Here is a 72,089-nt window from a genome sequence, read left to right on the forward strand (position 1 = left end):
GAATTATTATGTGGGTGTAGGAAAGACGACGAGTCAGGTATACCTAGTGCACTACTTGTACCCAGTCGTAAGAAATATATTAGTCTCGTTACTCGCTCCATTACTCGTAGGGTATTCATGAAAAAATACTTACAGGTTTCTTTTATATTTATGGATATGCACACACACACATACATATATATATATATATATATATATATATATATATATAATTAAATAAAAAATATTTTTAAAGTACATTTCTGAATCAAATTACTTACCAATGCAAATTTGAATGAGTTGTATCCAAATATAAATTTTAAAAATTAATCTTTTTGAAAATAACTTAAATTTTATAAGCCAAAATAAAAAATAGAAATATATGAAGTCAAATTTTAAACAATTCTTCAATAATTATTATTTTTTTCATTAGTGACTTTATTTTGATCATTTTATTTAAAACAATACTAAAATAAAACTTACCAAAAATTATTTTCCAAGAAAAGATATTAAAAATAGTAATAATGAGTAGGTAGTGGGTATTCGCGAGTCAGATACCATAATACTCGTTCTTGTCCTATTAGCAATTGGGTAATTAAATACTTGTACCTATTACTCATAGGTATCCATTTAGTATCCATCACATATGTATCTATGGATATCCGCAGGTAAAAATTTTTTTTGTCATCACTATGTAGGTGATGTGAATGTAAGTTCTAGGAAGGAGTACTACATTGATATGATGTTAGATGATGTATTGAAAGGGATTCTGTATAGACACTATCTTGACTCTACTAGTATCAAAGTGATTACTTAAGTCTCGAAGTTTTATTATAAAGATATTAGTTAAAGATTAAAGTGTCAATGTATATAACTTCGCAAACAAATAAATCAAACATTCAAACTATTCAAATATTATAGAAAAACATTCTAGTATTTAAAAATATGCAATTATGAACTTATATAATTAGAAGTAGAAAATAATTTTAACAAAAAGAATTTTTAAAACATTGTTGGTGGGTTAAGTGGGTCAACCCACCTTCAATCTGATTCGAACTCGTTTAACCCGCGGGTTAAGTGACTCGGGTTTAGTTCAACTCACTTTTGAAAAAAGTAAAATTTTCTCAACCCAACCCGGCTCGAACCCGTGGTGAGCCAGGTTCACTCACGGGTTGGAACCCATTTTGACATCTCTACTCCTGATAGGCATAAGTGAGTTATGACAAGTGTAGAATCTTTGAGTTCGTTAAATACACTAGTCTTCTAGAAGTAGAGTCAAATAAATTTCTATGTTATGATTGAGCTATGTGGGTTGTGTTGTGCGCTAGGAATTTTGATTCTTAATGAGTTTTGTTGTTTTGAGTTGATGAAGGTTGTGTTGTGTGATAGGCATTTGGATTTTTTATGAGTATTGTTGTTTTGAGTTGATGATGAATTGTTATATGTAGTATTATTTAATTTTTCACTATCTGACCCTTTATTTTCTATTATGTTATGGTTTTCTACTTATGATGATTGTATGTTATATGTGAGTAAAGGACCTTGTAGGTGATAATGGAAAGCAATAGTGAGGATGCATAGTATAGCATTGTATATTTATATATATATATATATATATATGTGTGTGTGTGTGTGTGTGTGTGTGTGTGTGTGTGTGTGTGTGTGTGTGTGTGATTTGTAGATTCTCCTAATAATTTAATGCTTATATTGCCTTTTTGAAATATTTTGACACATACATACTACATGGAGGACTACAATACATATTTGTCTATATTTATATATATAATAATAATAAATTTAAAAATTGTATAACTTTAATTTAATATTAGACGTTAATATTACAAAGATAATATACTAGTTAGGGATGTCAATAGGGCAGGTAAGGTATGTGTAGTAGCTTCATCGTATCCTACTCACTCGTTGGATAAATATTCGTCCCGTATTCGTCCCCATAATTATGCGAGTACCTGCATATTTTTTTAATATTCACAGATATCCATGAGTACTCGTTGATATTTACAGAAAAAGAAATTAAAATATTTAACATATTTTAACCATAAATTCAAATAAAATACAATACATAACATTCATAAATTTCAAACAAAGTCCAAATAACCCATTTAAATAATGTTGAATGACAATTTACAAAAAAATTGGAGATTTTTTTGAAACCAATTGATAAAAAATAACTCATTCAAAAATCAATGTGTTAATAATTTAATCATATTTTTTTAATTTAAATTAAAGTATAACGAGATGGGTATCCACTATGAAACCCATTTCTTTTAAAAACAGTCTCAACAACCCCATTTCTATTTTCTTAAAAACGTATGTTCCTCTAATTTCTCTCAACTTTGTCCCTTTCTCCACTTGAACCCAACCATGATCTTCATCTTTTTCATTTGAATCTTTGCCCTTCTTGAAACAGAGGCTAGATTTGGGATTATTGTGAAGTCCTCCCTAATCAAACTAAATGTTTCCTTCCTCCGTGTAAGTCAAAACTCCAACCTTGGTCTTCTTTTCTTTTCCCAGTTTTGGGGTTTTGGTTTCGCTTTGATCATGAGCAAAGCCTCCTTTTCATCTCTCTGTGTTTTTATGGTTTGGCTTCTTAGGTCGAGTTGGGGTTGTAGTGCTTAAATTCCTCGGGGTTTCCTCCTCATCAAGTTTGGAATATGTTTAAGGTAAGGGAAGTTAGGTTTTCTTTTAGATTTCAAAATAAATTGTTTATCCTGGTATTTGATTGCATATCGATGTATTGGATTGAGTGTATTGAATTGGAGTAGTAGCGTTGCTTTTGGTTTGGATTTTTGGTGTTACATGCTAAAATCAGTGAAAATATGTTATTCCAGCTTAAGCAAAATTAGTCTCGTCCAAGCGAGAAAATCTAGCTTAAGTGAGAATAACATAATTTCACTTTACTCTATGTTCGAGTTGTCGCTCAAGCAAGAATTTCTAGCTTAAGCGAGAGTTTTCTAGCTCAAGCGAGGGAAATTTAGCATAAGCAAGAGCCTTCTAACTCAAGCGAGAGAAATCTAGCTTAAGCGAGAATGTTGCAAAATTTTAATTCCTTATTTTTAACCTATGATTGACTGAGTTAATTTTAAAAATATGATGCATGAAGCTATGCATGGATGATGTTGGTATTTTGAGACTTGACTTGGTATGTTTTTGTAAAATATGTGATTGTTTTGATATGTGAAATTTGAGATGGTATTATTGATATGTGCATATGAAAATATGATTAAGGATGTAGTTGATTGTTAAAGTATTATTGTGAAATTGTGATGATAATGAGTTTATGAATATATATATATATATATATATATATATATATATGTGTGTGTGTGTGTGTGTGTGTGTGTGACGTAATTCTATAGGTCTCATGAGGAGATTTTATGGTGGTACTAATTTAGAGTATGCATTGGACCATGGATTCAAGTAAGGTGATATTCTGAAACTCTAATGATCATTCACACTCAAATAGAGTAGAATGGTTCATGTGGTGACAGTAGTAGAGGTCCTAGTCTAAGGTAGGATAATGACCTTAGATGATCATGGATTAATCTTGTGTGTGGTAGGGTGAAACTCATTGGCAATGACTCTACAGAGTAGTAAAGACCATCATAAGAGTAAGTCTTCAATGATTCCGATTCCAAATGTATGTATCCGGATAATCGAGTTTAGTGTCAAGTGTTTGTGTGCAGTTATGTGAATTAATTGTAGTTGCACATGCATGAATTATAATTGATATCGTTTAAATGGTCTTAGGACAACTCTTTTGTAAACTAGGTTACCCTTACACTCTGTGCTCTTGTGTTATTTTTCTTTTGTTGCGATGATTATCATTTTGGTGGGAGCAGATGAAGATGCAGGTTTAGAGACAACTTTGAAGGATGAGGAGTCCGTAATTAGAGTTGTGAGGTTGCGATAGAGGTATGAGTAGTTAATACGTTCAATATAGAAATACCTTTAAAAGTTGTGTTATTGTATAAAAAACATATTTTTATAGTCTAAACTCTTAAAGGATCGTATAATTACACTTTTTATTCAGTTAATCTATCTTTGAATATTATTATGTCTTATTTTATTAGTTTTATACTAATAGAATGAGATGTTACATTCACGAGTATAAATATTATGAGATCTGTACCCATCCTCGTTAACATACAAATATAAAAAATACTTATACCCGTTATTCACAGTATCTATTTATAATATTAATTTTTTATGTTACGAATTTTATGCATGAATACTTGTATTACGAATTATTTTTTACATATCTGATACTAGCACTCAATTCTTTATGTATATAATTTAGTCATGTATAATTTTGCATATTAAATATGTACCTTTATTTAATAATGAAAACAAAGTTAAAATGTAAGTACTAAGAAATTGGGTATAAATAATTAATATATTAAGCCTACAAAATTAAATTATTTAGCAACCGTTTAATATCAACTTTTAACGAAAATAATAATGGGTAATATTTTTCCTTTACTATCGAGGTACTTTAATCTTACATGAAATTTTGTAATAAGGGTGGACAATTTTTTTGCTTTAAAAATGTTTTAAAAAATTAGATATAGAAATGAAAAAATAAAATAGTTTTTAAGAAAAAAAAAACTGGAGGGGAAATATTGAAAAACCTATTTTGATGATTCGGTGAGAGAATATGTGATGATAAGGTTTATGAAAAGGAGATTAAATGATGTGACTAATGATGAGACAACGAGAATCAGCGCTTGTCGGCAAATGCGCGTACGAAACACGTCGACGTTTTTTCCATGTGTCAGTTTGAAGTCGATATCACAAACTTCAAATAATTAGCAGAAAAGTTAGTGTATTAAATTAAATTAAAAATATAATAGAAACTTATTAACCAGTATGATGTTGGATAGTAAACTAAAAGTAAGTATCGAAAATTATATATATATATAAATTTATATTTTCTGTTAATATTTGACTTGGTAAAATTGATGTAATTACAATAAGAAAATATTTTATAATTTCAATTACTTAAAATCATAATAAACAGAATTTTAAAATAATTATTGGAAAAATAAAAAAAACTTTACATGGTAAAAGTAGAGACTATTTTCTGTAACATTATTATTGGATTAATAAAATAATGAAAAGTGTTTTCTTATATTGCAGACCAGCATTATAGTTTATGTATTACACGAGATTACACGAGATAAATATTTATTTATACATAATTATAATATTTATTATCTGATTTCTTTAAAGTTATAAATTATATTTTTGTTAAAATTTTTGATGCATAAATACTTTAATATATTAAATTTGTTATGAAATAAAACGAATAACAGAGAAGAGAGAATAATAGATAATAGAGAAGAAACAATAGAGAATAGAGAATAGGAAGCAACTCATCTGTGTGTATTATTATTGATAGGAAGAGTCATATTTATAGATACAACATGTAATCCATCAAGGAAACAAATCAACTTAGTTAATACAAATATTTACATAAAGAGTAATGAATCATACGAGTATCAATCATATGAGTAAATGTATCAAATCAATAGACAATCATTAATTCATAACACTCCCCTTTGAGTGACCATTGATAAAAGAATGTGTCTCGTTAAAACCTTACTAGAAAAAATCCTTTGGGATAAAAAACCTAGTGAAGGAAAAAGAGTACAACATTCTGTATTCTTTAATACAATATTGTACATCACATATTCTATTTCTCCCCCTCATATAAACTTCATTAAGGTGACAGAGTCTGAACTTGTGAGTCATTTGCTAAAAAGTTCTTCTTGGCAAAAACTTTACAAATAGATCTGTCATATTTTCAGATGAATGAATTTTTGAATATCTATATCATCCTTTCAATTGAACCAATTGAACAATACACTATTGTCTTCATATATGGTTGTTGATTCCATCTTTGTCGGGGATAGTCACAAATTTCTTGCACATGTTGAATTATAGATCTTAACCAAAAATATTCATAACTTTTCTCGTAATTCTGTATGATTAGACGATGTTGCTACTATGGTTTGTTTCATATACCATCATGAAACCATTATGCTACCACATGTGAACAAACATCTTGTTGTGATCAATCATAGTGACATTGTGAGAATATGTAAAATAACATGCATATACATAACCCATTAGGTCTGATTCTGAATCATTTGGATGAAATAATCTCATATTCGTAGTACCCTTAAGGTAATGAAACATGTGTTTTGCTCCAAATCATTTTCTTCTTGTAGTTGAAGAAATATATCTTGCTTAACAAATTTACAGCAAATGCAATATCATATCGAGTATAATTAGCAAGATACATTAGTGTTTCTATGACACTAAGATATGGTGCTTCTGGACCAAGAAGATCTCATCATTTTCTTGAGGTCTAAGAAGAGCATTTATCAACATCTAACGACCTCACAACTATTAGAGTGCATAATGAATGTGACTTGTCCATTTAGAACATTTTACACACCTTAATTATATAAGCCTCTTGATGTATAAAAAATCTTTGTTTAAATACTCAATTTGTAATCTAAAAAAAATTGTCTTTTTCAATATCCTTCATCTCAAATGCTTTCTTTAAGCAATCAATTGCCTTTGTAAGCTCATTAGGATTTTCAACGATGTTTATGTCATTTATATAAATAATAATTATGGAAAATTCATTCTCGAATTTTTTCATATAAATACAAGGAGAAATAGGGTCATTTTTATACCCTTCCTTTAACAAGTACTCACTAAGATGATTATACCACATACATCTTGATTGTTTCAATCCATAAAGGGACTTATTCAATTTTACTGAATAATCCTCTTTAAAATTTGCATTGTTAGGCAAATAAAATCCTTCAGGGATTTTCATATAAATATGATTCTCAAAAGAACCGTATGAATAGGTTGTAACATAATCCATTAGATGTAAATGCAAACCTTGTTGTACAACTAAGATAATCGAATATTGCAATGTTGTTGCATCCAATACTAGTGAATATGTTTTTTTACAAATCAATACAAGGTTTTGTGAACAACCTTGAGCAACCAATTGTGCTTTGTATCTAACAATTTCATAATTCTTAATTTGATTTTTGCACAAAAATCCATATGTACCCAACGGGTTTCGCAACTTCAGGTGTGCGAACTATACGTCCAAAAACCTTTCGTTTAGTAAGCAAATACAATTATGCTTCTTTGCATATTTTCATTTTGGCCAATCTTTTCTTCGCCAACAATCTTCAATGATCATTGCTTATTGATCCTCATTGTCATTCGTAGCATTCATCGCTATGTTATAAGTAAAAGTTTCGTCAATGTTAACTTCATTTTGGTTCCATATTATATGATTGATGATATAATTTATTGAGATCTCATCATTTTCAACCATTTCAGGTACCTGAGGTTCTTCTGGAACCGAACCATTAATTATGTCAAATGAATCTTTTTGGGATTTCAACCTTTTTGATTAGATCATTTTGCATATTAGCTCCCTTTCTCATTCAAGAGTTTTTATCTTTGGAACCAATAGGTCTGCCACGCTTCAAACGTGTCCACATGAGTTTTTCAACCTTTTTTTTTTCGTATCATAATAACTAATCATGTCAAACAAGGCAATCATTTTGATTTGTAAACTTCTAGTTTACCATGACATGCATTTCAATTGTACTAATAAACTTGTAGTACAAACTATAAGAGAATGTTGATAATTTCTCCAATACACTTTCTTTTTCAACTCAATCATAGAGATATAAAGATATTTCATATCTTTTTCATTGTTTGTCTCAATTTAATATCCATTTAGACAAATATCATTGAAACTTAATAAGTTTCTATTCAACTTCTTAGTAGAAGTATAATAGCTCTTCTAGAGTCTTCAAATATATTTGTAGTACTATAAATAATACTAACATCGTTGTCTCACATTATCAAACAAGAGAAAAATTTATTACTCTTGAGAATTGTATAAGTTGTTGCACTATCAATAAGATGCATATCTTTTGGTACTAGTGCAAACATTTGGTTTTCATATAAACGTAAATATCAATATGAGATTTTTTTTAACACTCTCATAATCAATGAGGTGATCAATGCTTCCATTTGCTTTAACAAAGAAAATAATAATATCAAGATGAGAAGCATCCATATGGCCATAATCAGAATCACCATCTTCATAAGCTAAGTGTGTTTCTATGTTCTTCTCATTATTTGTAAGATGCTTTGGTGTACAATAAGTACAACTCAAATGGCCTTTACCATCGTAATGATAATAAATACTTTCATCTTTTTGTCAATATTTTCACATTTTCCTTTTCCTTTTTTTTTCACATTATTATGCCACTTCTGGTGACAAAATGTGTCTTTGAAATTTTCTTTATAACCATATCCATAATCAAGATCACGATCACGAACATGAAAATATAAATAAAATGTTGCTGCATTCACTTCTGGGAATGGAGCATAACCAATTTGGACAGCTTTCATGATTTTCTATTAAAAGCTCATTGCTTTTTTCAGCCATACAAAGGCATGAAATAAATTCATAATATTGATTGTTGCATTCACTTCTGGGAATGGAGCAGATTAGGCGGATCTCATGATTTTTCATCAAAAGCTTTATTGCTTTGTCCAGCCAGCCATACATAGGCATGAAATAAATTCATAATATTTGTGAATCCTTTTTCATAATATTTTTGTCGCATGAGCAAATTAGTTGCTTAGATGCTTTATTTCTTGATTTAATGGTATCCAATTATCCATTGCATCTAAATGTATTTCAAAATTTAAAATCCAATATAAGGAATTCTTCCTTGCAATATCAAGGGTCACAAATCTAAATTTTGCAACATTTCGCGTGTTTAGAACACATAAAATAATAATATTAATAATCATAATCATCATCAAAATAATAATATTAATAATAATCATCGTCATAATAAAAATAAATAATAAGACGGAGATGAAAATTGATAAGGTCAAACAATTCTTATCACAAGAGAAAGAATATAAGGTAAAATTATAAATTGAGAAAGGATTAGAAAGAGCCTGAATTGAGACACGCAGAGCACTGTCCTTGGAGAGAAAAAACTTCCACTAGTCCTCAATTGGAGCATCGTGCTGATAACGTGTTATGAAATAAAACGAATAACAGAGAAGAGAGAATAATAGATAATAGAGAAGAAACAATAGAAAGTAGAGAATATGGAACAACTCTGTATGTATTATTATTGATAGGAAGAGTCATATTTATAGATACAACATGTAATCCATCAAGGAAACAAATCAACTTAGTTAATACAAATATTTACATAAAGAGTAATGAACCATACGAGTATCAATCATATGAGTAAATATATCAAATCAATGGACAATTATTAATTCATAAAAAAATTCAATTTATAATAAATAATTGAAATATAAATTTTGTTCCTTAATTGAAACGAGTGCGTTTTGGACACCTATTACATGCATTGCCCTTTGAAAAATATGTTTGAATGAGATTTGATCATTGAATTAGATTTAGCGTAGTTCCACCGGATTTAAATGAACTGAAATTCAAACATCAGCATAAGAATTATATTTGAAATTAAAACATTATATATATATATATATATATATATATATATATATATATAACAACTTTATGTTTATTTTTTAAAATTATTATTTTCCTACTATAAGTTCTCTTAATTTCTATAATAATCTTTTGTACTTTTTTCTTTTTTTCCAACCATGAGTTACGAGTAGAAAATAGAAATATACTAGTCTAATAAAAGTTTGATTAGGATAATTATTCTGCTCTTTCTAAATTTTAAATTCTCTTTTGATAATAGAAGTATTCTCATAGAATATTTTCTGTATGTGTATGTTTGTTTGTTTCTATAATTAGAAATTATATATTTATCCTTTATTTCAATTTAAAATCATATATATATATATATATATATATATATATTGAAAAATATATTTTCTTTATAATCAATTGAGATTTTAATTGTGAAAAGCTTTTTCAAATTAGAATAAGGGGAGCTAAAGAAGTATATATTGTTTTGTATCCAAATGAAAGTTAATAATCAATTATATATGACTTTTAGCTCTTTCCTTGTTGTCGGATGAGTAAAGAGGAAATGTTGTTAGTGTATGATTGATATTTTGAAAGCCGACTAGATTGATCCAATTTGAAGATTATAAGAAGATTAATGGATACAAACACACACCTTAATTAAGGTAAAAGGAGCTAGTATTACATAATTAAGATAATTAAGATGTGATTAATATTCTATATAACATGTGTGTATGAAATTGTAGAATTATAGTATAGTTATGTGAATTTTGGATGCAAGTAATATGAAGTTGATGTTTCTAGTGAGATATCAATATGTATTGCTGTATTTTGTTTACTTAGAAAGAATGAAACTTTTATGAAGGTTGAAAGTGAAGGAAAAATTGTTCTTTCGGTTGTTTTGCTATGCTTTTAAGTTAAATATTGTATGAAGGTTGAAAGAAGTGGAGAAAAAGTTGTTCTTTCGATTGTTTTGCTATACTCTCGGGTTAAATATTGTTTGGGTGACATGTTATCATTTAAGTGAGACCAAAACATTGTTCAATTATTACATTCAGCGTCATGTGTTGCTCAAAATATATATTGATAACTTAAGCAAAGACATGTATAACTCAAACAATGACTTGTATCTCGAGCAAAAAAGAAGTCAAGAAAATTCTCTTTCCTTTAGAGTGATATCACTCAAGTGTAAGAGAGGTTGCTTAAGCAACACAATTTTGGACTTTCAAGCATGACAAAGATGATACACATGTGTCTTGAATGTGTGACAATGTGTGACATTATGCATGAGGGATACTCAAATGTTGGTTGGAACTTAAGTGTTCAATGACATTGAAGGATATTATGGAATTGGTTGGATTATTAAACGTTTGTGAGGACACTTAAGCTATGGATGTTCAATAGATAAGGCGGTTGCTAAAGCAAGACAAATCTAAAGAAGATGTTCTTAAGGTGCATTCGCTCAAGTGGTTAGAGTACTTATCAAGAGAGATGGTTGATTCTTTACTTTTAACAAAAAGGTTCTTCAAGCGAGAGGATGTCACTCAAGTAACAATAGCCTTGAATGATGATATGTTATGTTGAATGCTTTTATATATATGTTCAATGTGTTTATTGATAATACAATGTATAAAAGGTATAATTAATTACATATGGTACGAAAGATGTATGATTAATGATGAGAGGCATGAAATGATGTATACATGTGAAAATATTTAAAGATACACTAAAAGGGAGGGTTGAATCGTGTACTTGCAACTTTAAAAAAAATCACAAAATCAACGTAGACAAATTTTATATTTCTAATTTTATATATATATATATATATATATATATATATATATATATATATATATATATATATATATATATATTTCTAATTATATTATTTAAATCAAGTTTTCACCATTCTTTTAAAATTTAAATTTGCAGTCAAAATTATTTATATATGTGAAGCCCTTTACTCTTATTTCTCTAAGTTACCTCTCCTCATAAAGCTTAAGTGCATCAGCTCACCCACACTGAACAAAACGCTCCCCACAATTCTCTCAAGCTCTTCTCCTCTTAAACCCCCACACTCTCCACAATTCTAATCCTTCTTTTTCTGCAAATTCAGTTCTTGGAAGATAAACCCTTGTAGAGCTCCTAGTTGACTTTGCTTCCAACTCCCTCCCTCACAGTTGAACTGAAATCCTGAGCCCCCATTGTTGAGAACGTATCTTACCAAGCTCAAACACCATAGAAAGGTATGGGAAGCTAACCATTGTCTTAAATTCGTAGAGAAATCTGTTCGGATGACTTTAGATTGCATGATTAAGTGATGAATTGATGTTTGAACGGTACAATTGATTGTGTGTTGGATTGTGTGGAAAAATCTAGGTTTCTGCATGTGGGAACAGGTTCGTAACCTGGTATTTTCGCCTAAGTGAGCGGCTCTTGCCTGAGCGAAAACACCAGGAAACCCACTGTTGTTCCTGCGCGAAGTCTCGCCTAGGCGAGCTGAGGTTGCTTAAGCGAGAGGCATCCTCGTCTAAGCGACCCAGTATAGCCTGAGCGAGAGTTCGCCCAGATTTTTAAGTTTTGTCACTGTTAGAGCCTCGCCCAAGCGAGATTGACTTGCCTAAGCGAGATGGTCCCTCGCCTAGGCTAGATTGTCTAGCTTGAGCGAAAGCTCCTGTAGTGGGGTATGTGATGCTATACTTTAAAGGGTGAATTTATATGTTTGAAAGTGATTATGTGCAATTAGCCTCCTTTGTGAATGGTATGTTGTTGATAATGCTATGTATGGTGAATATGATGAATAGATGTGGTTGAGATAGAATTTCAAGGGAAATTCTGAAGAGAATGTTAGTGTGTGTGTAAGGATGTGAGGAATCCGTATTGGTTGGTATCCTGAAACTCCAATAATCATTCATGCTCAGATAGAGTAGAATGGATTATGTCATGAGGAGTAGCAAGAGATCCTAGTCTTTGGACTTGATTAAGTCTTAGACGCGAAGGGGACTTACCCTGTGAGTGGTTGGGTGATAACCCCTTGTGCTCAAACTTTGCAGAGTTTGGGAACCTTCATAGGTGCAAGCCACCAAGAGCTCCAATGTCACTTACACAATCCGAATATCGAGTCTAGAGTTATATAATTGAGTTATGTGTTGTGAATGATTTTACTCTGTGAACTGTATTAATTTTCTCTCATTTCAGTTAGCTTACCCTTCTTATTTTATGTTTGTTTCCTTGTGTGTTCCCCTTTGCAATGATCACTTATTATTGGTGTGAGCAGAGCAAAATCCAGATGAAGAAACCTCTCTCCTAGACAGGAGCTGATCTTGGCTTGGAATAGTGTCGCAACCGAAATCATGACGAGACGACAAACCAAAAATAAAATTTGAAAAAGAGTTTTGGAGTCGCCACCATAGTTATTATAGAAAACTATGGAAAACCATAAAAAAAGAGCAAGGTCTACGAAAAACTAGATTTTGGGTCCGGGAATCGGTTACGCGTGGGGAAGGTATTAGCACCCCCCAACGTTCGTCCTAAGATGGTACTTTTAATTAAATGTGCAAAAGTTATGTGGTCTTTTCAAAATATTTAATTTTCCCCAAAAATATTAATAAAAGAATGTATAAAAAACAAAATTATTTTTTTGATTTTTTGGGCCCGACGAGGATTAATCCTCGCTCCTACGTATCTCCATGTGAATGGAGAATCAGGGTTACATAGTTCTTTTTGAAAAAATCTATTTGGAAAATTATTTGAAAATGGTTTAATTTGTTTTATAATTTTGAAAATCTTTTTATTTAAATTTTAGTATTATTTTAAAATTGGTGTCATGCGACGCAAGCGGCCGGATAAACACTTCAAATAATTTTTTTTCTAATCTTTTATTTTTTTATTTTTTAATCATTTATAAATTTTTAATATTTTTTTAAAGTTATTTTAGAGTAGTTGTGGATGTCATTGCGACGTGAGCAACCAAATAGATATAAAAGAGTAAACAAAAAAAGTTATATTTTATTCTTAGATTGATATATATTTTTTAGAAAAAAAAAAGGAACGAAAGTCTAAAATAGGTGTCATGCAACGCGAGCGGTCGAACAAACACCAAAAAAATGGGAAAAAAATTTAATGATTTAAAAAGAATAATAAAAAAATTGATAAAAATAAATCAAAAGAAAAAAAAGAATGAACTAGCAGTTATGTACCTTAAAAAATGTTCAATATCTCCTTACCTTTTCTCTTTTTCTTATTCTTTGCCTCCTTTTCTAATATTTTTGTTTTTTTTTCTAGAGAGATAAAGATGAGAGGTGTCTATGTGGGTGGTAATGAGAGAAAGAGAGAGGGTAGAGAATTTTTTTTTTCTACCTCCTTCAATATGTTTTTTTGTTTTTTTTTTTAAAGAGAGATTAAAAATAGGTGTGTATGTAGGAGTGGTGATGGGAAAGAATTAGAGTAGTGTAGAGAATTTTTTTTCTGATCATGACAGAGTGCGTATTTATATTCACAACTTACAATGTCAGTGCAATCTCAGCCTAAAACGAACAATATAAGGAAATAATTGATCATGATAGTAGCAAATTATGAGTATCAACAACTCGCAACAAAACATAGCACAAAATCAATCATCATCAATAACAAATCAGAGCACAAAATTAATCCCAATTTATAATATTGATTCTTACCATTTGAAGAGATATTGCTTCTAATTATTATTATATAATTAATTTATCTATCAGGAACAAACGTAGAAAATATTTGAGTTATTGGGCTCATGAAAATTAATAATAAATTGTGCTCTTCCTCCTATTTTTTCTTCTTTTTTCTCTCTCTCTTTTCTTCTTTTTTTTTTCTAAAGTTGATGTTTGAAAATCTTTTTCAAGAAAATTTTGTTTCACATTTTTTTATTTTCCATTAACTAAAAAACCCTTTTTTTTATTATTTTTTTCGAAAATAAATATATTCACTTGGACGAAATTGGGTGTTGACAAATAGTAATAGTGACCCTTTTGAGTTAGATTTTTGGAGTTTTAAATTGTATGAACTGACTCCATTTTGTATAGACTACACCTCTACCTTAGAAATTTATATGGTTATTTTGGATGACTGTATCGGCACTTTATAACTGCTTATCCATACTACCTGCTTTGTTGAATCATGATGTGAATATTTTATTTAGTAATATAAAAACTATTAATTGGGATGTTACAATATAGTTTCATGAAATCTACATTTTGATTTCCACAAAATTAAATACATATTTAGTCACTCGATTTTTTTTTAAAATTAAATATTTATGGCATACCATATATTATCAATTTAAGAAAAAAAAAAGAAAAATATTATTTCGTTTACATGAATAATAACATCAATTAGTTATTTAAGAAAAGTATTAATAACTAGATATGGCAATAAAATTGAATATTTATCATTATTAACTAACATTTCAACATTATATAAACGGTAAACTAAAATGATTTAATTAAAAAAGAAAACTAAAAACCACTTTTTAAGGACTAAATTGTATCTCTCATATTCACATCGTTTATGGGGTGTTTTTTTTATAAGAAAAAAAAGGATAAATAAGAAAATATTAGAAAAAAAAAGAAAGTACAAAAAGTAATATAATAAAATGAAATGCTTATAACGACCCATATTTTGTTCATCTCTATCATAATTTGTATAAAATGTAAGAATTAACATTTTATTTTTTCAATTTCTTTATATATAACTTCATAAATATCTATTGGACTTTCTTATAGAGTACATCATCACATTGATGATAATGAATATATCTCTAGTCTTTTCTTAGAAACTTCGATGTTTTTAGACTTTCCCTTTCAGAGATTGAAGAAATCAATCTTTACGTCCTTGTACGGATAACGTGTTTTTGTTTTTGTTTTTTTTATCGGATAACGTGTTTGGTTCCACTCTTCCTTTAGTTTTTTTCTATATATAAATTTTGAAAACCATAAATATTAAATAATAGTCTTATCTCATACGTGGCTTGATGCCGACATACCTTTAATTTTAGTTTTTCAGAGTCATTCACTTTTCCAGTAATATATTAAATTTCAATAATTCAGTATAGTGGATAGGCACATTGATATGTTGAGCTGTTCCTGGCCCTTTAAAATATATTTGATATATTAATTTTTTAATATATTTTAAAACATTAATTTAATATATAGTAGTGTATTTTAAAATCAAAGAAGAAAAATAGTGCTAAAAATCAAGGCAAAAAAAAATCAAATTAAAAGTTACAAGAAATCACATATGAAAGTGTCACTCGTGTTTGATTTAAATATTATGCGAAAATTTACTGAAAATTTGTTGAGAATATAGATTTGGTTTTTATTTTCTTGATAGTATTCTTTTTTTTGCCAAATAGTGACTCAAAAATAGTACTGTTCATTACAGTTGTTCATAATTCAATATCTGGAGAGCCAAATTCTAAACATGACTGGTGCAATTTTATCGGAAAATTATCGAAATTCGATTTCTTACACATTCAGTTCTGAACTGGTCTTTATTTTTTATTTAATAAATGAGAGAAAATGAATTTAAGTATTTAAAAATAAAAATACTAGCATGAAAACTAAATATTTTAAAATAAATATCTTGAATAAAAGTGTAGAAAAATATATATTTGAAAAAAAAAGAAAGGTAAATTATACTGGAGAACAATATTTTGGAAAGAAAAATATTGTAAAATAGTAATTTAGAAAAATAATTACATTAAGAACAAATATTTAGAAAATATTATAATTTAAAAATAATAATTTAGAAATTTAATTAAGTTAAGAACTAGGTAGAATGTGGTGCTTAGCGAGAATTTTGTATATCAAATAAATGTTTTTAAGATTTGAAATAAAATCGGTGCGTGTCTGGTTGAGTAAAGTCGGTGTATCGTAATTTACTTTTTTTTTAATGTTGTTTGATATGTGAATGATTTAAGTAAGTTTAATTTTAAGGAGAAAATAAAATATTGTACGATGTATATTGAGCGGTGATTTGTATGAGATTATTGTAACTCACTCTACTAATATTAGATTCAACTAATATTAGATTCAAATAGAGGAAGACTTCTACATTTTTTAGAATCGATAAGATTTTTAAAATCTAGAGAGATGATATGAAAAAGATTTGTGTCTTGTAGATAAAATGAATTTACCCGGTCATAGTAGTAAAAGATTTGGTTCGTGATTACGTGACTCTTTTTGAACAAGGGTAGTATGACATAATTAGAATATTTGAGTCTATTCAATACAATAGTATTTAGAATTAGAGTCAAATGTGTATATTATTTATTTGGGCCAATTGTGCTAATCCTATCGGGTTGATAGTAGAATTGAGCCATATGAGTTATTGTTTATGAACATTTGATTTATGATATTGTGAATTAATATCTTTGATGATACATAACTTTATGGTGATTTTATAAATCACTAGCTTACCTTTTTTTTTGTTTTTGTGTTGATTTTAATTACAATGACCGTGTGATACACGAAAATATATGATGTTTCATGTGAGAGTGCTAAGTCAGAGTGAGTTGTAAAAATGAGACTATTTTTTTTGGATGTAATTATATGTATAACTATATAATTATAGTTATCTCCTTAATATTTTTTTATAAGTTTTATTTTGAAAGGTTTACTTTATTTAAGGAGTATTGTAATATGCTTTATATATATATATATATATATATATATATATATATATATATATATATATATATATATATATTCATGTTTATAAAATATAAAATATAAGTTATTGTTATGTAACTATTAAATAACATCGTTACAATGTTTACAACACTAAAACTCATTAATTTATATCTGAAAGAAACAATATATACTAGACAAATTTGTGGAATAATTCTTCTCAATTTTTTAATGGTTTGTTACTTTGTCAACCAAGTCTTTATGTATGTGAGAATGTATCTTATTAAGGACTCGATATGTCTAATTATGGTGGCAATGGGGGTAGATGAGTCAACTTCCACAATTTCACAATTATATTGTGAAATTATGTATGACCTCAACCTATTGTTATCCACAATGAAATTAGAGGAGTTATACATGTGTAGATTCCATCCAACTTTTGAAGAAGATTGTTGGTGAAGACATTGCACTCTTAATCCAACATAATTGGTCTCTTCATAAACTATTGCATAACAAAAGTACTACTATATTGTATGGTCCAATCGGTTGAGCCGACAGACTGACCATGTGAGATTACTTAGAAGAAGATATCTAGACATGCAATCGAACGCTCGACCATCACTCGAATGAGATTACTTCAAATAAGGTGTCTAGAGATTTGATTAAACACTTGACCACCGGTTGTGTGAGATTAATTTAGAAAAGATCTCCAGAGATGTGGTTAGCAACCACTCAACCGTGTCAAGTGGCACCACCTGGTGCCACCAGTTGGACTGTCCATAAGATTTCATCCTAGCCCTTTATACAAATTATGTGTCAAGTTGTTTGGTGCTCTATACCAAATGACGTCTGTGTTGATAATCTAAACATCTAATTAGCGTAAACAAGTAAGTAATTAGGATTAAAAACGATTGGGCAGTATGTTTGGTATCTACCAATAATTCCAAGGTTTAAACGTATGTTTGCAAATCCAACAAATGCTAGAAACCTTAGATGGCATGCTGATCAGCAGAAATGTGATGGACTAGTTTGTCATCCTGCAGATTCTATGCAATGGAAAAACTTTGATAAAGAATTTCCTACATTCGGTAATGAATCAAGAAATTTGAGACTTGGACTAGCTTCAGATGGAATGAATCCTTATGGGAATTTAAGTACCAATCATAGTTCATGGCCCGTTTTGTTAGTGATTTATAACTTGCCTCCTAGTTTGTGCGTGAAGATAAAGTACATGATGTTATCTATGATGATTTATGGTCCAAGACAACCAGGAAACGATATTGATGTTTATCTTAGTCCATTGATTGAGGACTTAAAGTTGTTATGGGATGATGAGGTTGAAGTCTTTGATGGGTTTGCCAATAGAGCTTTCCAAATGCATGCCATGTTATTTTGTACCATGAATGACTTTCCTACATATGGAAATTTGTCAAGTTATAGTGTGAAAGGTTTTTTGAGCATGTCCAAAATGTGAAGAAAACACATCATATGAACAATTAAAGCATAGGAGGAAAATAGTCTATCTTCGAAATCGTAGATTTCTAAATCCATTTCATCCGTATCGTAGATTGAAGAAGGCCTTCAATGGACACCAAGAACATGACATTTCTCCAATTCCATTAACTGGTGCTTAGATTTATAAGAAGGTGAGAGGTCTTCATGTAGATTTTGAAAAAAAAAAGAAAAGCTACTGTGACTAATATATGGAAAAAGAGGTCAATATTTTTTGATCTTTCATATTGATGCACGTTAGATGTGCGACATTGTATAGATGTGATGCATGTTGAAAAGAATGTGTGTGATAGTTTAATTGAAAAACTTCTAAATATAGAAGGGAGGACGAAGGATGATGTCAATGCTCGTTTGGATATGATTGAAATGAATATACGAGAGGAATTAGCACCAAAAGAAGTTGGTAAGCGAACTTATTTGCCAGCAACATATTATACTTTGTCGAAAAAGGAGAGAACAACTTTCTATCGATGTCTTCAAGGAGTTAAGGTACCACAATGATACTATTCAAATGTAAGTAAACTTGTATCCATGCAAGATCTGAAACTAATTGGCTTAAAAAGTAATGACTATCATGTTTTAATGCAACAATTATTGCTTGTGGCCATACATGATATCTTACCAAAAAATGTGAGGTTTAGTATAACCTGATTGGGTTCATTTTTCAATTCCATATGCAAAAAAGTTATTGACCCTCAAAATTTGAAGGAACTTCAACAAGAGATTGTTATTGTTTTGTGTCAACTAGAAATGTTTTTTCCTCCATCGTTTTTTAACATCATGGTGCATTTGATCGTTCATCTTGTAAGAGAAATAAGATTGTGTGGACCAGTTTATCTATGATGAGTGTACCTAGTGGAACGATATATGAAGATCTTGAAGGGATATGTGAATAATCAATATCATCCAGAAGCTTCAATCGTTGAAAGATACATTGCAAAGGAAGCCATTGAGTTTTGTTCAAAGTACATGTCCAAAGCAAATTCTATAGGAGTGCTTGACAATTGTTGGCACTTATGTAGAACAATGGAAAAGTCTTCAAGAGGTGTACATGTGGAAAACAAATCAAGAAAAGAGGTTAAGCAAGCACATTTGTATATATTAAATAACACAAATGAAGTCATACCATATTTAACTAAACACAAAGACATTGTGAAAGGAAAAAACCCAAGACAATCAGAGAGGTGGGTGTTGATGGAGCATAAGAAAACTTTCATGACTTGGTTTAAAGAACAAATCACTAAGGACCCGTTTGCATATGAAACATTAACTAACTTGCAAATGGATTAAAGTTTGATGTTTTATGTTGTTCTAGCTATGAAATCAATGGAACCTTATTTTATACAAAGTCTCAGGATGATAAAAACACCGTGCTGAATAGTGGAGTCACTTTGGAGGTAAAGTCATTGTAATTCTCAACTTCAAAAGATCATAATCCTATAGTGGGATCCATGCCATATTATGGTGTTGTACAAGAGATTTAGGAACTTAGTTATACCAAGTTCTCTATACCTGTTTTCAAATGCAAATGGGTTGATAACAAAACTGCTGTGGAAGTTGATTAATTGGGAATGACATTGGTTGACTTTCGAAAGGTAGCATATGAAGATGAACCATTTATTATGCCATATCAAGCAACACAAGTCTTCTATGTAGATGATCCTGTATCTGAAAATTGGCATGTTGTGCTACACGGTAAAAAGGAGACCAATAATGAACATGAATAAGCTACAAAAATTTACGAGATTGAATCATTTACATCAATAATAATTAACAAACATTATGATGATATTACAAATGATATACATGCAACTCGAAAAGATCATGACGAAGGAATATATATATATATATATATATATATATATATATATATATATATATATATATATACACGATTTATTTTCAATTTTTTTGTCATTAAATTTATTGCCTTTATTTATAAGTAATGTTATTAATGTTTTTCATTTCATTTAAAATAGGAAATTGTCTTCTGATGAATGCCCTCCAAAGAGATTTGGCAAAGAAGCTACTAGATTAAAGTCCCTCTTTAAGAAGTAAGCTATTGGTAAGAAGACACTAGTGGATGTCGATGTACATATTGGTAAGGCATTTGGGCCTAATGGAGAGATATTTAACACCTATCTTGTTATAGTGGCTCAGGAGATTTTTATATTGACACCAACTTGGGATCATGTCACCAAGCATGAGAGAAACATCATCTGGGAAGATATTTTGGTAAGTAATTGTGTTCATTTTAAAAATTTTATGAAATATAACATGTTCTACTATATATATATATATATAATTTTTTTTTTCCATTTATATGTAGATGATTTTTTATATCACTAATGTGAGGACGCTGAAGTCAAAGATTTTGTCTTTGGTTGCTGTCAAATGGCATCAATTTAAATCAAAATTGACATAAATCTATGTGTATGGTGCAAGAAAAGGAGAAAGTCCTTGTCCCAAGTATACTTACATTGTTGAAGAAACTTGACAACAATTCTTACAGATTCGAGAAACTGAAAAATGGGAGGTTAGAATTATCACTTTATACCTATTTTATTATATATACGACTAAATACTAAGTAAATTTCATTAAAATGTTTATAAGGTGTTCGAAAAAAAAGCACAAGACATACAAGTGATGAGTATATAATATATAGGTGTATTCATGCATTAGTTTAGGCAATTTTTATTCATTTGTGCATTATTGGACTAATTTCATCATGCATTATCTGATTTTAGATCATACATTTGGATTGGTGCATTGTTTGTGTAACAGGTCCAAAGGGAGTAAGTTAGACACAAAACAGTATGTTTCACAAGTGCTTGGTGAAGTCTTCCACGACTTAGGGATTTGGCTTTAAAAATGCAAGTTTCAAAACAGCATGTTCCCTAGGTGCCTAGTGGATTTTTCCACGACCTGTGGATTTTGCTTCAAATTGGAGGATACAAAACAGTGTGTTCCACATGTGCCTGGTGGGTCTTTCCACAACCCGTGGAGTTTGGTTTAGAAGATCATGCACAAAACGTGTTCCACAGGTGGCTTGTGGATTCTTCCACAACTTGTGGATTTTCCAGCGAGAAATCAAAAGATTACGTGGACTGATAAAAATTTAAAAGGAAAAGAAAATATAAAGAAGAGAGAGAGGGGGAAACAGTTATAGGAGAAAGAAAATCACCTCAGTAAAGGAGAGAACATGAAAAAGATAAAATGAGGAGCGTTCATGGAAAACTTCTTCTCTATTTTCTTAGTCGCTTTGTCTATCGTGTTTACTTTTTCCTTTTCATTATGCAGAACTAATTTCCTTTTTGTTAGAGGATTGGTGTAAGAATTTGGATTATAGGTTCTACTCTTTACATTTGTTATTTTGTTAATGTTCTTCATCTCAGTTTCTGTTTATAGTTTTATCGTTTAATTTATGAGCAATTTCACAATTGAGAAATTGGGGTTTGTTTGCGATTATAAACAAGACATGTTAGGTTATGTCACAATTGGGAAATTGGGCATACCTTATTAGTTTGTAATAGAGACGATTATTGATTTTTCATGCTTTTATTGAATTTTTTGTAAACTGACCTAAGGAATTGGGGGTTCGAATTCAATGAATAGATTTTACCTATTAAGGGATTAGGGGTAAAACAACTCTTAGTAAACTCAAGTGGATGATTACATTTCTTGCATCAATTTAAAAGGAGTAGTACTCTAGAAGAAAGAGTACGAAATCAATCTTCTAACAGTTTTTCTATTGATTGAAGTTTTTTTTTAAATTTTATGCTTGTAATTTTATTGATTCTCATTTGCTCAAAATTACATAAATTAGGAATCTAGTATTCAACGAGTTAATTCTAGAGGACGATATTTTATTACTACGTTAACAATTGGTTCACTTGCTAAACGTTCATCAAACATAATGAGACTCTGCACTTGCTTTCTTGTGGTGGCTATCAAAAGTTGAACAAAAGATGATTAGCGAAAAGGGGAAGGCACGTTGTGCTTTTGGTGATGATGATGGTAGTGCAGATTCACCTGAACCTCCATCCCCACCATCCAGGCATGAGAAATGGAAGTAGGTCCGTCTAAAAAAATCGGGAACATGGACTTCTGATGAATCACAGCGGGTTGCTGAGCAAATTGTAAGTAAATTTGTTTCTATGTTTTAATTTTAAGCTTATAATTGCAAGGAAAATGTTTTAATTATATATGTTTCCTTGTTGTAGGATTCTCTAGTTGAGCGGTAGACCTAGGGTGCCTTCAATCCTCATGGTCGAGAAAACATTCCTAATACTACTCTTGGACGACCTGAACACCTTGGACGGGTTCATACCGCAGGATACGATGTGGAAATTAGAAGTTACTTTGGAGGGTCATTGTAACATCCCCAAAGGAATATTACTTTGAAAATATCACAAACAATTAAATAAATGAGACTAAATACGATAATATAAAAATTTTCCTCATTTATTTATGCAGATTTCCAAAACGCGGGAAATTTAAAGTCGTAATATCAAAACATTGCAACTGTTCTCAATTAAAACATTACAACTCATAAAAGCCAAATCGGCTAATGTTCCGAAACATAAATACATCAAAAACTTTAAATCTTCAAAAAGCCCATATCATCCCGCTCTCTGGTCTCAAGCGTCTCCTGGCTCACCTGTCAAATCATCTGCTCCCGGATAACGAATCATTCGATCATCGCCATGCACACACAGATAGGGTGAGCTATGCATATTAAACAAATTAAATATGATACCCATCCCAATAAAAATTTACAGATATGTGTTAATTACAAGTTATCCACCCTGATCTCAGATTCCTTCCTGAGTCCCATGCATGAAAACAGGTCCTGGGACTTTCACTGTGCTTCCACGAAACTATCCCTTTCGTGGTCCAACCCTACGAGCCAATCCTGCTCATAGTCCAACCCTACAGACTCCTCGCCTGTAGTAACACATCCAAGCTTACACAACTTGGACCCTGACACGCACGCAATCACCACACTATGGACTCCTCGCCCAATAGTAGCCGACGAGAACATCACAGTTCCTTGCCCATCGTGCGCCCAACGCATGCAATCACCATACTAAGGACTCCTCGCCCAATAGTAGCCGACGAGAACTCAACTAGTTCCATGCCCATCATGCGTTCAATCGTTCAAGCACATCCCAGACCCCTATTGGACTTAGCCATCAAGCCCAAGCACAAAGAAGCGAACTTAGTCCTTCAAGCCCACTAATCAAGCAAAAGAAGACAATTATACAGCCATGCAAATCGCCTGGTATCGCCTAGACACCGCTAGGCGGATACTGACTGGAAACCGCCCGGCGGTCACATCCCCATCGCCAGGCGATACGGCCCAGACAAGACCCGTAATTTTCCGTCACCGCCTGGCGGAGACCACCCTGCTGCTAGGTGCCTAGCGCTAACAGTGACCACTGCCACTGGTTTTCACTCTACCGCCAAACGATACACCCCGCACCGCTAGGCGCTATACCAGTAGCGCAATTTTACCAAGCCCTCTGGTATAATTTGTATGTCCACCACTTATCCCAATATAAGGTATATCGTACATTGATCTCTTCAGATTTCAGTTACCCCCAAGTCATTCCGCAACTTAATCCTTAGCCCTCACCTGTTGGTATATTCACTCAATTCCAAAGAAAGAAATTTACTGACTATTACCCCGAATCCCCCAGAATTTTCCCCCGAAACCTTCCACAACGCATTTTTTTTTAGCACGTCACCAGAACATCCTCGCCTCTGATGTGTCGCCTGGCGGCACCCAAGAGCCGCCAGGCGGTTCATACCAGGTTTTGTGATCTGTCCCATTTTCCAGCACTCACAGTATTCGCAATCACCCCCAATTCAGTTTGCATTAAGTCTAACATGATTACACATCACCCAATATTCAGATTTCATACCCTAATTCCTTTTCACTCCCATTTTTCCATCAAGATGACTAATCACAGCGATCATCCCCATTTTCCTATTCTAATCATTCATGAACCCTAAATCCCCACTTCAATTAAAATTCATGCGTAATCCACCAATTACTAATTTTCTGATAACAATCTACCATACCAATGACATTCGTATTACAAGAACCTCTCCCAAGCCTCTCACACCGTGAAAATACCCAAAAATCAGAGGAAACTGGGCAACCCAGTTCGTGTCGCCTGGCGGGCTACCCTTAGCCGCCAGGCGGTGCATATCAAAACTCAGAAAAACAAGCGCTCGTGGCATGAGCAGCCTGGCGGTCCTTCAACCCTGCCAGGCGGTTTCTAGAAATTTCCAGAAATTCAACAGAGTTCGACACAAACTCAAAATACACATTGCAACCATCCAATAAAGCATGAAAACATACGATTATTGTCAAAACACAAGTAAAAGCTCCCCTAACCTGGATTAAAACTTTCCCCGATATTCTTCTACTTCTTTCCTTGCTCCAATTGATCTCCCTTGCCTTCTCTCACTTCAGCCCCCACTGATTCACCCACACCCATAGTTCCTCACTGAATTTCGTACTCTGTGTCTACCTCACAATACCCTCTGCAGAAAACTTTCTTTTCCCTCACAATTAGGCTCTCTAGTGGTGTTTTAATGGTGAGTAAAAACCTTAAACGAAAAACTGCATTAAGAGGGGAAAAATGACCATTCAAGCTCACTAATTGGCTTGCTTTCCAGCTTCCCTTAACTGATACTTCTGCTAGGCTTTTCCTTAACCTTTCAACTTCAAATGAAGACCAAAAATGACAAAAAAATGAAGTTTCCTTTGGGTCTCCCAAGGTTTGAACCCACATCCATGCACAAGCCAACTCAATGCCTAACCAATGCAACCAATTCATATTTCATACTAACCAATACAATTCAATAATCATAAAACCCACAACACGTTTTAATATACACAAAATAATACAAATTTAATAACACACAAAAAAATTAGCATACATAGGACTCAAACCCAAGTCCTTTCACACAATAGAAGTACTTTCAACCACATGAACTAGTACTTTTTCATGTCATATACTCCGCATTTATTACTTTAAAGGTTCCCCTTACCCACATTTATCCACTTAATTACTTAATTAATTATTTAATTTTTCCCGGGTCTTACATTTCCCCCTCCTTCAAAAGTTTTCGTCCTCGAAAACAAGACTTACCAAGAAACAGATGTGGATAGGATAACTTCATGCGATCCTCCATCTCCCAGGTCATCTCCTGAGTCGCCTCATCCCAAAGCACCTTCACCGTATTTATCTTCTTACCCCTCAGATGTTTGACTTGAGAGTCCAGGAAGCGAACCGGTCCAGCTGGTATGGTCAAATCTTCCCGCACTTGTACATCATCAGCTTCTAATACATGGTCTGGACTTGCAACGTATTTCCTCAACTGAGAAACATGGAATACGTTGTGCAAGTTCGCTAGATGAGGTGGCAAGGCAATTTCGTAGGCTGCCGGCCCAATTCTCCGCGTAATCTGATAGGGTCTTATAAACCGCGGTGTCAACTTCCTCGATTTTAGAACCCTTCCAACTCCCGTGGTTGGGGTAACCCGTAGAAACACATGATCACCTTCATCAAACTCCAATGGCCGCCTTCTTTTATCAGCATAGGACTTTTGCCGACTCTGTGTGGCTCTCATCCGATCCTGGATTAATTTAACTTTTCCAGTTGTCTGTTGCAGAAACTCGGGACCAAGCATAAGGGCTTCCCCATCCTGATACCAACACAGCGGTGTTCTACACCTACGACCATATAATGCTTCGTACGGTGCCATTCCAATACTAGCATGATAGCTATTATTATATGTGAATTCCACCAAAGGTAACACATCGTTCCAGTTTCCCAGATGGTCTAACACACATGACCGCAACAAATCTTCCAATGATTGTATAGTATGCTCAGACTGACCATCCGTCTGGGGATGATACGCTGAACTCATCCTCAATTGGGTTCCCAAGGCTGCTTGCAAGGATTGCCAAAACCGTGAGATGAACCTCGGATCCCGATCCGACACTATGCTTTCTGGCACTCCATGTAACCTCACTACTTCTCGTACATAAGTTTCTGCTAGTTTATCCATCGACCATTTCTGATTTATAGGTAAGAAGTGCGAACACTTAGTCAATCTGTCCACAATTACCCAGACCGAGTCATGACCTCTGATCGATTTCGGCAAGTGTGTCACAAAATCCATGGAGATACTGTCCCACTTCCACTGAGGTATTTCCAATGGTTGTAGGGTACCTCCCGGCCTTTGATGTTCAATTTTGGCCTTTTGACATACCAAACATTGAGCAACAAAGTCGGCCACGTCAGATTTCATTCCGTTCCACCAAAAGGACTCTTTCAAATCCTTGTACATCTTAGTCATACCAGGATGTATGCTAAGACGACTTTGATGACCTTCCTTTAGAATTTCCCTTCTGAACATGGGTCCTCCAGGCACGCACACCCTACCTCTGAAACGTAGAATACCGTCTTCCCCTATATGGTAATCCTTTCCTTTATCGGTACCCAACCATCCTTTAAATTGTTGTAACTCCATATCATGCCCCTGAGCCACACGTATCTCATTCAAGAAGTCATTAGTAACCTTCAACATACTGCACCGTATGACCCCTCGACCAAATTGCATTCCTAAGTTCATGTCTCGGAGTTTTTCAATTAGTTCCAACTCCTTCACCATCATGCAGGAGACATGCATCTTTTTACGACTCAATGCATCAGCTACGACATTTGCCTTGCCCGGGTGATAAAGCAATTCAAAATCGTAGTCTTTCAGGTACTCCATCCACCTGCGCTGTCTCATATTTAACTCTTTCTGGTCGAACAAGTATTTCAGACTTTTGTGATCGCTGAAAACTTGGAACTGAGACCCGTACAGGTAGTGTCTCCAAGACTTAAGAGCAAATACAATAGCTGCTAGCTCCAAGTCGTGAGTTGGGTAATTTTTCTCGTGTAATTTCAACTGACGAGAAACATATGCGACCGATCTCTTGTCCTGCATCAACACACACCCCAGTCCCTGGTAAGACGCATCACAATACACCTCAAACATTTTCTCCGGATTAGGAATCACTAACACCGGTGCGGTAGTCAGACACCTCTTCATGTTCTCAAAACACTCCTCACACTTTTCAGTCCAAGAGAAGGGCTGATCTTTTCTTGTGAGCTGTGTCAATGGATTCACTTTCTTTGAGAACCCCTCCACAAACCTCCTGTAATATCCTGCCAGGCCTAGGAAACTCCTCACCTCAGTCACCGTCTTAGGCCTCTCCCACTTAAGGACCGTCTCGATCTTAGCCGGATCCACCGCAATGCCTTTGGCTGATATGACATGCCCAAGGAATTGTACCTCGTCCAGCCAAAACTCACACTTGGACAACTTTCCATACAACTGATGATCCCTGAGTATCTTCAATACTACCCTCAAATGATCAACATGCTCTTCCCTAGTCTTTGAGTAAATAAGTATGTCATCTATGAAAACGACGACAAACTTATCTAACCAAGGTCGAAAGATCCTATTCATGTAATCCATGAATATGGCTGGTGCATTCGTTACTCCGAATGGCATCACTACATACTCGTAGTGGCCATACCTCGACCTGAAAGCCGTCTTTTGTACATCCTCTGGCTTCACCAAGATCTGATGATACCCAGATCGCAGGTCTATCTTAGAGAATATTCCTGCCCCTTTCAACTGATCTAGTAGATCGTCAATCCTCGGTAACAGATACTTATTCTTGATTGTTAATTTGTTTAGCTGCCTGTAATCAACGCAAAGTCTTGAGCTCCCATCTTTCTTCTTCACTAGTAATACCGGAGCTCCCCACGACGACGCACTGGGCCGAATAAATTTCTTCTCAAGTAGATCCTCTATTTGCTTCTTGAGTTCTGTCAATTCTGCAGGTGCCATTCTGTACGGCGTCATGGATACCGGACCTGCACCAGGAACTAAATCGATAGAGAAATCTATGTCTCGACTTGGGGGCAGTCCCGGTACTTCATCCGGAAATACATCTGCGTACTCATTGACAATAGGAATATTCTGGATCATCTCCAATGCGCTTTTCTTTTCTGGTTTAGCCATCACCATAAAACATGTGGCCCCTTCTTGCAGCGCTCTCACGGCTTCTTGAGTTGAGATCAACTCTAACCCTTCCTGCTCTGGGAATACCAAACTGCGTCGTCCACAATCAATTATGACGTGATTATTGGACAACCAGTCCATTCCCAATATTACGTCCAGTCCCTCCAGAGGCAAGCACACCAAGTTCACCTTGAATCTGCGACCTGCCACTTCCATCACACACCCCACGCAGACTGAACTGGTTGCTACCTGACCTGAGGAAGGAGTTGACACCAGCAACTCACATCCCAAATCACATTTCTCCAAATTCAGTCTCCCCACACAAGCATTATAAATGAAGGAATGTGTTGCTCCAGAGTCGAACAACACCAAAACTGACTGGCCAATTAACACACAGGGCTCAAGAATAAGGTTACCTGACTGGGTAGCCTCCGTGGAGGTCATAGCGAACACCCTTCCTGCTGCTCTAGCTCTCTCAGCTGGGGATGTTGTTGGCTTTTTCACCCCGATACTCTTCTTCTCCGGGCAGTTATTGGCAAAGTGGCCCGGCTTGTCGCATATGAAGCATTTGCGACGATCTCCTGATCCTCCTACCCCACCGGTTATCTGAGGGCAATTCCTCTTTAAATGGGACCCACCACACTGGTAACACATAGGGCCCTGAGAAGTCTGGGGTCGACTATATGGTTTCTTCATCTGTCTTGCCTCTGCGATATTCTTCTGATGTCGACTTGCTGGGTTCGGCCCTCTTTCTAGGTACTCTGCACTCTTGGCTTGTTCCACCAAGATTGGAAACCTTCTTTCTCTCAGAGGCGTGACCACCTTCTTTAACTCATGTTTGAGCCCCCACTCGAATTTAAGGCATTTCCACTCTTCAGTAATTGCCTGGGAATAATACCTTGCCAATTGCTCGAATCTGTTAACATATTCTTGCACCGACATGTTTCCCTGTTGTAGAGCCAAGAACTCTGCTTCCCTGTCCTGCTTAACAGTATCTGGGAAATATTTTTCTAAAAAGCGAGTTCGGAAATTCTCCCAGGTTACTAGCTCCTCCCTCACCAGCATCTGTTGTTTCATGCCTGCCCACCAGTACTCGACGTCATTATTCAACAGGTACACGGCAAAGGCCAGCTTTTGCTCATCAGCACAATTCATCACTCCAAAGATCTTTTCGCACTTGCGAAGCCAGGCATCAGCTTCGTCTGGGGTGGCCCCACCCATGAATTCTGCGGGCTTATGGCGCAAAAAATCCTCTACGGTTGGCACTCTGGCTGGTGCTATTGTCACTCTTGGCTGTGCTGGAATAGGTTGTTGCATTGCATCCACCATGCGATGAATGGCTTCTGCAATGTCATCAGCACCGCCAACATTCCTTCTTCTTCTGTTAGCTGCCATTGCTTGGATACGCCACATATTCAACTGTTAAACATCATTCCATTAGTTTAACACAATCTTACCTCCTTAAATTTAAACACACATAATATTATGCACACACCTAGCAAGCTCACTCCCCAAAAGCCCCAAAACATGTTTTTCAAAACATTTTCGAAACTTTTGTTCTGATACCAACTGTAACATCCCCAAAGGAATATTACTTTGAAAATATCACAAACAATTAAATAAATGAGACTAAATACGATAATATAAAAATTTTCCTCATTTATTTATGCAGATTTCCAAAACGCGGGAAATTTAAAGTCGTAATATCAAAACATTGCAACTGTTCTCAATTAAAACATTACAACTCATAAAAGCCAAATCGGCTAATGTTCCGAAACATAAATACATCAAAAACTTTAAATCTTCAAAAAGCCCATATCATCCCGCTCTCTGGTCTCAAGCGTCTCCTGGCTCACCTGTCAAATCATCTGCTCCCGGATAACGAATCATCCGATCATCGCCATGCACACACAGATAGGGTGAGCTATGCATATTAAACAAATTAAATATGATACCCATCCCAATAAAAATTTACAGATATGTGTTAATTACAAGTTATCCACCCTGATCTCAGATTTCTTCCTGAGTCCCATGCATGAAAACAAGTCCTGGGACTTTCACTGTGCTTCCACGAAACTATCCCTTTCGTGGTCCAACCCTACGAGCCAATCCTGCTCATAGTCCAACCCTACAGACTCCTCGCCTGTAGTAACACATCCAAGCTTACATAACTTGGACCCTGGCACGCACGCAATCACCACACTATGGACTCCTCGCCCAATAGTAGCCGACGGGAACATCACAGTTCCTTGCCCATCGTGCGCCCAACGCATGCAATCACCATACTAAGGACTCCTCGCCCAATAGTAGCCGACGGGAACTCAACTAGTTCCATGCCCATCATGCGTTCAATCGTTCAAGCACATCCCAGACCCCTATTGGACTTAGCCATCAAGCCCAAGCACAAAGAAGCGAACTTATTCCTTCAAGTCCACTAATCAAGCAAAAGAAGACAATTATACAGCCATGCAAATCGCCTGGTATCGCCTAGACACCGCTAGGCGGATACTGACTGGAAACCGCCCGACGGTCACATCCCCACCGCCAGGCGATACGGCCCAGACAGGACCCGTAATTTTCCGTCACCGCCTGGCGGAGACCACCCTGCCACCAGGCGCCTAGCGCTAACAGTGACCACTGCCACTGGTTTTCACTCTACCGCCAGGCGATACACCCCGCACCGCCAGGCGCTATACCAGTAGCGCAATGTTACTGGTTTTTGGTCCTTTTTACAAGACTTAATAGACTCCCATTTACACAATGTTTCAGGACACATACATTCAGAGCATTACAATACATGCATCAAACCAAAAATGAAATATGCACAATTGTCTAAACCCAAGTCTTAATCACCACATTACAATATATTGCATAAATCAATATAAGAACAAGCCCTCTGGTATAATTTGTATGTCCACCACTTATCCCAATATAAGGTATATCGTACATTGATCTCTTCAGATTTCAGTTACCCCCAAGTCATTCCTCAACTTAATCCTTAGCCCTCACCTGTTGGTATATTCACTCAATTCCAAAGAAAGAAATTTACTGACTATTAACCCGAATCCCCCAGAATTTTCCCCCGAAACCTTCCACAACGCATTTTTTTAGCACGTCACCAGAACATCCTCGCCTCTAATGTGTCGCCTGGCGGCACCCAAGAGCCGCCAGGCGGTTCTTACCAGGTTTTGTGATCTGTCCCATTTTCCAGCACTCACAGTATTCGCAATCACCCCCAATTCAGTTTGCATTAAGTCTAACATGATTACACATCACCCAATATTCAGATTTCATACCCTAATTCCTTTTCACTCCCATTTTTCCATCAAGATGACTAATCACAGCGATCATCCCCATTTTCCTATTCTAATCATTCATGAACCCTAAATCCCCACTTCAATTAAAATTCATGCGTAATCCACCAATTACTAATTTTCTGATAACAATCTACCATACCAATGACATTCGTATTACAAGAACCTCTCCCAAGCCTCTCACACCGTGAAAATACCCAAAAATCAGAGGAAACTGGGTGACCCAGTTCGTGTCGCCTGGCGGGCTACCCTTAGCCGCCAGGCGGTGCATATCAAAACTCAGAAAAACAAGCGCTCGTGGCATGAGCAGCCTGCCGGTCCTTCAACCCCGCCAGGCGGTTTCTGGAAATTTCCAGAAATTCAACAGAGTTCGACACAAACTCAAAATACACATTGCAACCATCCAATAAAGCATGAAAACATACGATTATTGTCAAAACACAAGTAAAAGCTCCCCTAACCTGGATTAAAACTTTCCCCGATATTCTTCTACTTCTTTCCTTGCTCCAATTGATCTCCCTTGCCTTTTCTCACTTCAGCCCCCACTGATTCACCCACACCCTTAGTTCCTCACTGAATTTCGTACTCTGTGTCTACCTCACAATACCCTCTGCAGAAAACTTTCTTTTCCCTCACAATTAGGCTCTCTAGTGGTGTTTTAATGGTGAGTAAAAACCTTAAACGAAAAACTGCATTAAGAGGGGAAAAATGACCATTCAAGCTCACTAATTGGCTTGCTTTCCAGCTTCCCCTAACTGATACTTCTGCTAGGCTTTTCCTTAACCTTTCAACTTCAAATGAAGACCAAAAATGACAAAAAAATGAAGTTTCCTTTGGGTCTCCCAAGGTTTGAACCCACATCCATGCACAAGCCAACTCAATGCCTAACCAATGCAACCAATTCATATTTCATACTAACTAATACAATTCAATAATCATAAAACCCACAACACGTTTTAATATACACAAAATAATACAAATTTAATAACACACAAAAAAGTTAGCATACATAGGACTCGAACCCAAGTCCTTTCACACAATAGAAGTACTTTCAACCACATGAGCTAGTACTTTTCCATGTCATACACTCCGCATTTATTACTTTAAAGGTTCCCCTTACCCACATTTATCCACTTAATTACTTAATTAATTATTTAATTTTTCCCGGGTCTTACAGTCATCACATCACCAATCTCATTCATCATTTAATGTGAATACGGAGGAAGCCTTGCAGAAAATGAAAGTAGACTTGGCCCAACAACTACGAGAGGAGATGAGACAAGAACGTGAGCAGATAAGGCAAGAGCAAGAGGAGATGAGTTTAGAGCGGCAATCGATGATGGAAGCATTTGACAAGCGGCTAGAGACCTTACTAGTGTCACAAAAGTTTCCCAATATAGTAGAACCTGACCTTTCTCATGGTGTCGCTAGAGTCAATACAAAAGGAAGTTGTTCGGTTGCAATTGAAACAGGGGGTGACATTGATTTCGGTTCCCAATGTGAGATGTACACATTGGTTGATTATGTATCTCCACCTCAGTTGGTCGCCATGGGAAGTGCTTTGAAGGTTCAACCCTGTTACATGGGGAATGTCTCCCCTCTCACTTAGTAAAGGTTATGGTAGAGACAATATGTTATGGTGATACTTCAATTCCAATACCGAAATCAAAGGTTGATATTGTATCACAAGCAATGGGAACCTTCATCGCTTGGATGAAACATGTCTTGAGGATGACACCACATATTGAATGGGTTTGTATATGCAATAATATTTTTTCATATGTAGTATATAATTTTTCCTAATTAATATTATGTTTGTTTTTGTTTGTAGCAAGATGAACCAGAGTTACACGTATAAAAAAAAATTGAGCATCCAATATGGACATTAGTGGAATATACTACAAGCATGAGTACAAATGTTGCTTCTATTCCTTGGAATGCCAATGTTTTTGGCAGAGAAAGTGAGTTGTCGTTGTACATATATAAAAGTGATTTGATGGAGATCATATCAAGCGCAAAGGACTTAAATGTGTCTATTTTGCAATATATATGATGTAAGTGAATCATTTTTAAATCATTTTTTAATCGTTTCCTTCTTAGATATTAAATGTGTGTCTTCATTATTAAATTAGGTACTTGCATGGTTTGAGTATGCAAGCGGGAAAAAATGACATATATGGGTTTATAAACCCTCATTTCATGACTCCAATGGGTAGCAGGAACCCTGGACCAAAAACATACATCCAAAATTCCATAATGCAGTAAATAAAAAGATTTTCATTGCTCCATATATATATATATGCAACTATATCCTTATTTTTCATTTCATAAGGTCTAAATTTTGTATTAATAAAATTTGAGGTATTTAAACTAATTTTCATTGCAGTTGTCATTGGCAATTGCTTGTTGTATCTGTGCCAGAGCGTACCGCTATATGGTTTTGCTCTTGTCATAGACCTCATCCCCTCTATTTGAAGAGCATAATTAATACGTAAGTTTTTTTCAATAAATGCCTTCATTTATACATTAATCTTGAATATATAATCTCATGTTTTGTATTGATTATTTTAACTTTAGTGCTTTTAATGGACAAAGTATATTAAGTGGTAGATCGATTGTCAATACTAAAAGGGTCACTTGGATTTCCCTCCGGATACTTATACTATATATGTCATTCATTTATTTAGTATTATCATGTGTATTTATAACTAAATAGAATTATTGCCACTGTAGTGTAATAAACAAACTCGGAGATTTGAGTGTGGCTATTATGTGATGCAATAGATGACAACAATTGTTCAAGGCAATTATGAAAGTGGTTGGGATGAGATAATATACTAACTTATTTCATGTACTAATTTTAACTTAACCTAATTTACATATGTATTGCTATTAATTTTTCCAACACTTTTGCAGAAATTCAATGACCCAAGTCCAATGGATTTATGAGCAATTAAGGGTGGCAATTAGGGCTTGGCCTGTCGGGCTGGCCTGCAGGCCCACAGAAAAAATGCGGGGCGGGCCAGGATAGTGAGCCCGTAGGCCCGCATAGGTATGCGGCCTGCGCGGGCCGACTCGCAAGCCCGCATAAAATTTAAAAAAAAACTTGCACTTGTGTATATTAATTACTTATTTTATGGACTCTTGCATTAACGTTTCAAATTCTTGTATAACTAGAAAAGACAAGTATTATGTAATTTTTAATGTGCTAAAATTTAAAAAATACATTGTGTATGCCATAGTATGAATATGATGAAAATGTTAAATTATCAATTTATCATCTAATTCCCCAAAGTCTTTACTTAATTTTGTGAACTTCTTAAAGTTTCTCAATTTTTAAACATTGAAAGTTTTATCATAAAAATAAAATAAAAAAATTAAAAAGAATTAAAAAAAAAGCGGGCTCGCTGGCGGGCCCGTGGGCCAAGGAGTATGCAGGGCGGGTCAATGTTTTCAGCCCACATAAAGTGTGTGGGGCAGGGCGGGTCAGCCCGCGTTGTGCGGACCGGCCCGCATTGCCAACCCTAGGAACAATAGCTTATGTTCAAAAGCGTGGGCAAAGTACTTTCTATATGTAGTTAATGAGAGTTAGATTTAGTGACACTTAGAGATAGTTTAGACTTATGTTGTCATATAAGTTATTTGTAACTTTGATTGAACTATTTAGATTCAAACTTTGTCTGGATTGAAACTTTCTCTAAATTGAAATTCTATTTTTGGATTGGGTTTGTTTTTCTAAATTACAGGTTCGGATAAGACATTAAACAAAGCTGACTTTCTAAAAAAAAGCACTAATTAACGTCAGTTATGACTATAATTGTCATTAAAAGAAGTCTTATCCACGACGATTGGTGCCAAAACTATCGTGGTTACACTTTGTGCTTCTGGTCCATGTTCAAATCCATATTGTTCCCGTTCCTATTTCAACAACGACTCTTCAAACCATCGTCGTATTAGTTAATAATGACGACAATTATAAAATCATCGTTGTTGTTTGTTACTTTTAATGATGACTTAATCAATGACGAATTTGTAACCATCTTTATAAGCTTTGGTTAGCCGTCGTAAATAAGCATTGCTATAGCATTGTATGTTTGACTAGATGTTTATTCAATTCATTTCAATTATATTTATGTTCATCCGATTTAGTATACTTCCGTATTAAAATTAAGTAAAATTTCAATTACTGTTGCTCAAATACTTCTTTAGTCAATTTATTTTTATATACTTTTAATTTACTTACTTTCAAATATTATTAGATGAATTTATGAATATACTTTAATGCAATTATATAAAATAAATCCTATGAAAACAAATTTCAAACTAATTTTAATTTTCTAATTTATATAGTTTTAACATTTATCGTAGATAAAAAAAAGAATAATATCACTTAAAAAAAGGAGTTCTATAAATTATTATTTTTCTTTGCATAAAAACTATTCGAAAAAGTAGTTGTTTCATTTATCAATATTTTAATTTTTATATTTATTATTTGTAAATCAATAATATAAACTATCTAAAGAATTTTAATATTTTTTAAATTCTTTTTTTTTTAATAATTTTTTCTTATTTACATATGTTTTAAATAGTTATTGTTTAAAAAATATGTTTTTGTAAATAAATATTTCTTAAAAATGAATTTTCTGAATTGTTATATTTTATATACTTATTTTTCTAGATAAGTCTTTCTTAAAAAATCATTCTTTAAAGAAATTGTTTTAGAAATATTTTTAAAAACCTCAAAATTAAAAAAAAAAATGTTCAGTCCCGATATTTTAAGAAAATATCACTCAATCAGATTTAGAATTCATTTTCGGAAAACTAATTCTGAACTACTCTAACAAATTATGTTATTTGTGTAAAAATCCAAATTGCACTAGGTCAAAATTTATAAGTAGTAGTAATTACAGTGTCACAGATAAAACTGGTAGATGATATTTTGACAAACTTTGTCATAATCAAATATTTTTGGTAAAATAAAATCTTAAAATTTTATTTTTGTAACTTCCAAAAATAATAAAAAATTATTCTATTTAATAAGTTTGTGAATTTTGTAAAAAAACTTGTTTGTCAAAAAATTATTTTTAAATGAAATTAGTATCTGATTCACAAGAAAATATGTAGAAAGACAAAAACACCAATATCAGCCTATCAACATGATTTTAAATAAACATTAACATATTTAATTTTACGTTAAGGGGTTTATGTTAATCTATACTTGATTTTGAATAGCAAAAAATAGGTAATTTACGTAATGAATAGAAATTCATTAAATTGTCCTGTTAGTTTTCTTTTAAAATTTTACGCAAAAAATCAATTTTAGAAACCTAACATAAACACATTTTACGACGTCATATAACTTAAAAAGTTGAACTCTTTGAATTGGTCCAAGACTTCAGTCAGAGGTTGCTACTTATAATGAAGAACCTGGTCAAGTACAAAAACCAAAACCAAGGACAATGGGTACAAGAGGATTGCAAAAAATGATGACCATAGAGGAAAAATGCTGCGAAAACCTGCAGTTAAGCCCGCTATAGAACAAACAATAGCAACAACCAGCAATTCTGCAGAATATTGCCAAGTGACTTGTCCCACACAGATCAGAACTGAGATTGCAAAGAAGCCAAGAATGTTATTCATGAACACCCCTCCATAAATCTGAAATCATCAAAATGTTTTCAAGTCCTCTGAAAATGGTTTATATATGCATATATATTGAATGAAATTGGTGAATATGCTAACCTCAGAAATGGCAAGAGAAGTGGTTCTTGGTTTCTTATGGCTTGCTTCTTTGATTGCTGAAGTTGCTTCTCTAGCATTTGTGGCCAAGGGGACTAGAATAAATGACATGAAGAATGGATGAAGTCCTATACTGTTAGAGAAGTTGTGCACACTTTCTGTTAGAGGCTCTGCCAAAATTGATAGCATAGCAATTCCTAGCACCACATGTGAAATGGCCTTAAACCATGCCCATGTTGATTTTTCAACCACTGCTTCACTTTGCTTCTCTTCTACCACCATGTCAACCTCTTCCCAGGTCTTGTATGCACAAAATCAAAGAGTCTTAAGTCACATTGCTCACTTTGGACAAAGGGCATTGAGAATATATTTACCTGATACATATCTTCTTGAGACTCAGAATGTGACACTGGAGCTGGAGCTGAAGTTGAGCTGAGCCATTTCTGAAACCCAGCAACAAATTCCTCCTCATTAATTATGCGGTCGTTATCAATGTCAAGTTCTTCAATGACAAGAGCTACTGCTTCTTCCACTTCCATTGATGCTTTGACAAACTTGATGTTCATGATTAGTTCTTTTAACTCAGATTGGGAAATGAAGTTGTCTCTATTGCGATCAATTTTCACGAACAACCTGGTGATCACAGAGGCAATGTTATGAACTTGTTGTGCTCCTAGTTAGAGTAATAATAGGAAATGGTTTTGAAATGGATTTGACATCTAATAAAATGTATTGTGCTTCAGCCAAGAAGTTCAAATAAATCACACGGACCCTCTGATAGCTTGTTCATCTGGTTTTCCATCTACTGTGAGAAGGCTACCAACCACATCACTCTGAACATGCTTCAAGATTTCACATATAAGCTGTTTCTTTCCTTCACGTTCTTTCCTTTTGTTTTCAATCCATGGACCAAAAACCTGTCAATGTTTCCAATACTCGTTATAGTGAAGTTCCTACTAAAATGTGTTTGAAACATACTGCTAACACTTTTCTTCAAGACACAGTGCAATACTATGTACCTGATATATATTTTTCATTGATTTCCTTGAAAAATACTGTTTCTCTAAAGCGTGCTGCGTTTGATGAAGCCATTTTGTGAAGCCACTAACAAATTCCTCTTTGCTAATTCTTTTGTCACCATCCAGGTCAAAAACTTGTAACACCTGTTCTACTTCTTTCTCCTCATCGAAATTGGTTTCAGTAACTTTGTTTTTGAGCAGAAGATCTCTCACTTCTGAAGCTGATATACCACTGCTCCCATCTTGATCTATTTCCTTATATAATCTCCTGCAGAGTGTTGTGCCTATAAATAGCTTGTCACAGGTCAAACTTTCAAAGTTGCAGTTCTTCGAAATCTCACCTTATGGCACTCACATTTGGAGTCCCGTTCCTTGTGAAGATCCTTTGCAGGGTGTTCTTCTGAACGTCTTGTAATATTCTCAATATTAAATGATCGTGTTTCACATATTCTAGTCTTCTTTTCTGCACCCATGGCTCAAAAATCTGCAGGTTAAATAGCCACTAATGCAATTAATTAAATTACTCAGAGGAATAAGATCACACAATAAGATATAACACATGACATAATTTGTGTTTAGGATATCATTCAATTGTCATAGGTTTGATATCAGAGATGTCACAATATATGATGTTTATGCCACACTGACTTGAACATTATTGATGAACATTTACCACGAGGAAAATGAAAAGTGACAAACCTGGTAAACGAAGTAGAGGAAGAGAAAAACGGTGGTAATAATGAGAGCAATTAGTAAGGTGACGTTTCTTAGCTCAGAAGAGAAATGGAATAACTTTGGGATTTGCATGATTGCAAATGGCACCACTGAGCACACCATGATTCTTGCGGTGTAACTGGTTTCCAAATCCGTTGTAATGCCGTAACCTTCACATCCACCAAAGGTAACATTTTTCAGGCACAAAATCAACAAGTGTACCATTAATACAAATTTCTCTTAATAGTATCAAGAAAATTCCACCTTTTAGACATCAAATGCTACTATAAACTACACAAGCTCATTATAGTTATTAATAGGATTTTGAATTGATCTTGAATACGTAGGTTTAAGATGAAGAGTAGCCAACTTATCATAATTAATAGATAATAGATTTTATTAAAAATAATGTTGGGAGGGAGTAACACTTTTCCTATCTTTTACAATATACATATGATTTTACAACACACTACATTATCTAGTATGATTTTTTACTATCTTAATTATATATATATATATATATATATATATATGAAATAAAAACAATATAATTTTATTAAATAACACTGTGTTCCAACTTCAAGTCCATTGAAATAATATTGTAAGGGTGTAGCGTAATGACCCTCTCATCGAGGACTAAAAGTGTTATTGTTCTTCGCAGATAGTTTTAATGTTCCAACCTCAAGTCCATTAAGATGACATCTTTATGGTTAATAATCATCTATGTGGCATGGATACTGACATGGACATTGGACACGACATGGACAAAAACACTTCGACATGTGTAGTCTCCGAAATGTAGGACACGGGGACATGAATCTATATATTTTTAGCATTATGGAGCTTGATTTCCTACATCGCTTAGTATTGTGAGATGTGGTTCTCTATTTTGCTATATAAGTAACCCTATGTAAAACTTGATATACACACAAAAATAAAATATTTCCTAGTGTAGTCGTGAACGTAGACATACACATTGTACGTTGAACCACATTAAATCCTTGTGTCATTTAGTTTTCTCTCCTTTATTTTGTCCTTTATTGTCTTGTTCCTAACATATACTAGATTATTATGTATTTACATACTCAAAATCATCTATAAACAAAATTAGTCAAATATAATAATCTAAACACATTGTTAGTTAATACAAAAATGAATATAATCTATCTATCTAATATCCAAAAAGTGAAAAGTAATGATCATATAATATTTGTTCATTCTTTGTATAATCATAATAAAAACTTATGTAATAAGTTAACATTTTTGGATTTTTACAGAAAATCATTGTATTTGTGGTTATTAACATTGCGTTGAAGTCATGTCAAAATCATATATCAGAGACAAAAAAAAAAGTCTTTTAGAATGGACATTTCACTGATATGTGTCATAGTGTCATATGAGTGTCGTACTCGTCTCGATATCCGATATGTGTCAGACACATGGACACACCATTTATTAGGCGTGTATGAGTTTAGATCACCATATCTGAGATATTTCTTTGGAGTCTAAAATTCCTTCGTAATTTTGTCTTTAAAATGAGATTGAAGTAGGAAGATATATTTAAATTACCTTGACGTCACTCTTAAGCAATATAAGAATATTGAATCTAATAAAACAATATTGTTTAAAGTATTTTGATTCCATGTTTTTTTTTCTTCATTAGAGATTATTAGATTAAATTTTTCTTTTGCATATATATATATATATATATATATATATATATATATATATATATATATATAATTTTTTATATTACATATCTCGTTTATATGAACGAAAATGTATATTTCTATTCTAAAATATGAATGGTTTTTATCATTGTATACTAATTGTTTAATTTTAATAAAATTGAAGATGAATAATTATACTGATATAAGACAAAACTATAATAGTTAAATCAATAAAATAAATATTTTACATAATGTTACTAACACTGTATTATACTTGTATAGTTGAATCCTTATTGTATAAAAGAATATTTTCTTTTAGAAATTATTTTAAAATTAAAAATATTAATCAATTTTTTAACTATCTCCTTTTTTGTCAGAAGAGAACAAAGAAAATGAATTGGGAGTGTGAAAGAGAAAATGAAATGAAAATAAGGTAACATAAAAATTGTTTAGTTAAAAATGTAAATCTGAAATAAATTAAATTTAAGAGATAAACATGTTTGATTTAAAATTTTTTTTTAATCAATTTACTTATTTACTTCTAACTCACTAACAATATTTTAAATTGCTTTGTCATGAGTTTGTTCTTTACATAATCTATTATGAATATGCTATAACTAATTTGATATTTTTATATATAAAATCAATTTTATATAAATAAGAGAGTTGAGCGAAATTTTAATCTGATATGTGTAATTGAACGAAAAGAAAGAGTCTATATTGTGCAGAGATAATTTTCTCAACCACTTATTTGATGATTTTTTTTGTCTTACTTTTAAGAGGAATTTAATGTAGAAAGACCCCACAGAAGTTATTGCCTTCAGATTTCTTAGTTTCATAGAAAAATCTTGATGAAAAGTAAAATCATTTTTTAAAACAATTTTTTTATTTTAATTTTGAATTGGTAAAAGCAAATTAATATAATGAGTTAGAATGGAGTGACAAATTTAAAATATCAATTTTAAATTAATGTCCAATTTAAAATATAAGAGTTAGAATATAAAAAGTTATAGAAAAGTGGAACAAACCAGTGAAGAAGGCTTTAAGAGTTTTGTGGTGAGAGTTAGCAGCAGGAGAATGATGTTCAAATTCTTGTCTTCCAACAATGACACAGCTTCCCCAAACTACAGTTAGAAGCAAAATAGATGATCCAGCCAATAACCCAATCCCTGTCATGGCATATTCTTCTGCTATCTCCCTATTGCTCACAACTCCACAAACTGTTCATACAATAATATTATTTCAAGAACTTATTTTAGTATGATTTATTATATTAATCCATTATTACTAGGCTGTGTATAATAATTTTAATACTTATTTATTAAATATTTATATAGTCATTCTCAATTTCATTAATTGTAATTTAAATATATTTGGTCATTTATGTGTTCTTTGACACGTTATATAATAATCGTATTATGATAGAAACATTATTCATGAACCTAAAAATATGAACAAAAATAAAAATAAAATACAGAGATATTGATGAAAAGTGAAATTTGTATTTTCAAAAAGTAATTTAATTCTTAATCATAAATAAAATGATTTAACTTAACTAAGAATATTTTAAAAACTCCAATTTCTGAACATAAAACAGAAGTAACATAGCTCCTACGAATATGGATATAGAATTGGAAAGTTATTATACTAATATAATCCACTCATAAAAGTCTTACAAATAATTAGTCATACTCTTTTTCATGATATACTACAAGTAAAATTTCAAAATTAACAATGAAATGCTAATTAAGTACGTACGATACGAGTTAACACAAACTTTTCTATAAAAGCTTTGTTCAAACACTTAAATATATAATTATTCATTCTACCAATATATAAATAAAAAATTTATGAGTATTTAATGATTGTGTTGGTTGAGATTATCCCTTATTAGCTAGAGTCATAAGTCCAACTTGCATTCTTGGTCTTTATGGTAACAGTTGGTGCAAGACAATTTCAAAAGGAAAAGTCACAATCCCTCACGCAAGCTCATATCACAAACACATATACATATACATATATATATATATATATATATATATATATATATATATATATATATATATATAATTTTTCCAGTTCTGATATAGTCATATGCATCTGCAACTGCGTCATGCATCTATTTAATTCAAGTAAAGTAACATGGTGGCACACAGAAGCAGAAGAATATTTTTTTTTTCTTTTTAATCAGTAAAATATTAATATTTTGTTAGTATAAAAGTTGAATCTACAACCTCTCATTTCTAAATTAATCTTATATTTTTCAAATGTTAATGGAGGAATAAAACTCAGAATCTCTAGTTCCTTTTCTTTCTACTTTACCTGTAAGCTACTTTATGAGAAAAGAATTTAGTTTTGTTTGTGGAAGAAAAAGATAAGAGATGACGTACCAAGAAGAATTAGGGACTCTGGAAGGGCAGCAAGTATGTGAAAAGCACTAGCACCAAAGATACCAGGGCCAAGAATCTTGAAGATTTGTTCTCCTCCTTTAGCCAAATATGATTCTCCATGGAACAGCAAATACTCATACACCAAAATAAGAAAGAGATGGCCAAAAACATTGTCTGTGCATGGCAAGAACCCATACATTTGTTTACACTGCTCCTCACAGGATTCATCATCAATTCCTTTCAGAATTAAGTAAGAAGTTTCGTTGTGTTGAGCTTTGTGAACACCGTCTGAAACCAGTTCTGTCAGATACCGACCTTCAATCCTAATCGTTGTTGCTAACAAAAGGAGAATTAATATAGAGTATGGTGTTTTGGAAATGTTTCTCATTTTTTTTTTCTTTCTGAATTGAGCAAGGGAAAGGAACTACATTAATTTGATGACTTAGCTCAATTTGAATAAAAGATTTTGGTAATGTACCACAAGTAATGGTTTGCACTCAAAATAATAAGAAAAACATGAAATATTGAAAGTCAACAAATGGGTTTACTTTTGCTTTACGGTTTAAGGCAAAGTCTGTCGTATACCAGGACTGATTCTTCCAGTGTTCATATTTTAGTTCATATTTTAATATCTGTTTACTAAATATGCAAGAGATCAAAATACCATTTTTAACCTATAAATTTTTAAAATTATTTCTTTTATAATGGTTGTCCATGTAAGCCCCATTTTTTTTAGTGTTTTCAGTGTTGGGCCTAGCCGTTCGTGGGCCCAAGGCCAGCCCACTAAGGGACCCCCTATACCCCCCTCTGAACTCATTCAATGCCTCTGGCCTCCCTTTTCAGAAACAGAGCTCCTCCTTGTCTCCCTCTACGAAGCAAAGTTCAGCTAGGGCACATACCATCTTCCATCTCCAAGCTAGCCTAACCCATCCGGTACTTTTGGTAAGTCGAACTCTAGAGCTTCAGTTTACTTCTTCCCTTTTCTTCGCTGTTGAGCGCTTTGGGTACATTAGGGTTCGGTCTCCTAACCTTCGCTTGTGCGGACCTTCATGTTTCAGCTCCGCTCTAGCTCCGGGAGCTGTGGTGCCTGTAGTTTTGGACCTGTTTGTTTCTCTTGCTCTCAAACACAGGTAAGGGAAGCTAGTTTTTCTTCGTTTTTCGTTGTAGGTACTTGTTTTCCCTTCTGTTGTTGCATAAAATGAGCTGGAAAATGTTTGTGCTTGTGTGGAAATCAAAAGTATGATGTTTGGTTGCTCGTTTCTGGGTTGCATGCGTAGAACAGTGGTGAGATCTGTTATTCTCGCCCAAGCGAGCTCGTCTCGCCTAGGCGAGAGTATCAGAGTGCTCACTGCCACGAGAACTCGCCTAGGCGACCAGTCTATGTTCTGAGCGACGCCCTGTCTCGCTCAGGCGAGGAGGTCTCGCCTGAGCGAGAATTCGTGAAAACCCCTGTTGCTTATCTCGCCTGGGCGAGAACCCGCTGCGTCAGTAAGGCCAGCGTCTCGCCTGAGCGAGTTTGCGAATGTGTGACATGCTTTCCTGGCTGTTTGAATGATTTGTTGCATGTACCATTTAAAATATTCTTTCTAAATATGATGTGCGTGAATATACTTGGGTGCTTGGATTTTATGAACGAGGTTGGTATGTTTGGTATGAGTGATGGCATGAATTACACATGATTATTGGGTGAAATGAGAATTAGATGTTTTGAGATAAAGATGGGGATATGGTATGAAACATGAATTTGTTGTGTGATAGGCGTAATTCCATGAGTCTCGTGGGGAGATCTCCTGGTGGCGTGTAGTGTATATATTAGGATAAGGATTCAAGTAAGGATCGCATCCCGAAACTCTAAAGGGTCAGTGAGTCTCTGATGAGTCATTATTTTCTTCTATTCCACTAGCCTTTGTGCACCCATTAGACAGTTGATTAGTGCTTAATTGTTCATCATTAGAGTGTTTTTCATCTGTTGGGCTTTATTGGGCCACTGTTCCGAATTTGGACTAATTTCACATTATTTGGCCTAATTTTTGTTTTTAATTATTTTTAGGTATTTGGGTGAAGCAAATTTTGGAGCTTGGACATTAATATTTAGTTGAAGAGAATTTCCACATCATTGCCACATCATTTCCATGTCATTTCCACGTCAGCAAAGTCAATGGGTCAACATTTGAGGCCCAGAGTGGCATTTTTGTAAATCTGAGTGGCAGAGTGGCAGTTTTGTAATTATGAGTGGCAAGGGTGATATGACCACGAATTAGGTCTGCATGAAAGGAGGCCAGCCGCTCCTTCTTCCTCTCCACTCTCTAAAACCTCCATTTTTGTTGTTTTAAAGTTTTGGAAGGTGACCCATGGTGGCACACACGAATTTTTCACGTTTTCCATTGGTTTTTCACGTTTTACGAGTCTTGGACAGCACATTGAAGTTGTATTAACGTTTTCTACCGTTTGGGTAGCATTTATATTGAAGCATTTTCGTTTTTGGTGGCTGTTTTTGTTGTTCTTCTCTTATCCCTTGCCCATTTCGTTTGCTGCACCATTTTAAGCTTTCAATATCAATTTGAAGTCATTTGAACGGTTGAATTGCAATTTCTGTTTCAGATTCGAAGTGGGTGATTGTCCATTTTCCATGTCTAGCTAAGTTTTTCGTATTGGTTCCTTGGAGAAACTGATTTGAAACCATGAGGTTGATGTTTTGCAGTGCACTCCAATTCCTAATTTCTCTTCATCCTATTCAATTTCGTAGCTTTGAATGAAATGAAATTTGTGATGCTTAATCATGAGTTTATGTTTTCCACAATTTCAGAATCCTTGTCATGCTTAGTGAGTTCGGGTTTTGGCCATAGTTGCTTAATCTGTGTGTGAGTGTGTGAAATTGAAAGAAGGATGTGTGCTATGCTTAATGGCGTAATGAAGCTGTGTTAATTTTCACATAGTTGATTAATTCAGATTTCATGAGAGTAAATTGGATAAGAGAATTGATTTAGTTACCTGTGATTGGTGGATTTTCAGTGGAATCAAGGAACCAATACATTTTGAATTCTGTGTTTAATTCAGTTTTGGTGTTTTTGTTAGAATTTAGCAAAGTTGAGTGAATCTGCCAAACCCCCCCCTGTGTTTTATTGTTGTGTTCATCTGGAAAATTCGCTTTGAATGAAAATATTGGTCGTTGGGAGACGACTTGGTTCACTTTCATGTACTGCATTTAATATGTTTTAATTTGGTGGGGTACGACCTCTATCAAATTTGGCGCCGTTGCCGGGGACCAATCGTTTCGTTCAAAGTAAAATTTCCAGTGTGTTTGTGTTTTGTGTTTTGGTGTGTGTAGTTCAAGTGTGGTTGAGTTGGTATATGTTCATTGTGATGTTAATGTTGTGTTAAGTTCAGTGCCTGTTTCCATTCCTGTGTGTTTCTGTGTAGTGTAGTGAATAGTGTCGCGGCGCGCATGAATAGTGTCAATTGTAGTAGTGAATAGTGTTTGAATAGTGTCCGAATCTGGCATTTAACTTCTGGATTTTTGTTTTGGTAGCTACGGAGCTTGTTTTGACTTGAAATTTTTTTCCCCCACTTCTAAGACGTTGAAGTTGATAGGAAAAATAGCTAGAGCAGTTGGTATGGTCTGAGTTAAGAGATTCAAAAAATTTTTGGACTAATTTTTAGTGAAACTTCAAAGGACCATAACTTTTGCTCTGGTTATCAGAATCACTATTATTTTATATGGATTTGGGGTAGAATTTGATTTCCCACCTTGTTAGAGCCCGCCTCGCCGGTTTGCAAACTCAGAATCTCCAGAAAATGCCATTTTCTACATTTCAGCAATGTTTTTTGTGATTTTTCTTCATTTTTTCCACTTTTGAAAAATTGTTAAAAATACTTGTGCTTTGAGTTTTGATCTGATTTTTTTTGTGCTTCTGTTTGACCACTCAAAGGAATATCCTACCAATTTTCAAGTCATTTGGAGGTCGTTTGAGTATACTTGTAGTTATACCCTTTGTTATGCCAATATCACTACAATTAGTGCTTTTTGGTGCATGACTAGGGGAAACCCAAGTGAATTACAACCATTTGACCCTGAGATTGATAGGACATTCCACAGAGGAAGTAGGCATCCTAGGAATCCATCTTTGCATGCTGAATATTCAGTGACATTTCCTGATTCTTCTGATTCTCATCACATTCCTGACACTCCTCATTCTTTGCATTCTGAGCATACTGTATATTCTGAGCATTTTCATACTGATAACATGGCTCAACCTCCTCCACCTCATGAGAGAACCATGAGTGAGCTCACTGCACCAGAGTTCACTTATGATAGTTTATGCATACAATACCCTGAGGAGGAGGTTCCATATGTGCTAAAAACTAGTTTGATACACTTGTTGCCAAAGTTTCATGGTCTTGCAGGTGAGGACCCGTGCAAACACTTGAAGCAGTTTCATGTCGTCTGTTCCACCATGAAGCCTGTAGATGTACAAGAGGACCATGTATACTTGAAGGCTTTCCCTCATTCTTTGGAGGGTAATGCGAAAGACTGGCTGTACTACCTAGCACCCAGGTCCATCACAAGCTGGGATGACCTGAAGAGATTATTCCTTGCCAAGTTCTTTCCTGCTTCAAGGACAACAGCCATACGGAAGGAGATTTCTGGCATCAAGCAGCAATCTGGGGAGACCCTTTATGAGTACTGGGAGAGGTTCAAGAATCTCTGTTCAAGCTGTCCACACCATCAGATTTCTGAACATCTCCTCCTGCAGTATTTTTATGAAGGCTTGCACCACATGGATCGAAATATGATTGATGCTGCAAGTGGTGGTGCCCTTGGTAACATAACCCCAGCTGCAGCTAGACAATTAATAGAGAACATGGCTTCAAATTCTCAACAATTTGGCACAAGGAGTGATGCCATAGTTGTTAGAGGTGTTCATGATGTAGGAGCAGCTGAGTACACGAAGAAGTTGGAGAGTAAGATTGATGCTCTTACCACACTGGTCAACCAACTTGCTTCCAATCAGAGAGCTCCAGCTGCAAGAGTTTGTGGCCTTTGTACATCTGTTGATCACTTTACAGACTCTTGCCCAGCATTGCAACAACAGGCTTCTTCTTCTTCTACACCAGTGGATACCCCTCAGGCCTATGCAGCAAATATTTTCAACAACAATAGGCCCCAACAGCAACAACAAAACCACCATGATTTGTCAACCAACAGATATAATCCAGGATGGAGGAATCACCCTAATTTGAGATGGGGAAACCAGGGTAACCAGCAGCCCCAACAATTTCAAAATGTGCAACCACCTCCACAACAAAGAGTTGCACCTGCACCACAAGCTGCTCCTGTTCCACCTGTACCCACACCAGCTCCTACTGCAGCACCTGCACCTTCTTCTTCTACTTCATTGGAGGAGTTAGTAAGGATGATGACCCTTCAAAATATGCAATTTCAGCAGGAGACTAGGGCCTCAATCTAGAGTTTGACAAATCAAATGGGGCAGATGGCCACTCAACTAAACCAGGCACAGGCTCAGAATTCTGACAAGCTTCCATCACAGACGGTGGAAAATCCTAGGAATGTGAGTGCCATTACTTTGAGATCTGGGAAGAATATTGAAGTTCCCACTTCCGAGCCTACACCTCCAAAGGAAGTCGACCCTGCCACACTTCAGAGAAAGCGTGATGCTCATGCAGCTGGTCCTTCCACATCTGGTGCGACTTCTACACCTTCCACCTCTACTGCTGCACCTTCCATACCTCTTCCTTTCCCTCCAAGAGCCATTCCAAGCAAAAAGATGGAAGAGGTTGACAGGGAGATCTTGGAAACTTTTAGGAAGGTTGAGGTGAACATACCTCTGTTGGATGCCATTAAACAGATTCCCAGATATGCAAAGTTCTTGAAGGAGCTATGCACGCACAAGAGGAGGCTAAAGGGAAACGAAAAGATCAGCATGGGCAGAAACGTGTCAGCATTGATAGGTAAATTTGTTCCTTAGATTCCTGAGAAGTGCAAGGACCCAGGTACATTTTGTGTACCTTGCATCATAGGTAACAGTAAATTTGAAAATGCAATGCTTGATCTTGGTGCTTCAATAAATGTTATGCCTCTATCTATTTTTAAATCTCTTTCTCTTGGACCCCTGCAACCTACGGGTGTGGTGATTCAGTTGGCAAATAGAAGTGTTGCCCACCCAGTAGGTTTGGTTGATGATGTTTTGGTTCGTGTTGGTGAATTGATTTTCCCTGCTGATTTTTACATTCTTGATATGGAAGAGGGATTTTCACATGGTTCTGCACCAATCATTTTAGGCAGACCATTTTTGAAAACTGCACGAACCAAAATTGATGTCCATGCAGGTACTTTGTCTATGGAGTTTGATGATATTGTTGTGCGATTCAACATTCTGGATGCCATGAAACATCCTTCTGAGGATCATTCTGTTTTTCACGTGGATATTATTGATGATGCTGTTGATGGATTGATTTCTGATTTCCACTCTTTGCATACATTAAAACATTCATCCGTGTTTGAGTTATCTGAATTTGCATGCATTGATGTTCTTGATTCTGATTCTGATTCTGATGATGCTCAATATGATGTGGATAATGTTGAATGTACAGAGTTTGACTCTCTGGATGTTGTACCTATTCACTTTGATGTTATACAATCAGGTTGCACTAACCATGTTGCAGGAAGTACATATGCATCTGATTGTTATGCTCAAGTACAAGCTGTGGAACCCATTTCTCCCTCCCTTCTGGTTCCTGATATTCAGCCAGCATCCAGTACTCCAGAGTTAAAACCACTGCCAGACAACCTCAAGTATGTCTACTTAGAGGAGGAGGACAAACTGCCTGTCATCATTTCCACCTCCCTCACTGCTGAACAAGAGCAGAGGTTGTTGCAAGTTCTTAAGAAGCATAAGAAGGCAATTGGATGGACATTGGCTGACATCCCTGGTATTAGCCCATCAACATGCATGCATAGGATATTGTTGGAAGATGGAGCAAAGCCAGTGAGACAACCACAGAGGCGACTCAACCCTGTCATCTCGGATGTTGTAAAGAAGGAGGTGACCAAGCTTCTACAAGTTGGGATCATCTACCCCATTTCTGACAGTCAGTGGGTTAGCCCCATCCATGTTGTTCAAAAGAAGACTGGCCTCACTGTAGTCAAGAACGAAAAAGAGGAGCTAATTCCGACAAGAGTGCAAAACAGTTGGAGGGTTTGCATTGACTACAGAAGGCTAAATCAAGAAACCAGAAAAGACCACTTCCCCCTGCCTTTTATTGATCAGATGCTTGAGCGCTTGGCAGGTAAGTCCCATTATTGCTTTCTTGATGGGTTTTCTGGTTATTTTCAAATTCACATTGCACTTGAGGACCAAGAGAAAACCACATTCACCTGCCCCTTTGGCACTTTTGCCTATAGGAGGATGCCGTTTGGCCTATGCAATGCCCCTGGCACATTCCAGCGGTGCATGCTTAGCATTTTTAGCGATTTTCTTGAAAAATGCATAGAGGTGTTTATGGACGACTTTACTGTATATGGGTCCTCATTTGATGCATGTTTGGATAGTTTGGACAGAGTTTTAAACAGGTGCATCCATTCTAACCTTGTTCTCAATTTTGAGAAATGTCATTTCATGGTAGAACAAGGTAGAACAAGGCATAGTATTGGGGCACATAATTTCAAAAAAGGGCATTGAAGTTGACCCTGCCAAGATCTCGATTATTTCACAATTGCCTTACCCCTCTTCTGTGCGAGAGGTTCGTTCTTTTCTTGGCCATGCAGGGTTTTACAAGCGCTTCATTCAAGACTTCAGTAAGAAGGCCCTCCCACTGTCCAACCTATTGCAAAAGGATGTTGACTTCATCTTTGATGAAGGATGGAAAGAGGCTTTTGATTGCCTCAAGAAGGCCCTGACCACAACTCCAATCATTCAGGCGCCCGACTGGACAACCCCATTTGAGCTTATGTGTGATGCATCCAACTATGCACTAGGGGCTGTTCTAGCTCAAAGGATTGATAAGCAGCCGAGGGTAATCTACTATGCCTCCAGGACATTAGATGTTGCCCAATCAAATTACACCACAACAGAAAAAGAGCTCCTTGCGGTAGTTTTTGCACTTGAAAAGTTTCGATCTTATCTGCTTGGTTCTCCTGTTGTTGTGTTTACTGACCATGCAGCTCTTAAGTACCTGTTGAAGAAGGCAGAATCAAAACCTCGGCTGATAAGATGGATGCTCTGGCTCCAAGAATTTGATTTGGAGATCCGTGATAGGAGCGGAGCACAAAACCTGGTTGCAGACCACCTAAGCAGGATTGAGAGGTCTACTGATGACGCTTCACCGATCCGGGATGACTTTCCCGATGAAAGTTTGTTGACACTCTCTACTTCTTCCTTACCTTGGTTTGCTAACATTGTTAATTATCTTGTTGCTTCTATTTTTCCTCCCCTAGCATCCAGAGCTCAATGTGATAAACTCAAGAGCGATGCTAGGTATTACATTTGGGATGACCCCTATCTGTGGAAAATGTGCAGTGATCAGGTTACCAGGAGATGCATTCCGGACCATGAGATTGACTCGGTCCTCAAATTTTGTCATTCATCTGCACCTGGTGGTCACCTTGGCACACAAAGGACAGCTCGTAAGGTGCTAGATTGCGGATTTTATTGGCCCACCATCTTCAAAGATGCGTGGAGGATTTGTAGCACATGTGAGGAATGCCAACGAGCAGGAGGAGCCATTTCTTGGAGACAACAGATGCCTCAACAACCCATGCTATTTTGTGAGGTGTTTGATGTCTGGGGTATAGATTTCATAGGCCCTTTCCCTGTCTCTTTTGGTTTCACTTACATCTTACTTGCTGTTGATTATGTTTCAAAATGGGTGGAAGCCAAAGCCACTAGAACTAATGATGCTCGAGTTGTTGTGGACTTTGTTAGGTCTCACATATTTTACAGGTTTGGAGTTCCTCGAGCTATTGTTAGTGACCAGGGCACCCATTTTTGCAACAGATCCTTGGGGGTTTTGCTTCAAAAGTATGGGGTTGTGCACAAACTTTCTACACCATATCACCCCCAAACTAATGGGCAAGCTGAGATCTCAAACAGAGAAATCAAGAAGATCTTGGAGAAGATTGTGCAGCCCAACAGGAAGGATTGGAGCAATAGACTTGAGGACGCTCTATGGGCTCACAGGACTGCTTACAAGGCACCTATAGGGATGTCTCCTTATCGGGTTGTCTTTGGTAAGCCATGCCACCTTCCAGTGGAGATAGAGCATCGAGCCTACTGGGCTGTCAAGTCATGCAACTTCTCTCTTGATCAAGCTGGGGAGGAAAGGAAGCTGCAGTTGAACGAGTTGGATGAGATCCGTTTGGAGGCATATCAGAACTCTATGTTCTACAAGGAGAAGACCAAGAGATTCCATGATAGCTCCATTGCTAGAAAGGAGTTTGTTGTTGGTCAGCAAGTTTTACTGTATAACTTCAGACTTGGACTCATGGGGGGTAAGTTGAGATCAAAGTGGATTGGTCCTTTTGTTGTCACTAATGTTTATCCTTATGGTGCAGTTGAAATCAAAAGCCAGTCCACAGATAAGAGCTTCAAAGTGAATGGGCATCGTCTTAAGCCATTCCTCAGCAATCCTGCCTTGGTGGATACTGTTGTGGAGGAAACTTCCCTGCTTGACCCCACTGCTGTTTCACCATGATTCAGGGAGTTTTCTTTCCCTTTCTTCTTTACTTTTATTGCACTTGTCCAGGTCTGTCTGTCTGTTGTTGTTTCCGTTTGTTTGATTCCTTTTTGTTAATTTGTGTTAGTTAGTGTTATGTTTTTGCTTTCTGTTTGGAACACTCACTTCACTTTTGGAGGATGAGTTGTTGGTTATTCTGTGAACTGATATCCTTGCTTTGTCTTTGCATGTCAAGTTGCTTTTGGAATTGTTTTATCCTGTGTGAGAATTTGAGCCACTCTCTGTTCTTTGTTGTGTGATACCGCCTCTTGAATGCTTGCACAGTGGTCTTGGCTTGACTCTTTCTGATACTTTCCTGATACACATGCATGTTTGGATATGATTTAGGCAATTTTGTTTTGTGAGCCTATAGCCAGATGAGCCTACCTTGAACAATTTCTGTTAATACCCCTTTTTGAGCCTGCATACCCTTTCATTGTTCTACAGCTCATTACAAGCCCTTAGCCTGAAAAACCATGATTATTCCTACCTTAGGAAATTTTGGAGCTTTGGAATTGTTTTGGGAATGGGTGCTCAATTAAGTGTGGTCGCGCACAACAAGTGTGGTTGTGCGCGCACTTGTTGTTGGTTGGTTCTTGGAATTGCTCATTTGCACACCAAAGTGGGATTTCAAAATTGTTGTTTCTCTGCATGTTCTTTGTATAAAAAAAAAGAGAGAGAAAACAAAAAGAAAAGAAAAGAGAATAAAGAAAAAAAATAAAAAGTAGTTTGGATTTGAGCATTGTGTGAGAACCGAAGTTGGAAGTGTTGGTATTTGGGATTACTTTCATGATTGATTGAGACTTATTCCCCATTGCTCCTCTATTTCCTTGGTTGCTTAGCTACTTATCCATATGTTCCACACCTTGTCCTCAGCCCCATTACAACCTTGAAAAGTCCTTCTGATCTTGACCTGCATGTGTTTCTGGTTTGGTTGTTTGTTCTAGAGGCTTGCCAAGTCTGTTTGATGTTTGTTTTTCAGGGGTGCTTTGAGAGTAAACAGTAGCCTAGAGATTTGAGTGATACAGTGCATATTTCGTGAGGTTATGTTGCTTTCAATTCTCCTTAAGCTGAACTGAGTACTTGACATGTTTTGAATTGCTTGGATGATGTTCATGGATACCTTGCAGCTTTGAATCCTTCTGTGTTAGATGTGTTTCTGTTTGTCATGTGTCTATTTGTCTTGTGTCTTTTTGTCTCTCTTGTTGTGTTTGTGATGTCCTTGCTTTGCTTTACTCTTTAATTTTGCCCAGGAGTGCAAAATGGTAAGTGTGGTCGATTTTGATGAGTCATTATTTTCTTCTATTCCACTAGCCTTTGTGCACCCATTAGACAGTTGATTAGTGCTTAATTGTTCATCATTAGAGTGTTTTTCATCTGTTGGGCTTTATTGGGCCACTGTTCCGAATTTGGACTAATTTCACATTATTTGGCCTAATTTTTGTTTTTAATTATTTTTAGGTATTTGGGTGAAGCAAATTTTGGAGCTTGGACATTAATATTTAGTTGAAGAGAATTTCCACATCATTGCCACATCATTTCCATGTCATTTCCACGTCAGCAAAGTCAATGGGTCAACATTTGAGGCCCAGAGTGGCATTTTTGTAAATCTGAGTGGCAGAGTGGCAGTTTTGTAATTATGAGTGGCAAGGGTGATATGACCACGAATTAGGTCTGCATGAAAGGAGGCCAGCCGCTCCTTCTTCCTCTCCACTCTCTAAAACCTCCATTTTTGTTGTTTTAAAGTTTTGGAAGGTGACCCATGGTGGCACACACGAATTTTTCACGTTTTCCATTGGTTTTTCACGTTTTACGAGTCTTGGACAGCACATTGAAGTTGTATTAACGTTTTCTACCGTTTGGGTAGCATTTATATTGAAGCATTTTCGTTTTTGGTGGCTGTTTTTGTTGTTCTTCTCTTATCCCTTGCCCATTTCGTTTGCTGCACCATTTTAAGCTTTCAATATCAATTTGAAGTCATTTGAACGGTTGAATTGCAATTTCTGTTTCAGATTTGAAGTGGGTGATTGTCCATTTTCCATGTCTAGCTAAGTTTTTCGTATTGGTTCCTTAGAAAAACTGATTTGAAACCATGAGGTTGATGTTTTGCAGTGCACTCCAATTCCTAATTTCTCTTCATCCTATTCAATTTCGTAGCTTTGAATGAAATGAAATTTGTGATGCTTAATCATGAGTTTATGTTTTCCACAATTTCAGAATCCTTGTCATGCTTAGTGAGTTCGGGTTTTGGCCACAGTTGCTTAATCTGTGTGTGAGTGTGTGAAATTGAAAGAAGGATGTGTGCTATGCTTAATGGCGTAATGAAACTGTGTTAATTTTCACATAGTTGATTAATTCAGATTTCATGAGAGTAAATTGGATAAGAGAATTGATTTAGTTACCTGTGATTGGTGGATTTTCAGTGGAATCAAGGAACCAGTACATTTTGAATTCTGTGTTTAATTCAGTTTTGGTGTTTTTGTTAGAATTTAGCAAAGTTGAGTGAATCTGCCAAACCCCCCCCCCCTGTGTTTTATTGTTGTGTTCATCTGGAAAATTCGCTTTGAATGAAAGTATTGGTCGTTGGGAGACGACTTGGTTCACTTTCATGTACTGCATTTAATATGTTTTAATTTGGTGGGGTACGACCTCTATCAGTCTCAAGTAGAGCAAACTGACCCAAGTGGTGAGAGTAGCGGGAGACCCTAGTCTTTGGCAGGATAATGGCCTTAGACGTTTAAAGGCTAACCTCGTGTGTGGTAGGGTGAAACCCATTGGCAATGGCTCTGCAGAGCAGTAGAGGCCACCACGAGTGCAAGCGTCCAGTGAATCCGATCCTAGTATATGTATCCGGATAATTGAGTCATAGTGTCCTGCTTGTTTGCTATAACATGATGTCCTGTGCCTATTGTGTTGCATGTTAAGGAATGTTTAAGTACTTGTCTGTTGTATCATGATAAGATCAAATTACACTAGCTTACCTTTGCATTTTTTTTTGTTTTGTGTGTGTTTCTGTTATGGTTCCTCTTTTGCGATGATCACCTTCTGGTGGGAGCAGATGAGAGGGAGGCTCGAGGTGGATCCGGGGGACGCAGCGGTGCGATCTAGTTTGTCTGTCTTGATGACCTTAAGGGCAGATTCATGGCCATGGGGCCTTTAGAAATGGTTGCCCAGTGGCAACTCCTTTTGCAAAACTGTTGGATTCTGTTAGTTTTCTTTTAGTTGTGGCATGGTTGTATGCCCAGGTTTTCCTCTAAGTACTCCTATGGATGACTGTAATAGTTACTTTTCGTACGCTTCATGTTTATCTGATTGGTTCTCGTTATCAAAATTTCGTGATGCTTTATTTGGTAGAGTAATCTATTAAAATGGGACGTCACACTTTTATGGTATCAGAGCCTTCGTTCCTAAGTGTCTGTGGGTTATGTGTTTGCTTAACTTTTGTTGTGCCCTCCTTGTCGTGTCTAGATGAGTTTCCAGTCTAACCCAGTTTCTAATGGTGCTTTTTGTGTGTCCAATGATATGGCACCCCCGCGTATAGCCCCTTCACCCCCTCAGGGCGACATACAAGATTTGGCTAGGACGATCGAGGCCATGGCTGCGGCTTTGACTCAGCAAAGCAATGCCATGATGCAACAGCATGAGGCGGCGATGCAGCGCCAGGAAGCCTCTCTTGAGCAGCAGAACTTCATGATGCAGCAGATGGAAGCTGCTAGGCAAGTTGCGGAGGACGCTCAGAGGCAGCATGTGTATGCTCTCCGTCAGTTAGGGGAGAATGCTGCTGGTGCTCCGATGTATGGTCCTCATCCCCAACCTCCACCCCCTAAATGGAGTTTGGAAGACTTCTTGAAGCACCAACCTGCCAAGTTTGATGGCAAGAAGAGTCCCGATCAGGCGGACCAATGGATGAAGGACATGGAGCATATCTTTGACGCCAAGAGGTGCCCGGATGAGAGCAGGCTTGCTTTCACTGTCTACATGCTCACTGGAGAGGCTGAGCATTGGTGGGCCAGCATGAAGCTAGTGATAGAAGAGAAGCACGAGGATATCACATGGAGAGCCTTCAAGAAGAGGTTCTTATCTGAGTATTTCCCTGATAGCGTGAGGTACGCTAAGGAGGTAGAATTTCTCCAGCTGACGCAGGGAAACAGGTCAGTGGCCGAGTATGCCGAACAGTTCAAGCATCTGGGGCGTTTCTATACCATGCCACTAGATGAGGAGTGGCGTTGCAGGAAGTTTGAGAACGGTCTTAGAGGGGATATCCGCTTGATGGTAGCTCCACTGTCCATCAAGGACTTTGCGGCCTTGGTGGAAAAGGCCAGGGTCATGGAGCGTATGAAGGTAGAAGTGGAAGCCCAGCAGCAGCCACAGTAGAGAGTTAGCGGACCATCTGGGTCCAGGCCACGAGTTGAAGAAAAGAGGAAGCCCTATGCTAGACCTCACCCACAGTCACAGGGGTCTAGAGATATTTCTTCCCCACCCAGCAGGATCCAATGCCACCACTGCGGAGGACCGCACGTGAAGAGTTTTTGCCCGCAGCTATCGGGTTTCCGCAGGTGCAACCATTGTGGCAAAGAGGGCCACTTTGGTAGGGATTGTCCTACTGTGAGGAGGACAGTAGCACGACCTTCACCACACACTCCGAGTCAGAGTTCAGGCCAGACTCAGCAGAGAGGAGGAGGCAGCAGGACTCAAGCTACAGGCAGAGTTTTTGCTATGACCGGATCAGAGGCAGCAGGTTCAGGTAACCTTGTTCTTGGTTGTTGTGTGATATCTGGCAAGTCATGTTGCGTGCTTTTTGATTCTGGAGTGACACACTCTTTTGTGTCAGAGTCTTGTGTGCGGGAGTTGAGTCTGCCGGTGTGTGAACTACAGTTTGATCTCGTGGTATCGACTCCGACATCTGGGTTGGTTAGGACTTCTTCAGTGTGTTCTAGATGTCCAGTTGAGGTAGAGGGGCGCGTATACAAAGTCAATCTCATATGCCTCCCTCTGCAAGGGTTAGATGTGATCTTGGGAATGGATTGGCTCTCTGCCAATCACGTTCTAATCGACTGTCGGGAGAAGAAGCTGTTGTTCTCAAACTCAGAGGAGCCTGAGTTGTTGTCTTCTCATGGGGTTATGAAGGAAATTCAGAGCGGCGCACAATGCTATATGATTTTTGCCAGGATAGAGGTTGAGAAAGAGGAAAAGATATCAGTGATACCAGTAGTCAGAGAATTTGAGGATGTGTTCCCCGAAGAGGTACCAGGTTTGCCTCCGAGGAGAGAGGTTGAGTTCTCCATAGACTTGGTACCAGGAGCCGGACCTGTATTGATAGCTCCTTACCGCATGGCCCCAGCAGAGTTGGTAGAGTTAAAGAAGCAGATAGAAGAATTGCTTGAGAAACAGTTTATATGGCCGAGTGCTTCGCCGTGGGGAGCGCCTGTCTTGTTGGTAAAGAAGAAGGACGGTGGCTCAAGGTTGTGTGTGGACTATAGGCAGCTGAACAAGCTGACTATTAAGAATAAGTACCCCTTGCCAAGAATAGATGATTTGATGGATCAGCTACATGGGGCATCAGTGTTCTCCAAGATTGATCTTCGGTCAGGTTATCATCAGATTCTGGTGAAGGCAGAAGATGTTGAGAAGACTGCTTTCAGATCCAGATACGGGCATTACGAGTATGTTGTCATGCCATTCGGTGTGACTAATGCCCCGGCTTTGTTCATGGATTACATGAACCGGATCTTCCGTCCGTTTTTAGATAAGTTTGTCGTGGTCTTCATAGACGACATTCTCATCTACTCCAGGACGCAGGAGGAACATGCCGAACATCTGAGGATAGTGCTTAGCATTTTGAGGGAGAAGCAACTGTTTGCTAAGTTGTCCAAGTGCGACTTCTGGATGAGAGAGGTACAGTTCTTGGGGCACGTGATATCAGCTCAGGGTATAGCTGTGGATCCAGCTAAGGTAGAGGTAGTGATACAGTGGGAATGTCCCAAGTCAGTGACGGAGATTCGAAGCTTCGTGGGTTTGGCTGGCTACTACAGGAGATTTATAGAGGGGTTCTCCAAGATAGTGGCACCCTTGACACAACTAACCAGGAAAGATCAACCGTTTGCATGGACTGATAGATGTGAAGAGAGCTTCAGAGAGCTTAAGCAGAGGTTGACGAGTGCTCCAGTGTTGGTAATTCCGGATGTGAGTAAACCCTTTGAGGTCTTCTGTGATGCCTCTCATCAGGGCCTTGGGTGTGTCTTGATGCAGGAGAGGAAAGTAGTGGCTTATGCTTCAAGGCAGTTGAAGGTTCATGAGAAGAACTACCCCACTCATGACCTAGAGTTAGCAGCGGTGGTTTTTGCTTTGAAGATATGGAGGCACTACTTGTATGGTGCACAGTTCCGTGTGTTTAGTGACCACAAGAGTTTGAAGTACCTCTTTGATCAAAAAGAGTTGAATATGAGGCAAAGGCGGTGGATGGAGTTTCTAAAAGACTACGACTTCGAGCTTCTCTACCATCCAGGGAAAGCGAATGTGGTGGCGGACGCACTGAGCAGGAAGACCGTGCATGTGGCACACTTGATGATGAAGGAGTTGGAGTTGCTTGAGAGTTTCAGAGACTTGAAGCTACAGTTTGAGTTGGAGCCGGAATTCATTAGATGTAGCACCTTGGTCATATCTAGTGACTTTCTGGGTTTAATCAGGGAGAGGCAAGCAAGGGATGTTAGTCTACAGAAGGTGAAAGAACTACTGGGATCGGATCAGGCCAAGGAGTTTGCCTTGGGCAGCGATGGTGTGTTGAGGTTCAGGGGCAGGGTTTGTGTACCAGAGGATGTCGAGTTAAGGAAGTTGATCCTTGAGGAAGGACACAAGAGTCGTCTTAGTCTGCACCCTGGCATGACTAAGATGTACCAAGACCTCAAGGAGAACTTTTGGTGGCAGGGCATGAAAAAGGAAGTTGCACAGTTTGTATCGGCCTGTTTGACTTGTCAAAAGGCCAAGGTGAAGCATCAGAAACCCGGTGGAACGCTTCAACCCTTAGATATTCCGGTGTGGAAGTGGGATAGCATAGCCATGGATTTTGTTACCCACTTGCCTCGCACCGTGAGAGGACATGATGCTATATGGGTAGTGGTGGATCGTTTGACGAAAAGTGCTCACTTTTTGGCAGTGAATCTCAGAATGTCTATGACCAAGTTGGCCCAGCTTTACATCCGAGAGATAGTGAGACTTCATGGAGTGCCTAGTAGCATAGTGTCTGACAAAGACCCCCGGTTCACTTCCAGGTTCTGGCAGGCACTGTAGGAGGCTATGGGTAGCAGGTTGAGGATGAGTTCTGCTTATCATCCCCAAACGGATGGCCAGTCGGAGAGGGTGATTCAGTCCTTGGAGGACTTGTTGAGGACGTGTATCTTGGACCACCTTGGTAGTTGGGATGAGGTGTTACCGCTGGTGGAGTTCACTTACAACAACAATTACCAAGCGAGTATCGGGATGGCGCCTTACGAGGCTTTGTATGGGAGGAGGTGTAGGACTCCTTTATGTTGGTACCAGGACGGTGAGTCAGTTTTGGTAGGACCTGAGTTGTTGCAACAAACCACAGAGAAGGTGCAGTTGGTGAAGGATAGATTGCAAGCATCTCAGAGTCGGCAGAAGGCATATGCAGACCGAAGAAGGAGACCCCTAGAGTTTGAGGCTGGGGAGCATGTGTTCTTGAGGGTGACCCGAACCACTGGTGTGGGGAGGGCTATCCGCTCAAGGAAGTTGTCTCCTAAGTTCTTGGGTCCGTATCAGATCTTGAGGAGGATAGGGCCCGTGGCTTATGAGGTTGCATTGCCACCCCAGTTGGCTAATCTACACCCAGTCTTTCATGTTTCACAGCTACAGAAGTATGTTTTTGACCCATCGCATGTCTTGGAGGCAGAGGATGTGCAAGTCAGGGAAGATCTCAGAGTAGTGGTACAACCTATGGCTATAGAGGACCGCCAAGTGAAGGAGCGCAAGGGAAGAGCCACCAGTCTTGTGAAGGTCATATGGGACCAGAGGACGGGTGACTCGACTTGGGAACTTGAGGAGGACATGAGGAGTTCATACCCACATCTGTTCTGGTAAGTCTAATTTTTCGAGGACAAAAAATTTTTATTGTTGGGGAGATATTGTAAGCCCCATTTTTTTTAGTGTTTTCAGTGTTGGGCCTAGCCGTTCGTGGGCCCAAGGCCAGCCCACTAAGGGACCCCCTATACCCCCCTCTGAACTCATTCAATGCCTCTGGCCTCCCTTTTCAGAAACAGAGCTCCTCCTTGTCTCCCTCTACGAAGCAAAGTTCAGCTAGGGCACATACCATCTTCCATCTCCAAGCTAGCCTAACCCATCCGGTACTTTTGGTAAGTCGAACTCTAGAGCTTCAGTTTACTTCTTCCCTTTTCTTCGCTGTTGAGCGCTTTGGGTACATTAGGGTTCGGTCTCCTAACCTCCGCTTGTGCGGACCTTCATGTTTCAGCTCCGCTCTAGCTTCGCGAGCTGTGGTGCCTGTAGTTTTGGACCTGTTTGTTTCTCTTGCTCTCAAACACAGGTAAGGGAAGCTAGTTTTTCTTCGTTTTTCGTTGTAGGTACTTGTTTTCCCTTCTGTTGTTGCATAAAATGAGCTGGAAAATGTTTGTGCTTGTGTGGAAATCAAAAGTATGATGTTTGGTTGCTCGTTTCTGGGTTGCATGCGTAGAACAGTGGTGAGATCTGTTATTCTCGCCCAAGCGAGCTCGTCTCGCCTAGGCGAGAGTATCAGAGTGCTCACTGCCACGAGAACTCGCCTAGGCGACCAGTCTATGTTCTGAGCGACGCCCTGTCTCGCTCAGGCGAGGAGGTCTCGCCTGAGCGAGAATTCGTGAAAACCCCTGTTGCTTATCTCGCCTGGGCGAGAACCCGCTGCGTCAGTAAGGCCAGCGTCTCGCCTGAGCGAGTTTGCGAATGTGTGACATGCTTTCCTGGCTGTTTGAATGATTTGTTGCATGTACCATTTAAAATATTCTTTCTAAATATGATGTGCGTGAATATACTTGGGTGCTTGGATTTTATGAACGAGGTTGGTATGTTTGGTATGAGTGATGGCATGAATTACACATGATTATTGGGTGAAATGAGAATTAGATGTTTTGAGATAAAGATGGGGATATGGTATGAAACATGAATTTGTTGTGTGATAGGCGTAATTCCATGAGTCTCGTGGGGAGATCTCCTGGTGGCGTGTAGTGTATATATTAGGATAAGGATTCAAGTAAGGATCGCATCCCGAAACTCTAAAGGGTCAGTGAGTCTCAAGTAGAGCAAACTGACCCAAGTGGTGAGAGTAGCGGGAGGCCCTAGTCTTTGGCAGGATAATGGCCTTAGACGTTTAAAGGCTAACCTCGTGTGTGGTAGGGTGAAACCCATTGGCAATGGCTCTGCAGAGTAGTAGAGGCCACCACGAGTGCAAGCGTCCAGTGAATCCGATCCTAGTATATGTATCCGGATAATTGAGTCATAGTGTCCTGCTTGTTTGCTATAACATGATGTCCTGTGCCTATTGTGTTGCATGTTAAGGAATGTTTAAGTACTTGTCTGTTGTATCATGATAAGATCAAATTACACTAGCTTACCCTTGCATTTTTTTTTTGTTTTGTGTGTGTTTCTGTTATGGTTCCTCTTTTGCGATGATCACCTTCTGGTGGGAGCAGATGAGAGGGAGGCTCGAGGTGGATCCGGGGGACGCAGCGGTGCGATCTAGTTTGTCTGTCTTGATGACCTTAAGGGCAGATTCATGGCCATGGGGCCTTTAGAAATGGTTGCCCAGTGGCAACTCCTTTTACAAAACTGTTGGATTCTGTTAGTTTTCTTTTAGTTGTGTGGCATGGTTGTATGCCCAGGTTTTCCTCTAAGTACTCCTATGGATGACTGTAATAGTTACTTTTCGTACGCTTCATGTTTATCTGATTGGTTCTCGTTATCAAAATTTCGTGATGCTTTATTTGGCAGAGTAATCTATTAAAATGGGACGTCACAGTCCACTAGCTTTTAAGTAAATATTTGATTTGATTGAGTCTACAGTTTTACTTATAAGTAAGGAATTCTGATTTGGTGAAAATAGACAAAATATTTAATATATTATTTCTACATTTTCAGTTTATAGGTTATATATATCAATATGAAGAATTCATATTTTCTAATTCACGTGCTTTCAAAATTTAACATCTTATTGCTGTTATTTTGTTGAAATTATTCAAATTCTATATTATATTCTTCATTTTACATTATTATTTTAATAAACAGTTATTAATAAAAACTTTTGAGACTCACTTGATTGGAGGTGAGCCCTCTAAGGGGGACCATACCTACGACCGCACTTCAAAGAATATTCCAAATTTTGTAAAACTAATTCTTGAAAGTGCAGATCGAAAATGCACTCTATTTAAAAGAGTATTGCAAGTTATGTAAAACTATATGTTAATTTCTAATATCGCCAAGTAAAAGTGCTTAAAGTTTTATTTAGTTAATGTTTCGGGTCGATTGGTCATTTTTAAAGGGGTCGGTCGTCCAAAATTTTTTGCTTCGAGTTAGTTTTATGTACGCCAGCATCGATCGAAGTATTTGTCAACAGTTCTTTGATGTCAAAGTTAGGTCGATCCGAATGGAAAAGTAATAAATACGTAATTAATGGATAATCTCCCACTTTATTTTTGATCTCTTTTTATAATTTTTCAATTGATTTTTATTAGGATACCGTAATTACGGGCCACATTTATCTGATCTTGATTAGAGACTTAATCAAGGTAATTTTCATGTCTTTAACGGTCTAGATTTGACTGTTCAATTTTTTCATAAATATTAATAAATAACTTATTGATTGATTGACCGTTCGGTCAACAACTTGTACAATTAATATATAAAATGTTAGTGTTTAGTAAATGACAAAAAATAAATTTCATATAGAATTTTCTAAATTGCTTGATTTAATAATAAATTTAATATTTTATTAAATAAAGTTTATAATTATATAATTTTATTAATAACAACTTAATTAAGAACTAAGTTGAATAGTGTAAGACCCGGTTATTATTTTTTTCTAATGTTTAAGGGTTGTCCCAATCTATTGGGCTTAAGGCTGGCCCATGGAGTACTCAAACCCCTCTAAAGCAGCCTTAACACCCTCATTCTTCCGTTTTCCAAAAACAAACCAACACTCCTCCCTCTCTTAAAGCTATAACAACTCCTTGCTAAGGTTTAGTCTCTAGTCCTTTGTTAAGTTCGCTCAAGCTCATTCTATTCCACGTAAGTTGACCTTCAGCCTTTATACTATTCCCTTTAACTTTATTTTTCGTGGACCAACAGAGATTCATGGGTTTAACCTCGTTTTTTCGTCTGGGTCAGTGTTTCCAACTCTTGAACCTGCTCTTGGAGCTGCTATGTTTCTTTAGTGAGCACCAATGTCTTCCTCTAACCTCTGTCCAGGTAAGGGAAGCTAGGGCTTACTTTTAATTTGATTTTTTGCTTGCCTTGCTACTGTTTCACGATTTTATGGCTTGTGTGCTATTGTTAATGTATGGAATGCCTTGTTGTGTTGTTTGGGATATGTATGTATGGCTGATGCAGGGAGAACAGTGGCGAGATCTAATGCTTTCCCCCAAGCGAGCCTGGCTCGCCTAGGCGAGACTAGTAGAAACAAACCCAGGTTCATACTCGAGCTCTCGCTCAAGCGGAGAACTCCCGTTCTGAGCGAGGTACTATCTCGCTCAAGCGAGAGGGGCTTGCCTAAGTGAGAACTCGTGGGAGCTTGAGGTGTGTCGCTGCAGTTGTAGTCCAGGCGAGGAACCTCACCTTTGGGCGAGGGGTGGTCTCACTCAGGCGAGGAGGGCTCACCTAAGCGAGAACTCGCAAACTTAGTAAAGTTCTCTGTTGGCAGTCTCGCCTAGGCAAGGACTCGTAGCTTAAGCGAAAGGTCCCTTTCGCCTGAGCAAGGATCCATGGCTTGAGCGAGACTGGTGCAGGGATTTGCTCTGTGACTGTTCTTCTCTTTGTTTTTGGTTGATGAGCATTGGTATGATTTGATTACTCTGTTAAAGCATGAATTGGGTGATTATGCATGAGTAAAATGGTTTATGGGTTGTAATTGATGAGTTTGGCATGATCTTGGCATGTAACATGAATGGGATGGTTGGTTATAAATGTTGACATGGAATTGGTATGGATAATGACTTTATGTTGGTTGGAGAAATATGATGTTGGTGTGGTCAGGACGTAATTCCACGAAGGTTACGTGGTGGTACCTCATTGGTTGGGACGTAATTCCATGAATCTCTAGGTGAAATCTCATGGTGGTGCCTCATTGGTCAAGACGTAATTCCACGATGGTTGCGTGGTGGTGCCTCATGGTCAAGACGTAATTCCCTGACCCCTGTTAGTGGGAGCTCATGGTTGTTCCTCATGCTTAGGACGTAATTCCACGAAGTTCGTGGTGGTGCCTCATTATATAATTTAGTAAGGATTCAAGTAAGGACTGCATCTTGACACTCTAAAGAGTCAGTGAGAGTCTCACGTAGAGCGTACTGACTCAAGTGGTGTGAGTAGCAAGAGGCCCTAGTCTTTGGCAGGATAATGACCTTAGATGTTTGAAGGCTAACGTTGTGAGTGGTAGGTTGAAATCCATTGGCAATTGGCTCTATAGAGCAGTAGAGGACCACAAGTGTAAGCATCCAGTGAATCCGACTAATTATATGTATCTGGATAACTCGTGTCTTGAGTCTTAGTGTTTTGTTTGCGAGTCTTCACATACTTGGTTGATGTATGTATGTTTGGCTATAAAATTGTATGCAATGGTATGCTAAATCGTTTTCTACTCTAGCTTACCCTTTCTGTTTGTTTGGATGTTCTATTGTGGTTTTCTTGTTTTGCGATTATCATCAATTTATTGATGGGAGCAAATGTGAGAACTCCTCGTGGTCGTCAGGGTGATGGAGATTTTGTTGCATAGCCTTGGGTTGGATCCTGTTTCTTCGAGTTTCTGTTAGGGCTGTAGCTCGTACTACGTTGCTCTTTGAGCCTTTGAGCCTTTATGAATGAATGTTGTTAAATCTTTATCCTGTTTTATATTGGCATTGTGGTATGCCTTAGTTCCTTCCTAAATACATTGGATTATTGTAAGGAGTGACAATATACTTCATAACTTTGCTCTTAAAACGTTGCATTTAATTAAGATTAATATTTAAATGAGACGTTACACATAGACACATAAAGATATTGAGGTTGACACATAAATATATTGAGGTTGCTATTCTACTGCGTAAATAATTAATGAATCAATTTATTGAAGATTAAAACATGAAGATTAAAGACTTAGCGGTTTAGGACGTATGTTCTGATTAGATTATATATTTGTTAGTTTCTTAGAATAGTTTGATTTCACCATTATCTTTAGAAATCTATTTCAATTTGTATCGACTAAGATTACTTACATCACATTAATGGTGGTGACCACGATACTATAGGTTGCTATATGTGATGACATGGAAGTCATTAGTGAGCATGATAACTCATCTGACATGTTTTCAGTAAAATATAAGTAATTTGTCATTTTACCTTGGTCATAATAACGTTCTATATTAACCATAAAATCTTACACTTTTTTACGCGTGTAAATGAGATGACAATCACATAAGTAATTTAGTGAAAAACACTAAATGATGTATTAAATATAAAAAAAAGGTTAAATATGTTTTTAGTCCCTAAATTTTGACTCAAAATTGGAATTCGTCCATGGTCAAAACTTTGATAAATTTTGGTCCCTAAACTTTAAAAATGAATGAATATAATCCTTTTAACCTAATTTTGTTAACCTTTTTTTTACATTTTGAATGCATTTCTCAGTAAATATTGAGTCGAGAATGTGTCAAACGACGTAAACAACTCCAATATATTTAATTAAGATTAATATTTAAATGAGACGTTACACATAGACACATAAAGATATTGAGGTTGACACATAAATATATTGAGGTTGCTATTCTACTGCGTAAATAATTAATGAATCAATTTATTGAAGATTAAAACATGAAGATTAAAGACTTAGCGGTTTAGGACGTATGTTCTGATTAGATTATATATTTGTTAGTTTCTTAGAATAGTTTGATTTCACCATTATCTTTAGAAATCTATTTCAATTTGTATCGACTAAGATTACTTACAAACTTTATTAGTTTTCACGAAAAGATTTTAGTATCTTAAAATAAATTTTCAATAGTTGAACTTTTCTATGCTTTCAAATTATTTTATTTTATTTTAATATGTTAAAATGCAGTTGAATCCATCATTTTTGCGAGTAATTGATATTAACATACTAAAATGAAGTTTTAATCCATTAAAATTGATAACTTAAAATCTATATAACTGTCATTTTAACTTCTTTCAATAGAGTTTTTGAGCAAAATTTTCAGTAGTTACTTTTACTTTTGAGAGAAATTTACTTTAGTGATTGTAAATACTTTGTTATAGTGAAATCTTGGCAAGTGTGGTTAGGCAACTGAATGTAGCTTTTAAAAGAGTGAATCAATATAAATTTTTTTGTACAATTTTTTCTTTCCTTTCTCAATTTGATTTAATTTATTCAACATATTATCGTCTATCTTGTTCTTTCTTTTCTTATGCTTAAACTGCATCAATATGCTAATCTGAAAAGCTTAATTAAAAGAACATTATTCTTCCATTAATCAATTAAATTAATAAGGATTTCATTCTATAATTCAAAGTCTTTCAAAAATCAATGGTAGTTTTAATTCACTCAAATTTTCTTTTTAACAAATGACATGAAGAGCTAGTTCCTAAAAGATACTAAAGATTTGATCTTGTTTTCTAAAAATAGTTGAGAAGAAGTTATCATTTACTAAAGGTGCATTATTAAAAAGACCACCTATGTTTGAAGTTGTTAACTACCAATTTTGGAAGGTTGGTCTATTCATTCCTAAGCATGTGTTGTTAATAATGAATATGTTGAAAAATCTTGGTTTGTCTCTTTTGAAGGTGAAAATAACAAAGTGCAATATGATTGTTTGACCAAGAACATTACAAGATCTGTCTTAAATTCTGATGAGTTTTTGTAGTTTTTTCAATGCAACTCTGCAAAGAAAATGTGAGACATTCATGAAGTCATGCATGAAGGAACAATTAATATTAAAAGAGTTAGGAAGCATGCTTTAATCTAATAATATTAGCTCTTCAAGATGTAGTAAGGAGAAATCATAAGAGTTTTTCAAAAACAATTTACCCATATTGTAATTGTCGTAACCGAGATCGCGGCGGGACGACGAAAATAAATTAAACGATGTCGAGGAGTCGCCACCATAGTTTATTATGGGAAACTAGAAAAACCGTAAAACAAAGGTCTTCGAAGCCAAATTTTGATTCGGGAGTTAGTTACGTGTGGGGAAGGTATTAGCACCCCCACAACGCCCGTCTTAAGACGGTTCCTTCTTTAATTAAGTGTGTAAAATAGAATTTGATGTTTAAAATTATTTGTTGTTCCCTAAAAAAACAAATAATAAAAAAACACATACAAAAAATTATAAAGATTAAAAAAAAAATTATTTTTTATATTCTTTAGCCCGACAAGGATTGTACCTCGCTCCTACTATTTCCATTTGGAGAATCAGGATAACGTAGTTCTTTGTAAAAAAATTATTGTTTCATATTATTATTATTTTGTTTTGTTCTAAATTTTAGATTTTTTATATAAATATCAAGAGAACCTGAGATTTTACATGATAAAAAAAAGTTATCAAGCAAATCCGAGATTTGAAATGATATTTTAAAAAAAGATTTTATAACTTTTTTTTGTTTTTTTATTATTATTAATTAAAAAATATATTAAAAGCCTATGAAAGAACGTTTTGATTATCAAGCAAGTCTGAGACTTGACATGACATTCAAAACTTATATAAAAAAGTAATTTTTATTTTATTTATTTATTATTATTATTATTATTTTTTAGAGAATTAAAGCCTACAAAAAAAACACATTTTTACCAAGATTAAAATAGAGGGAAAGAGAAAGGATGAGCACATAGATGACAAACCCAAAATCATCTAACATGAGAACCTCGAACACATTTGATTATACAACAATTCAAACGATCATATATTTGATGTTATAAGAGAATCATGAACAACAAACTAGGAGCAAAAGAAAATTTACCTTAAAGTGACCCCTTGTGTGTGTGCTCTTGTAACAAAAAAGGAGAGGGAAGAAATTTTGTGCTTATATAGGCCTCTTGGGTACCACTGAGATCCTAGTCTTTAATTATAATAAAATATGTGGGGAAAGAATTGGTTTTATTAAATCGTTGCATAATATCCACGGTATTGATTATAATTATTAACGAAATATTGCCTGTAATTACTAGAATCATATCATATTTTCTGTCACATAAAGATGGTGATCAAATCATAACATATTATTCATATAATTGATTCTAATTATTACCAGGAATATTTTCTTCTAAATATTAAAATTGTACAATTCCCTAAAAGCATTATTATCGGGAATATTTGCTTCTAATTAAAATAATACCTTCCCAGACTGACAACGCAAAGAGACACATAAGTGTAGATGCACGATATTTATTCAAATTATTATAAAAAAATTGCTCCTAATATTATACGCTTCAGAAATTATGAAACGTCATTTTCTGACATGTCATGCGAAGAGTGTAAATAGCAAACAGTGGGGGTAAAAATATGTAAAACATTTGGGCTCATGAAAAGAGTGTGATAATTAATAATAAATTAGATTCTCATTCTCTTGGGTTTTTTCCTTCTTTTTTTCTTTTTTTTTTTCCTTCCCACGGTAGAATTAAAGCTTAAAAACCTACCATCAATCAAAACATATTTTTTATTTTATTTTATTATTTATTATTATTATTATATTATATATTATTTTTTTATTATTATTATTTTAAACCAAACAAATACATTTACCCAGACGAAATTGGGTGTTGACAGTAATTATGTAATTGGTCTATGAAAGACTTTTGATATAGAGGATCTAAATATTAAGGTGTTGAAATGTCTTGACAAAAGTTAACATTCAAAAGTAACTATTGTTTTAGAGACCAAAGATTTGTCAACGAGCAAGAAAACTGTGGAAGAAAGAACAAAATCATTGTATTGAAGAGTATTGTTCAAAGAAAATATGCAACTGAGGATGAGTCATAAGGATCCAACTTTGAGAACTTAAACCTGCTGATGAGAAAGTTTTGGAAGTTTAAAGAAAAGAGGTAAAGAAAGAGGATTCTCGTAAAACAAAGTATGATAATAGAAAAATCGATTCAAGTTCTTTAATTGACTATGGTAAACAAGGACATATCAAAATTGAATGTCAAAATAACAAAAAAAAAAAAGATAAGAACAAACAACCAATGTTGATTATGTTTCAACTTATTCAACAAACAAAGAAGATCCACTTGCTTGTGTTGATCATGTTTCAACTTCTACAATGAACTCGAAATCCTTGTGGCACCTAAACATGAAGGCAAGTCAAGTGAGTGTAGTTGGTGGTAGTGGATTTTTAGTTCCTTACGATGTCGAGCTTTAAACTTGATGGTTCCTTAGGGATGTTTGGATTCGACAAAAATAATGATAGCAAGGAGTATGGCCATTGTTCCATTAAAAAGGGAAACTATTAACAAGGCCCAAATGACTGCTAAAATTCAAAAGTTGGAAAAAGCTAAGAATAGAGTGGGAGAGAAAAAGTTAAGAGTGGGAAAAAAGGTAAACCTTGTTTAAAAATAAAAAAGCACAAACTTAAATGCACCTATAAGTAGTTTCAAATTCAAATTCCAAAATGCAGATCTAATGGTCGAAAATTAATTATAACTTAGGAAGAGAAATTTGAAAGTTAAAATTAAAAAACTACTATGATGAAAATAAAAGGAATTGACAAAAATACTTTAAGCACACTTCATGCTTGAGTCACACTTTTCATCTTTCGTTCATAGTTATTGGTTTATTTCTCTTTAAATTTTCTTTCCTTTGAGTTACATGATCTGGATAAAATCTTTTTGGGCTAAATTGAGCTTGAATGAATCTCATTTGTTGAAAACGTGTAGCGAAATTATTAGCGTTTGGACAAAAACCAAGAGGGATGGTGAATTAGGTTCCTAATAAAAATTGTGCTTTTAAAATTTTTCTCTTTTAATATCAAAGTTCAATTAAATTTCTTTCTTTTATTTTAATTAACACAATAAAATAAAGAGAGTAAGGAAGAGAAAATTGCACAAAGTATTTATACTGGTTTGGATCAAAAGACCCAACGTCCAATTGTTAACCTCTCAAAAATGAGATTAACTAAATCACTAAAGTAAACCAAACTTACAATCAATGATAAAAAAAATTAGGGTTTAGAAAACACCTCCCTTGAAATCCACAAGCGATGAACAACTCTATTGAATCACACAAGAGAAGAAGAAACACCTTCCTTAAATCACACAAAGAATGAACACCACCTTTGAATCACACAAAGGATGATCAACTTCTCCTAGCAACAACAACACTCAATCACTCAAGATCCCACTTGATGAAAGTTATCGCTCTACCCACACTAAGTTTTTCAAAGCCTTCCCATAGAGAGTTCTCAAGTACTCAGACTTCTCTAACTTATGTTTTTTTATAAATGAAAGCTTAACACTATTTATAGAAGCC

At 35.9% G+C, this 72,089-nt stretch overlaps 1 protein-coding gene and 1 non-coding gene across 3 annotated transcripts; both read right to left on the reverse strand.

Annotated features, from left to right (window-relative positions):
- Positions 1-37,483: 37,483 nt before the first annotated feature.
- On the reverse strand, positions 37,484-44,129 carry LOC114183798 (sodium/calcium exchanger NCL2-like). 2 transcript variants are annotated; one of them, XM_028070937.2, is made up of 9 exons: positions 43,660-44,127; positions 42,298-42,489; positions 39,585-39,769; positions 39,227-39,369; positions 38,886-39,153; positions 38,638-38,783; positions 38,241-38,499; positions 37,870-38,166; positions 37,484-37,785 (listed from the first exon to the last, which is right to left on the reverse strand). In XM_028070937.2, exons 1-9 carry the CDS (start codon positions 44,045-44,047, stop codon positions 37,537-37,539), a joined length of 2,127 nt encoding a protein of 708 aa, XP_027926738.2. In that variant the 5' UTR covers positions 44,048-44,127; the 3' UTR covers positions 37,484-37,536. The 2 variants fall into 2 exon arrangements, with proteins under 2 accessions (XP_027926738.2, XP_027926741.2); XM_028070940.2 differs by lacking the exon at positions 42,298-42,489 and having other exon boundaries at positions 43,660-44,129.
- Positions 44,130-48,283: 4,154 nt separating this feature from the next.
- On the reverse strand, positions 48,284-48,392 carry LOC146886468 (small nucleolar RNA R71). Its single transcript, XR_014995440.1, has one exon. It is a non-coding gene; the product is annotated as a small nucleolar RNA R71 (small nucleolar RNA).
- Between the last annotated feature and the right edge of the window lie 23,697 nt (positions 48,393-72,089).

Source organism: Vigna unguiculata, chromosome 5 (genome assembly GCF_037176805.1).
Source record: "Vigna unguiculata cultivar grain cowpea cultivar isolate G323 ecotype 2 chromosome 5, ASM3717680v1, whole genome shotgun sequence".
Lineage (NCBI taxonomy): Eukaryota > Viridiplantae > Streptophyta > Magnoliopsida > Fabales > Fabaceae > Vigna > Vigna unguiculata.

Coding starts and splice junctions, on each gene's coding strand:
- LOC114183798 (XM_028070937.2), bottom strand. CDS start 44,047: ATGAGAAACATTTCCAAAACACCATACTCTATATTAATTCTCCTTTTG. Junction 39,770..42,297: donor TCTTAAAGCCTTCTTCACTG/GTTTGTTCCACT, acceptor GTGGATGTGAAG/GTTACGGCATTACAACGGAT. Junction 39,370..39,584: donor TCCTCTACTTCGTTTACCAG/GTTTGTCACTTT, acceptor TTTAACCTGCAG/ATTTTTGAGCCATGGGTGCA.